The sequence below is a fragment of the Podarcis muralis genome, chromosome 1 (genome assembly GCF_964188315.1).
Source record: "Podarcis muralis chromosome 1, rPodMur119.hap1.1, whole genome shotgun sequence".
NCBI classification, from domain to species: Eukaryota; Metazoa; Chordata; class Lepidosauria; order Squamata; family Lacertidae; genus Podarcis; species Podarcis muralis.
Genome location: NC_135655.1, coordinates 63,193,166 through 63,265,254, shown reverse-complemented (window position 1 = coordinate 63,265,254; position 72,089 = coordinate 63,193,166). Strand labels below are relative to the sequence as shown.

Genomic DNA, 72,089 nt, shown 5'->3' with positions numbered 1-72,089 from the left:
CCGGCGGGAAGGTAAACGGCATTTCCGTGCGCTGCTCTGGTTCGCCAGAAGCGGCTTAGTCATGCTGGCCACATGACTCGGAAGCTGTACGCCGGCTCCCTCAGCCAATAAAGCGAGATGAGCACCGCAACCCCAGAGTTGGCCATGACTGGACCTAATAGTCAGGGGTCCCTTTACCTTTACCTCTTGGCAAATAGAAGGGGAAGAAATGGAGGCAGTGAGAGATTTTACTTTCTTGGGCTCCACGATCACTGCAGATGGTTACAGCAGTCACGAAATTAAAAGACGCCTGCTTCTTGGGAGAAAAGCAATGACAAACCTAGACAGCATCTTAAAAAGTAGAGACATCACCTTGCCGACAAAGGTCCATATGGTCAAAGCTATGGTTTTCCCAGTAGTGATGTATGGAAGTGAGAGCTGGACCATAAAGAAGGCTGATCGCCGAAGAATTGATGCTTTTGAATTACGGTGCTAGAGGAGACTCTTGAGAGTCCCATGGACTGCAAGAATAGCAAACCGATCCATTCTGAAGGAAATCAGCCTTGAGTGCTCGCTGGAAGGACAGATCCTGAAGCTGAGGCTCCAATACTTTGGCCACCTCATGAGAAGAGAAGACTCCCCGGAAAAGACCCTGATGTTGGGAAAGATGGAGGGCACAAGGAGAAGGGGACGACAGAGGACGAGATGGTTGGATAGTGTTCTCAAAGCTACCAGCATGAGTTTGACCAAACTGCAGGAGGCAGTGGAAGACAGGAGTATCTGGCGTGCTCTGGTCCATGGGGTCACGAAGAGTTGGACACGACTAAACGACTAAACAACAACAACATTCATACAGATAATTTTTAATGTACTAGTTTTGGTACCTGGTTAATTGTTGCTGTTGTTGCTGTACTGGCTTGCTATTTTCATTTATTATATGCCCTTGTTTTATAGGATTATTAGATATCGCTCTGTTTGTTTGATTTTATGGTGTTTTATTGTACCCCATCCCAGTTTCACGTGTGAAGGATGAGTATAACTATTTAAAACAAACATACAAACACTAGTTATTCAAATGGGAGGGTTTGTTTTGGGTTTTTGGCATATCTGTTATGAACAGGCAGTAGCAACTATTTTATTTCCAATGCTCTGCTGTTCTATAACATAATTAGCTTCTCTCTGCCATGCTCTGATATTCAAAATGCCACTGTGTTGAAGCTCAATATTTCATAGTTTCATAATCCCTAGCAGCCAAAATCAATTTCTACCCTAGTTTTGCTGGGAGTTAAAGAGACATCTAAACGTCTAAAATTTATAGCATGACTTTAGAAACAGCAGAAAATCTTGACACTTCATAGCAGAAACATAAGGAGAAAATGCAAATTGTTTGATTAAATGCAAGAACACATCAAAACATGTTAGCCAAAATATGCATGGTGTGATATAATGTTATTTGCATATTTCAGATTTCAGATTTCAGGGCCTTACACCTTACTAATATGTTGTTACTGCTTCTCAATACTCACTGCAAGTAATTATTGCATGTATATTTTTCTGACTGGCTTAATACATTATTTGCATCAATTTCTACTGATATTTTCACAAGTGAGTTTTGTCTTCAGCAGTGTATGATTGTGACAGTAAAATTATGTATGTGACTTTGCATCTCCTTTCTATCTCTTTGGCTCTGGAAATCGGGAGAGTAGGTAGAACCTTGATATTGCATTTTGGCAAATCCGCTCCACTTGCCAGTGGGGAGGAGTTGCGGTGGACCACGTGGCCACCCACTCTCCTCTGGGGGAGGGGGACAGAGTCCCGCATCACCTGGAGATCCCAGCCACGTCCTTGTTCCAGCCAGCCAATCCACTGGCTGGGGGGCGTGGCCGGGCCCCATTTAAACCAAGGTGCGAGCCTGGGAACGTCCTCTTGGCTCGCTTCCTCGATCTCCCGCCCTCTTTCCCTATTTTAGGGATTTGACATTAGCCTTGCTATGGACCGCAGTTGGTCGCCATTGAGGGGCCTGGTAGGATTTTTTTCCACTTGGCAAATTGGCATGGCCCATTTGGTTTTCGGCTACCTCGTAGCAATTGACACAACATTGTAAGGTTTGCCGGTTAGGCATTGGTTGATCTTGTGATGGGGGAGGGGAGGTGTGGCCATCACCTGCCCCTCCATACTAAAGGGTATTCTGTTAAAGGAATCTGGGGGTGTGGATCTTGTCCGAAGCCTGGGGAGGGGCTAGGGCCATGCCACGACCCTATTGGGAACCCAGGGGGAGCTCGGGTTGGTTTGCCTTGACGGGGCTCCCCCTACTGGTGGTTGACCCTTTCCGGACTCCCTGCGTGACAGGCAGGAGTCAGATATAGTTGGGTCAATTCCAATGCCTAAGCCAACACCGCTCACTTCCTGTAACCAATAAAGTTTGGCCTAAATTTGCCCAATAACCATTAACCTAATATCTATATCCTTGTGTCTTATTCATCAATGAGAGGGTGGCTTTGGGGTCTCAACACGCAATGCATTCTCTGTTATCTCTTATCATGGTGTCAGAGATGCTTACAGATGTAAAATATCAAGGAAACCCTTCTCTCTTCATATATGGTTGGGGGGTGCAGATCTACAGAGCTATGGTTGGAGCTTCTTTGTGTGAGCGTATTTGCTCACTTTTCTGGGTTCTGAGGCTCTCATCACAGGGCAGCCCCTGTTACTCTGAAAAGCTCTTCTGTAACCCCTTTTAACCTAAGAAGCTACATTCAGAGAGAAAACTGTGAGAGTCCTGGTGCATTCATTAAAACACTTGGGTACACAGGCAAAAATGAACTCTATCCTAGCCCACATTTTTAATCCTGCTTTGAATAAAAAAAGTATATTAAAAAATTACTCTTACCAGGAAGAAAGCACCATTCTATTTTGTGGTTCTTAACTCCAAGTAAACCTATTTAGAAACATGCTGCAATAATGCTTTTTTATGAAGGCATGTAAAGAATATCCCTTGAAAACAGACATTTTCATTTGAATGACCCAGCCAAAGCAAATTTTCCTGTAAAATGATTCCCACGCACAGGCTCTCCTCCTTGGATTTATGGCCTTTCCCACAGCAGAAAAGTATGTTGTACTGCAGGAAGCGCAGAATATGAGTTTTCCAGAGGTGTGCCATCATGATGTTAACACACAGATGTCATAAATAAGAGAGCAACCTCATTCTCTGGTAAAGTGGTCACATGCTCACAATCACAAGAACATCCCCACTAAGCATCCCACATGCACTCCAGGGTGAGCATGAAGCTCCTTTGCATGCATGAAGCTTTCATCTCATTTTGGAGTCAAGCACTTGCGTGCCAAGGCCATCGTCACACGTAGCTTGGGTGGAATGCTGCAGTTGCTCCTATATAAATATATATTTATAAAGGAGCAACTCCCACTCAACTGAGTTCTGAATAAACATGCACAGAGGATTACATGCTAATGTAAGGCATATGGTGTGAATCTTAATGAAAGGCATTTTTCCAATGGTCATACAAAATGAAAGGTTCATTCAATTTACAGATGTGAGAAATGCAAGAAAAGACTGACACATCGCTTATGAGACTGGCTCAGGTTCAATCCAAATTAGTGGCCTTTCAAATTCTGGCACTGACGGAAGAATTACAAGGTGAAAAATCAGACTTATTTGCATAAGTTACATTTTGGCAAATGATTTAGGATCCAGACTTTGTTTGACAACAGCATTTGTATTGATTGGTTGGGAATTAATTGGCTGAGAATTGTGCTGGCAATAATATGGCGTTTTGTGTGTGTGAACACCTTTTATGAATTATTCATTTAGCTGTAAGAATTATGATATTTGCCTCAGCTGTTTTATGTAAATAGCAAAGCAGACAATGCTATTAATCTAGGAGAAGAAGGCCCTGGAAAAACTAGGCAATTTTATAGACTGGAACTCTTGGAGTTTTCTTGACTCATTCAAATTCAAACAGAAGAGTTAATGGAAATCCACCACAGTTTGCTTTATATTCTGAAGGATTCTTTTCTTTTCACATACCATGGCCATTCTGATTCTTAATTCAAAAAACCTTCATGGTCTTTGGCTCTATTCTGGCTGAATTTTCATTCGTACTCCAACAGTTGATTGGAAATAATGACCGCCAAAAGCAATCTGTATGATTTCAAGTTTCTGCCAATGGAGACTGACCTTGTTTATTTCTCTGGAAATAGCTACAGGGTATAATTGAATGTCTGCAGACCATCCAGTCAGAGTGCTAGAAAAAGAGGCCGAAGGAAGTAAAGGAAGCTGGAAACAAAAGTATTCCCTAGTAAATTAAACCATCATACAAAGATAAGAAGAGCCTTCTGGATCAGGAACCTCTTGTCCAGCAACCTGCTCCCACAATGGCCAAGCAGATGCTCTCCCTGGCTGCAACTCTCAGCAACTGATATTCATGGGCATAATGCCTCTGACACTGAAGGTAGAACACAGCCATCATGGCTACCATCCATTGATAGCCCCATTCTCCATGAATTTGTCCAGTCCTCTTTTAAAGCCATCCAAGTTGAAGTTGGTGGCCATGCTGGCCTCTGGATAACCACTATATGTAATGCCTTTAGCCTGTTGTTAGACAGACGGCTAGACTCTTCAAATGATCACCTACTATACATAGTACCTGGCATGGGACGGTTGGGCCATTTGTACTGTCTGTAATGAGAATTATGCCCCCACTGACCACTAGGGTAATAATCCAACCCAGGAGTAGCCAACATGTTACCAGATGTTGCTGGACTACAACTCCTATCATCCCTGATCATTGTCCGCATCAGCTGGGGCTGATGAGAGTTGTAGTCATAAAATCATAGAATTATAGAGTTGGAAGATACCCCAAGGCTCCCAACATCTGAAGGGTACCATGTTGGCAAAATTCAGCACTTTTAACTCTTCTTGATTTCAACAGGTCAGTTTAACGCACATGTAAGATACAGCATGAGCTTAAGCTTATTTACTCAGAAGCAAGATACAAAGAGCTTGAAAAAATTCATAAAGGGTGGACTTTTAGATCTGTCCTCCTCTTACAGTAGCCCCATACCGAACCACCGGAAACAAATCCAGCTTAAAGCTATGATTTGGGAGAGACTCCAATTTATCTAAAATTGAGGGAGAAACTCCTTGGAGGAAATATGGGATATAAATCTAATAATAAATAGTAAAATCGACATACAAATATGTGTATATTAGGAAAAATGTGCACTAAAATGCTGGTGAATTTTTGTGAGGACTTAAAAAAAATTCAGACAAATGCAGAAATATGGGGAGCTGAAGATTGGGAAAATGAGATATTGAGAGAATCCAAAATTGACAGGTTTGTCCATCTCAAGTCATATCTTGATAAAGCTTCTTTAAGCCTGCGGAGGTTTTCATAAGTAAAAAGTGTGGTGACTTCTGATGATATCCTACTCCCTATGTAGCCCTTCTGTTCAAGAGGGTTGGAACAGTGAAGTTGGTGGGTGCTGTAGGAGAAAAGGATTTTGCCAAAAAAAATCACCTTCCCCTCACCTTTTTGGATTGGAGAAGCACCTGCTGGATCAAAGAGCCTGCTATCAATCGAGAGACATAATTGGATGCAACCCTTGGGTTCACTGAAGGTGCTGTTGTGCCCAGGTTCTGCTTGAGGGTTCTCATGGCCCACTGTGAGAACTGAGACCCAGACTAGATGGGCCTTTGACTTGATCCAACAGGGCTCTTTTTGGCATTCTTATGAAAATGTACCAGTAACTGGTCACCACTAGTTTTCTTCTCAAAAATACTGTACTTTTGAGCGTATGAAGCTCCCTTTATTTTGGTCTGTCTAGCCCAGAATTGTCTCCTCTTACATGCATCAGATATCCAAGGTCACCTGTTATCTGAGATCATTAAGAGATTGCAGTTGAACTTAGGACCTTCTGCATGCAAAGCATGGACATTATGACGGAGCCATGTTATGGAAGACAGGCTGTCCTGCTGGTAAGAAATCATCCTAGGCTAAACACTATTACACAACAAGGCTTAAAATAGAAACATTTTGAAGGCAAATAACTCCTTCCTATAACACAAGGGTCACAACAGGACATATGATAAATATGTATCCACAGGGGCTATTTGAAATAACTGGCTTAAAAAAATAAATCACTCTCACCATATGCAGCCTGTACAGTGTGTGCAGAAAGTCAATGAAGCCCTCTAAAATCAATACCAGGGGGACAAGAGAGCAAATGTAGTAAAAGAAGAAACTTTGAAGGTAGCATAAGAGAAACTGATGAGACTTCAAAGCAACTTAAGAGCAGCTTCGTGACAATGCATTATAGGAGGAGTCAGGATTGTGCACTGCAACCCTGTCCCCAATATTCATCCTTTGTGCACTTTGGCTCTGCCTGTGCAATTTCATATTTTTTCCAGAGTATCAGTTTGCATGGGCAGAGCCTACACCTTGTACACATTCACGTTGCACGCATGTAGGCTTGGTGCACAGGTTGAGACAGGCATAGCAGGAATAGTCCCTTCTCGCCCCCCCCCCCCCGCCTCCACTGTCACATCTCAATTCCACCTGGGTTGTCATCCAAAAAGGGACTTGCTTCTCATCCTACCCTAGCTTACCTGATTTTAGAAACACTAAAATGCTTCCTGGGAGAAAGGTGATATACAAATGTAACATATGGCTATTACAAATAATCTGTTTCAGCCACTGGAAAGACGTATTTGAGAATTCAAACCTAAGAACAAGGAAGGGAATGTAAGAACTAGATGCTGACAGCTATAACACTGTCCTTTTAATGCTGGAATGCTTTAAGGGCCATAGCTCAAGGGGTTGAGCACATGCTTTGCATTCATGAGGTGGCATCTCCAGCTAGGTCTGGGAGAGGTTCCTGCTTGAAATCCTGAAGAGCTGCTGACGATCAGTGTAGACAATACTGAGCTAGATGGCATTAGTAAAAGGTTGCTTCTTAAGCTTCTATGTCAGGTTCAGCAACACTAACTCTGGAATACGCTGAATTCGTTTCATCACATGAATATGGTAGGGAGGGACATCAGATGCCGCACAAACTTGTCTTGTCCTTTCCTTCTTATGGAATCCTTGACATCTGTCTATGTCACAAAATTAGCCCTGGGTTTAGTCCACTGGGCTGCAGTGTTCTTACCTGACAGAGAATAATAGACCAATCACTGTCCTAGCACCAAAGAGATAATAGTATTAAATCAAGAATGAATGAAGGATCTCTTGAGGAACAATACGTTTCTGCCATCTGAAGGATTAATGTTTGCCACTGTTCTGTGCCATCCAAGGAATGAAAACTGAGAAATGAAATCAGAAAGATTAATTAAGCTCCGCACCAAATGTGTGTCTTGGTCCAGAAGAAAAGGAAAGAAGTAGCACAGCTATATTCCTTTTGTCCGTAAGTGTGAGATGCACTATACCTTGGGAGAATATTCATTTATCATTGCAAACCTAATTCATCGTTTCGGACTCCCCAACCCAAAATATATAAGTTGTAAAATGTGCCATTATCAATATTTAGACATGGATTAGCTTTTAATGATATTAGGGATGCCCAACTACAAAATAAAGGCTTCTAGAAAAAGAATATCCTTTTCTAAAAATGGAATGTGAGGCTCCTCAGATGAGATATGCATTGAATGGATGAATTGTTCTCCAAATCCAACTTGCAACCTCCATGTACAGAGTTCCCAGTGCCTAAGGGAGTGTGTGTCAGAGAGATGAGGGAACACATCACACTCACCAGGAGTCGATGGTCCCTTCCCTGATGAAGTCATTTGCAAATGAATGGTTGTGGCAGAAAGTGGATGTGGATGTCATCTACCTAAATGCCCTACGTCTGAATGCAGATGATAGACATTTTCACTGCATCACCCATCAACATTCATAAGCATGTGCAACTATGGTTTGATCAGGGTAGAAGTCTTATCAATATTGAAACTGTTGACACAACATGGAAAAATAGAGAATGCCTTCTGGTTGCCAAGCAGCTGAACATATCCATTCCCTTCCTCCCACCATGTAGGGAAGGGGTGACTATCTTGGTGCCCTACACGTATTCAAGTTCTATCAGACCCCAGCCAGCATAGCTAGTGGTCATGGATGATGGGAATCCAGCAATGTCTGAAGAACACTTGCATTGGTTATCCTTGAATGGTAGAGGGAGAGCTTTGTTGGGCTTCTATGATTTGTTCCATTACAAGATCTCATATAACAACAACAACAACAACAACAACAACAACAACAACTTTTTATTTATACCCCGCCCTCCCCAGCCAAGGCCAGGCTCAGAGCGGCTTACAAGCAATAATAAAAACAAGTTGAATGATTACAACTTAAAAACAAAATTAAAATACAACATTAAAATATTGAAACATTAAAATATTAAAATGTAGCCCCTCATCGCAGGAGGAGAAGGAAAGGGGAAAAAAAAGAAAGGGAGGGAGGGAGGGAATCAAATTGGCTCCAAGCCAAAGGCCAGGCGGAACAACTCTGTCTTACAGGCCCTGTGGAAAGAAATCAGATCCTGCAGGGCCCTGGTCACATGAGGCAGAGCGTTCCACCAGGCCGGAGCCAGAGTTGAAAATGCCCTGGCTCTGGTTGAAGCCAATCTAACTTCCTTAGGGCCCGGGACCACTAGAGTATTGCTATTTATGGACCTTGAGGCTCTCCGTGGGGCATACCGGGAGAGGCGGTCCTGTAGGTACGAGGGTCCTAGGCCGTGAAGGGCTTTAAAGGTCAAAAGCAGCACCTTAAATCTGACCCTGTACTCTACCGGGAGCCAGTGCAGTTTGAAAAGCAAATATTATATATTCTTATATAATAAGAATTTTATATCATATAAAATATAAAAAAAACTTAATCAGAACGAAAACAGTAAAGCGCTTTAAGTCAATACGTTGTTATTACTTTGTTGTATTTATTGCTTACTCACCCAATGCAAGAAAAATTCCACATGGCATTCAATCATTCAAAATAAAATTATGTGAAAATTTAAAATATAATAAGTATTAAAAATTAACAATAAAATAACAACCACCTCAAAAATACCAAACAGACCAAAACCTGTAAAACATTACCACTATATCCTGACATAATTCATCACATTGCATCAGGTGCCTGTGGAAAGGTATGAATAATATTAATTTTGGCAGATCTCACTGGGGAGAGCATTCCACAGACAAGGAACAACCAAAATAGCCCTCTCTTGTGTCACTCCACTCCAAAATTCTCAAGGAGGGGATACCAAGTGAAGGCCTTAGCTGATGAACAAAAGGTTCGTGTTGGGGGAGATGTACAGTACCATTAGGTCCTGAGTCATATAAGATTGTATAGGTCAAAAACTACACTTTGAATTGGACTTGGACATTTATAGGTGGCCAGTGCAGTTGTGCTACAACTAGTGCTCTATGATCAAACTGCTCAGTTGCCACCTGCAGTTTAGGACCACATTCTGTACCTGCTGCAGTTTCTAAACCATATTCAAACCTTACATATAACTCATTGCAGTCATATGGCCTAGGTTTACCAGAGCCTAGAACTCTTGAAGCCAGGTTAACCCTGCCTAAGTCACCAGGCTAACTAGTAGAATTGATCCAATTCAATAAGAACAGTTATATAGTTACAACATGCAGTGCTTTTTTCCTGGGGGTACTCAATGGTACACAGTACCAGCACCATTTTTTCCTAAAAGAAAAGCACTGGCAACATGCAATTAAGTAATGCTTCTTAAACCTTTGATAATGACCTTGTTGACGTAACTCTTTATGTGATCGAATCTCCTTAACTCCAGGTACTATATATTATCTGTACAGTTGATTCCCCTCCCCCACCATCTTACTAAAGTTATTTGACATATTTCCTCACACAGCATGCCCTAAAACTGTCTTCCTAAATTTAGCTGCAGCAACAACTGTAAAAGTAAATGATAATTTTTATGTCACAACAGCAGACACATCAGCTTTCAAGTGCAAATTTTAGATGGGGCGTGTGATCAAAACATTAAACAAAATATGAAAATAAAGACTCATACAATGAGAGAGTAGCTTTCTGTCAGTCACATCCCAAGCATGACCAAAAGATGGAAAAACTGGTGGTAGATGGAAGATAGATATCAAAATTAAATTACACCTTATATTAATGTGAACTCACACAGAGTATCAACCCTATGAATACAAAACAAAGCGAAAACAAAAAAAAAGTGCTTTTATTTTAGAATATCTAGATCATCGTCCTATGTTTTATTAATGGGAAAATGTTCCCAGATTAGAAAAAGGACACTTCCGTAATGGGCATCATTATTTAGCAATCACTATAATGTTTAGCAATCGTTATTTAGCAAAAGTAATTCATCAATCAGTTGCTGGGTGTGTGAAAAGGCAGAGTGCCCAGAGGCACACTTGCAGAAGGCCCTCGCTGATGAGATCACTGGGGACTAAATTAATAGGTGACGAAGTAGGTATGGGACCAGCTACACCTTAGGGACAGCCCCATCTTCCTTCCATGGTGTTCTGGGATAAATGGCATGACCACAGCTGAGGACAACGTTTTAAATATACTTGTGAATAAATTATGAGAAGCAATTATGTTTTGTCAAACATCGCCTTTGTACAAAATGTCCACATCATCACAAATTATAAGTCAGTATTCAGAGCTCTGTGATTTGTAGCGTTTACACATAAGATAAACACTTAGCCATGCAGTTCTCTGCTGACTTCATGAGCACTTATTTAGTGTGCTTATGCGTGTTGACTTGCACAACAGTGCAGGGAAAACTATTCATGTCATGCAGTGTAATACTACACTGGCAACCCCATTAAATAATGAAATATTTTAGTCCAACTTTTCCTCAAAGGCATCTGAAGGCAGCCCTGTTTAGGGAAGTTTTTAATGTCTGAAGTTTTCTTCTGTTTTTAGTGTTCTGCTGGGAGCTGCCCAGAGTGGCTGGTGAAACCCAGCCAGATGGGTGGGTTATAAATAATAAAATTGTTGTTGTTGTTGTTGTTGTTGTTTGTTATCAAAGATCAATAACAAAGGATGGATTAAGATAAACCAACATAAAAATGACAAAGCAAAAATTAAAATCTGAAGTGTTCAAAGGGCAGTTCAAAGCACACTATTAAAGCAAAATGTTTCAAGTGGAGTTAAAATTAAAAAAAAAATCCCTAAAAAGAAAGGTCTCGACCATATATGGAAAGTACCTTAACAATGGTGAGTCACCCCCCAATAAGTTCCAAAGTCTTGGTGCTGCTCCTGAAAAGCCACTTTCCTTGGTCCCAACCAGATGTACTTCAGGAGTTACTGTCACATGCAGCAGGATCTCTTGTGATGATAAGCAGGCAAGTTTGCATAGCAGAAGGTAAGTCCTTCAGACAGCTCAGTTGGTTAGGGCATGGTGCTCATAATGCCAAGGTTGCAGGTTGGACTAGCTGACCCAACTCTATGCTACTATGACATCCTGGTTTCAAAATCTTTGGTTATATTTCCTTCAGCTTCCTTCAGCTTCCCACATGTCTCACAGGCCAATGAATTTCTAAACCATCCACCAGTGATCAAAACATTTACACAGAATGCCTCTCTATTTAGTAATTAGCAGGCAGCATGTTGTTGTTGTTGTTTAGTTGTTTAGTCATGTCCGACTCTTCGTGACCCCATGGACCAGAGCACGCCAGGCACCTCTGTCCTCCACTACTTCCCGCAGTTTGGTCAAACTCATGCTGGTAGCTTCGAGACCACTATCCAAACATCTCGTCCTCTGTCGTGCCCTTCTCCTTGTGCCCTCCATCTTTCCCAACATCAGGGTCTTTGCAGGCAGCATACTTCTGCACTATTATTATTATTATTTTTTTACTACAGAAAACGATGCTAGAATTCCTGCTCCATGATTACAGGCATAGGATGCTTGTGTTACTGTGTTCTGTGAAGTGGGTCTTTTGTCCTTTGTTTTTTCTCTTTGCTGTCTGAAGCTAGAGAGAGAGGGAACCATGTTGCAGTGCTCCGTGTGTGTTTATATGTAAATAAAGTCGATTAGCCAAAATGCTGAGTCGCTGAGGTCTGTCACGCAAACTGCGAACACTCTGCAGATCCCTAAGTGTGCTGATGGCTGTTGGCATCAGTCGCTGTGATGTTTGGGCAGAAGACAGCTTTTGAAGCTCCTGAATGATCAACCAGGAGGGAACATGCCAGTCAGGCATGTGTCTCTGCCAGGGTCCTACTCAAGTGTAGGACGAGCTCCTGACAAACACTCCCATTTCCACCTCAAGTTGGCCTGTTTCAGAGATAGTCAGACCTGAAGAGCCTATCATTTCCTCTCATACACACACAGATGGCAAATACTGTATATAAATATATATTTATGATGATAATTCCTACAATTTCTTCAAATTGTCATAAGACACTCTGCACATCTACAGAGTTGACATATTTAAAGGAAAGCAGGGAGATATGTCATTCATACCATTTATATTGTTTTCTTCAGACTGTGATAAAAGACTTTCTTCACAGCTGTAGAGCTAGATGTGGCGAAACGTAGGGAGATTTTTCAATCAGGCATATGGAATTTTTCTCCCATGTTTATTGAGAATTGCTGTGAGACTATTTCATAGATCACCAGAGTAAAATGATTTTAGTCTGGCCAAAATATTAACTAAATGTCACATTGGACAAGGAGAGGCTCCAATTTAATTTCAGGTTTAATAAATTAGGTTTCATACTGCAGCTGCATCATGGTGGGGGGGGGGGGTGTCATATTTTTGAAATAAATTTTCCAGGAAAGGAAAACAGAAGCAAAGAAAGTTAGCAGGTGTTTATCTGGATTTTAAATTGCCACAAATAAGATAGACAGGGAATGATTCACTTAAACTTTGCCTCATGTGTTTATCCTTAAATGATCAATTAATTGCAAATGATAATTGTGGGCCTGATTCATAGCACCCTGTATTCAATTGCAGTTCCACCTGTTTTAACACTTTGCCCATCCCTAGATATACCTGAGCTCTTCCCAGTGCTATGCAGAGGGGAAAGCTCTTTCTGACTCCTTTTCATCACAGCTCATACTGAGATGTAAGGGCAGTGAGGGTGCATCCTTGCCATAGATCCAGTAAGAAGAATCAGTCAAGGTTTCTTGACAAGGGGTATTCAGTCTTCCTATGCCTTTGGTAGGAAAGCAGAATCATCAAACTCACCCACTAAGGTTGGGGCCGTCTTTAGCATACGCGTAGCCGGGGTGCACAGATCTTCCCAGCACCCCTCAAATTTAGTTAATTTGAGAATGACAAGCACCGTTGTTGAGTCTGACAAGCGCTGCCTTTGAGAATGACAAGCGCTGGCGAGGCATGTCTTAAGCAAATGAGTGCACATTGAGCGCACAAAGTCGAAAGTCCTTTAGTGAAACAGTAGGTATACATTTCAGTAGTACTTAGGTATATATGTATGTTGTTTTTCTAGCTTGATCAAAATTATTTATTATTTCATAACAGGTAGATAAGAGCTTAGGCAACTTCAGCGGTGGGTGCCTGGCGCCCCCCGGAATTCGGCACCTGGGTGCCCCACACCCCTTGCACCTCCAGGTAAAGACGGCCCTGACTGAGGTGCCTCATAACTTCCTGTGGGGCACCCCACAGATTGAGGACAACTGCAATATAGTACAGTGGTGCCCCGCAAGACGAATGCCTCGCAAGACGAAAAACCCGCTAGACAAAAGGGTTTTCCGTTTTTCGATGTGCTTTGCAAGACGATTTTCCCTATGGGCTTGCTTCGCAAGACGGAAACGTCTTGCGAGTCTTGCGATTTTTTTCGCTCCCCCCCTTTTTCTAAGCCGCTAAGCCGCTAATAGCCTTTTAGCCGCTAAGCCGCTAAGCCTTTAATAGCCGCTAAGCCGCTAATAGCCTTTTAGCTGCTAAGCCTTTAACAGCCGCTAAACCGCTAAGCCGCTAATAGGGTTGCTTCGCAAGATGAAAAAACTGCTAGACGAAGAGACTCGCGGAACGGATTATTTTCGTCTTGCGAGGTACCACTGTATATATGCTGCTTTGCTTCCACCATGACATGTCTCCTTTTAGTCACTGCATTTGAATTACAGTGGTACCTTGGTTTACAACCATAACCCATTCCAGAGGTCCATTTGTAAACCAAAACAGGTTGTAATTCAAGGCGTGCATTTGCCAATGGGGCCTCCCAAAAAATAATTGTTTGTAATCCCCAAAAATTGGGTTGTAATCCAAAAAAATGTTGTAAACTGGGACACGCACTTCCAGATTTGACGTGTTTGTAATCTAAAATGTATGCAAACCAAGACATATGCAAACCAACGTACCACTGTACTGAAGGATACATTTTCCCCCAGATATCTGTGCAAGTACATAAAGCCCACGAAGAAAGCCTTTTGGCTGAAACACACTGTGCTACTAATACATATTTATAAGCATCCTGAAATTAGGTCTCTCTTTCAGGGATACCACATATGTTTGAAGTTGCATTATCTGTTTCATTAACATCATCTGCCAAAGCTTCCTTGTTTACTCCTGTACAAGCAGACCTAGCCTTGCTTTTCCCAGGATTTTGCCAGTAAGGCTCTGGCAGCAGAGCAAGCAGTAAGCTTTCAGCCAGTTCCCCATGTTGCCACATTCAGTTTCTGACAATCCATCATGTTTTGAAATGCCACTGGGTTGCGGCAGCCAATGTATGGTACCCTACTGTTCTGATGACAACCCAGAGGGCCCTCCATCGAGGCAGTCGCACGGATCATTTTGGAAAAACCTCAACATTCAGGTAAGATTAAATTTATGTTTCTCCCAGTGCTCCACTCCGTATCTTCAGCAGCTGTTGCTTTAATGTAACTGATCCTTCCTGATGAAAGATGTGCACAGGAGCAGCTGCTTAGCCATGGAGGAAATTAAAGCATCAACATTAACGCCAGGTGATTTGTTGTAGTAATAGGAATAAATTATGCAGTCCAGTTCTCTATTGCTAGACACGGTGATCACATGTAGTCTTATGCACAAAGTTTACAGCATGTTTGAAGACTGCTGGCTATTTTGTTCCATTAAACATTTGAGCGTTTTGCGGGGGGGGGGGGGGATGGGGTTACTTTCCCCACAAAGTTTCTGTGAAGTTTTAACTCCCCTTGGCTGCTGACAGTTACTATATATTTATAGTGCTGAATTTATCATTGAATTTTCTCTCTCAGCATTTTACATAGATCTGGAATAATGGTTGTATAAGAAATATAATATAAAATAAAGAAAAAACAATAACAAAAAAACAAAACAACATTTACTGTCATTACCTCACAAAATAATGTACATTCTCAAGAGACTACAGAATGAATTGCGTTTCTCACTTTAAAATTTTGACAGAGTTAATGTCAAACAGCATGTTCTGAAGGATAGCTGTATTGTACCCAATATTGTTATCTTAGTATCATTTAATTACACACTTGAATTTTTTTCTTTAACAAGGCTCATGAAGAAGACATCACTGTTTAATCAGAATAACACAATCCCACACAAACACACACACACAAGCTAATTCCAGTGTAGTGATAGGTGATCCTCCCCTAGGGCACCTCCCTCAGCACCTCCAATCATCTTTTTCTGTTGTGACTGTGGAATTTGACCCCGCCCCCCCATTTGTTTCTTTTCTGTACTGACCACAATGGAGAACCAATTTTATTTCTTTTCTAAATTCATACATAAAATATAAACACAAAAAACCAAATGTAAACATAGAAAAATAACGCAAACGACAAACAGAGCTACACATCCATTGTCTTAATTTGTCAACAAAATCAGAAGACATCTGTTAGTAGAAACATTAAGAGGGTAGAAATAAATGATGATGATGATGATGATGGTATAAATGATAAAATCCCACCACACAGTATAAAAATCTTCTGGATCTTCTAAGCCTTAAGAAACCTTTATATTATGGGTTATCTGTTTTATGATCATCATTTTTAGAACAGAAGGTTATTGGCAGGCCTTGCAGAGTCTTGTATTTTTGTGTTACAGATAACCTGGCTGGTGATAGCAATCATGTTGCCAGTTCTTCAGGTTCTTTTAGTATGAGAATCCCAAATATTCATAAAATCAAGATTAGATTAAAGATCAAGATTGAATTAAATAAGAAACCACTGTTTATTCAAAACAACTACTCGTGTAGCTATTATTTTTTTTAAAGTAACAAATCAACTCCAATGTGGTGATGAGAGACACGCCCCCCCCCCCGCTGTGGTTCTTTATTCCCTGTTCCCCTTAAACAGTGTTTTCAGAATCTTCTGAAGTTTGGTTTTCTTCAGCTCCTGGTGTCATCTGGAGAGTGACATTGTCTGGAGGCCCACATTAGAGATGTGAACTGAATCATTTTTCATTTTATTTCTGGCAGCCCCATTTGTTTTGTTCCCCATTCATTATTAGCTCATTTTTCTTTTGTTGCTGTTGAGCTTGTTTTTCATTTCTACATTGACTACAATGGAGAACTAGCTTAATTTCTGATGCCATTAAGCTGAATGTAGTTTTCCATTCAAACTGCATGGGAGACGCAAAGCATTCATTTCATTACACATGAAACATGCCCCTTATGAGACTCCCTGCCATCTGCAAGTCCACTACTAACAATTTCCTTTTCTTTCACATAGCATACATCATGGGTAGGCAAACTAAGGCCCAGGGGCCGGATCCGACCCAATCGCCTTCTAAATCCGGCCCATGGACAGTCCGGGAACCAGCGTGTTTTTACATGAGTAGAATATGTCCTTTTATTTAAAATGCATCTCAGGGTTATTTGTGGGGACTGCCTGGTGTTTTTACATGAGTAGATTGGGTGCTTTTATTTAAAACGCATCTCTGGGTTATTTGTAGGGCTTAGGAATTTGTTCATTTCCCCCCCCCAAAATATAGTCCGGCCCCCCACAACGTCTGACGGACAGTGGACCAGCCCCCTGCTGAAAAGGTTTGCTGACCCCTGGCATACATGTTAGTAGCCAGAAAGCATCTACCCCCTGCTGCCCCGTGCCCCCCCCCAAAAAAACCACACATCATCCACGGCATCATGGAACATGAGAAATATAGCTCCTATGGTTCCCAATGAGACTAGTAAAATACAGAGACCTTAGGAACTACGTTTACTTTGGTTTCTGGAACTGGATGCTGCCGGGAGGACTTTCAGACTGATTTTTAAACCCTTGTGTCTGGTTTTCCAATGTCCGTTTCCAAGCCTCAGCACTGTCTCTACCCCATTGTCGAACCATTAATAACACTAAAGCAAGGGGACCTTGGCCTAATTTCAAAGGATGAATTCCTGGTTTTTGTTTCATTGGCCAAAGCAATTCTTACCCCCCCCCGATGTACTGGCAGGAGCAGGTTAAAATTTGGTGGAAGTGCTGGTCTGCCTCCAGAGTGGAGCTCTATCAGCAGGGAGGTAGACACCCCCACCATACCTGTGGAAATCTTCGTTGATGCAGGTCTACCACTGGTGATGTTCCTGCAGCTAGTAGGCCTCAAAATGGGGTATTTCAGGAGCAGAGGAGAGCATAGGCGCCGACTCCATGGGGCCTGAGGGGGCTCGAGCCCCCTCAAAAATTTTCTCGGGCGCCCTTCCAGCAGAGCGCCGCCGCCGTCCCCCGCCTCCTCCCCACCTGCTCCCTCGCCAGCCAGCCAGCCAGCCGCGCGCCCTAGTCGGAGAGCCCCGGCCGTCCCCCGCGAGATTAGGGAATCCCCGGGGGCGGGGGCTCCTGCCTCGCTGCTTCGCAGCACCACTGCCACTGCCAAGGCACTGCCGGGGGGAATTTCCTTCCTCCTGGCCCCCGCGAGAACAGGGGAATCCCGACTGGCCACACCTCCCAGCCAGCCGATTGGCTGGCTGGGGGGCGTGGCTTGCCCTATTTAGGGCCGGAGCCACTTTATTTGCATATTCATGAGCTTATTTATTATTCATGAGCTTTCCCGGGCCCCCCCAATATTTTTTATAAGTCCGCGTCCCTGGAGGAGAGACAGCATGGAGGCAACCTTGGAGGCAAGCACCCTTCCTTCACTGGAGACCCCCAGAACCACACCTCGTCATCCAGAATTTAACCAATTATGCAGGATCGGGTGGATACATGTAGGGGAACAATGAAGGGAGGGGCAGAGAAAGACAAGTACGTAGTTAGAAAATTGGAATGGATATGGCAGGCAATGAAACAACAAGGCTGAGGTCACAGTAGCCCAATTAAGAGGATTTGAAGTTTAACTTTGAATAACTTCAGCAATATTGTTTTTGGGGAAAAACAACTTGTGTAAGCTAAAGCAGATGCCTTGATGACTAACTAACAAAATCTACCCAAAAACATATGGGCCCACCAAAATAAAAAGCGATTTCAAGGTGGCAGTTATCAAGCACGGCATAGTCACGCCAGTAATAGTAGCCAATTACTTTTTATTATTGAGAAATAACAAAGCCAGAGGCAAATGCCAAAGGCTCCAGATGGAGCGTAGAATTGTACGATCTGCTATACATAAAGGTGGCATAAAGGGTAATCAAGCCAGAAAGGCAACAGGAAGGACAAGCCGTGAATGCCAGCCAAAGCTCCAGCTGACCTCAAGGGCATTTTGTGACACACAGCAAAGCAAAGTGGTCGCTGAAACAGAGCTAGAAACTCAGGTAGGTAATTTCTTTATGTATAGAATAATTTAGGATTTAAGCTAAAAAGTCAACGCTTGGTAAAATAAGGGTCACCTGCCACATACGTTAATCCATAGCATAGGCCTTCATCACCCAGCTGAATATGCAAAATGCCACATAGTGAAGGAAGGCAAGAAACTGTGAGATGACATTACTACAAATAGCTTTGTCATTTTGGATCTTTAATGGGAGTTTCACCCAAACAAATCATGAAGAGAAAACCACATGGAGGATGTATAACAACTCTTAATATAAAACAGTTAATAGAGGGAACAAACTATGTGGCAAGTCACATCTTGCAAAGCAGAACTGAAAGTAAAACTGTGCAGTGCACAGCATTTCCTGCTATGGCAAGCCAGAAGGGCCAATAGATTACACAAGCCATCAGTTACAGTGGTACCTTGGGTTATGAACGTAATTCATTCCGGAGGTCCGTTCTTAACCTGAAACCATTCTTAATCTGAGGTGTGCTTTCACTAATGGGGCTTCCTGCTGCCGCCGTGCCGCTGCCGCACGATTTCCATTCTCTCTTTTTTTATATAATAAAACATTTTTATACAAATTTTTATACATTTCCATTCTCATCCTGGGCCAAAGTTCTGAACCCGAGGTAACTCTTCCAGGTTAGCGGAGTTTGTGACCTGAAGTGTTTGTAACCTGAAGCATTTGTAACTCGAGGTACCACTGTACTACTGAAGCCATTGACAGATGAACATACATCTGTGAGCTGACTATAAATGTGGTTACAATATATACATAGTAATATCTAAAGGTGCCTGCCAACCTAGCAGTTCGAAAGCACCCCCGGGTGCAAGTAGATAAATAGGGACCGCTTACTAGCGGGAAGGTAAACGGCGTTTCCGTGTGCTGCGCTGGCTCACCAGATGCAGCTTTGTCACGCTGGCCACGTGACCCGGAAGTGTCTTCGGACAGCGCTGGCCCTCGGCCTCTTGAGTGAGATGGGCGCACAACCCTAGAGTCTGTCAAGACTGGCCCGTACGGGCAAGGGTACCTTTACCTTTTTTTTAATATCTAAAGGGTTACCTTGTTCCACAGAACTGGGTCAGTCTTGTCAGAACTCCCAAAAACCCAAGATCAAGCAAAAGACATCCAGTTAGAATAAAGGAAGATCCTCCCACATGACAGTTAATGACTGGCAGAGCAGATTGGGGTGGCATTGCTCACCTGGCTTCCCAGTGCAGAAGTCACTACTGCTTCTGATGGAAAGGAATGATAAATGGCTCAACAATAACTATTGGAAAGAATGATACTGTGATATTATAGATTCTCTATTATCAGTAAGATGCATCCATCATCCCTGTGCCCAATCTAGAGAGAACCTTTTTTTTACTCTCACTCTTCACTGCTTTGATTGACAAAAGATAAAGAACACCCCATTTTACCCCTTCTTTTGCACATGACAAACTACTTATTTTGGCTCATTAAAATGGGACAAGCAGAAGGAAGCGCAGAGATAATTGATAATTGCATGTGAAAACCATCAACATCATGCTAGAGATCAGTGTTTCCCAAACTCCAGCCACCCTATGGACCACTTAAAAATGCTGAGGGTACTGGCAAAGCACAATGATGCTTCTGCCTCTTGTAGGAATTGTAGTGCACTTCCCTACATGCTGTATGATTTCTAATTCTTTTAAAATAATCTATGAGGTATTGTAAGGTAGGCCAGTACAGCATACTAAAGAGCTAATGATTCAGCTGAGATTTGAACCATAGTTCATCCTAAGTATCTAATAAAGGAAGGTCATTAATCTATTCTCAAGAGGATCTGATCATGTTTATAAAATTCAGCCTACTTATAAAATTGTTCTTGTTATGAGTTTGTGGTGTGTGTGTGTTAGGCTGTCAGGCTGTATGTCAAGATCTTTCTCTTTGGATCCAGCAAGTGTTTAAATTCAATCAAGCATCTAATTCTTTGAATAGCGAGTCTAGCCTCATGGTGAAGTGATAGCCTGAGAGATAGGCCATTAAAGAAAACAAAGAAGGGGCTCTGTGGCAGATGGAAAATTTGGGGCCCTCCCTCAACTCTGTGTAGTTAGAAGGAATAAGGCAGAGTTGAGAGTAGAGAGCTGCGCTGACATGAGCTTTAAGCAAAGCAGCAAGCAAGTAGGGAGAGAGACAGAGTGATGTTTGATTTCTGTTTGAATCCAAGGCTGTGGCTATAAGGGAAGCAAGGCCCTCTTGAGTGTTAATGCCGTGAACCCCTCCACTGTAGGCTCAGGTTGTATGTATGTTTAAATAAACTATATATCCTAAAGACACCACAGTTTCCGCTGTGCCTTATTCCAAAAGCAAACATGAACCTTGGATAAGCACCCAGAACCTCTGGAAAGAAAGAAAGAAAGAAAGATGTTAAATCACTACAAAATATTCTGAAAGTCAAATGTATTGGAATATTCTGGAATATCACTTCAAATTACCTGAGAGGCATGTGTCTAGTAATAATTTCAAACAGAATGAAGAAAATGTATATGGTAGTGATGCATGAAATTGAAAGCACAAGGAATTATCTCCGCTGCTAGCAACACAGTTACAAAGTGAGAGATGTGGGGAAGCAAGAAAGGAAAATTTGTTGAAAACAAATCAATGGTACAGATAATTTGCCATTTTGCGTTCTGTGTTCTCTTGCTGCTCTAGGTTTAACCTGTTTAGGTGGGTCTCTGTATATGATGCCTAAAATCAAATCAAAAGTAATAACCCAATAACCCACCCTCCTCAAAAAGCACCACATTCTAAAAGGGTGTTGGATGTCAATAAGATCAACCAAAGGCCTGGTTAAAAAGGAACGTTTTTGCCTGGTGCCTAAAGGTTCATAATGATGGCGCCAGGCAATCTTCTCTGGGGAGAGCATTCCATAGATGGGGAGTCACTGCAGAGAAGGCCCGTTCTCATGTTGCCACCCTCCGGACCTCTCGAGTTATGCCAAGAAGCAGGCAGTCACAAGCAAAGAAGGCACCAAATCCTTCTTCCTTCTCTTATCGCAATGGCAGCGCCGTCCGAAAGGCAGAAATGCATTGCCCTTGCATCTGAGAACTGTAATCTCCGTGTACAACTCAGGACTTGCTTGTCCTCAGTGTACAGGAATTTCAATGATCTGATACTGTATATAGTTAACATAAAAGTATTCAGGAGTGCCAACTTGAATAAAGCATTGGCGTGGGGGTGTGGGACAGGTAAGTACATAATTTATCATATGATGTGGTGCATGCACACCATTTGAATGGCAATGCCCATCAACTTGGTGGGGCCCGGCTCCCACAAATATTTGATTGCGGGGGGCAAAGGACCTTGGCCCCTAGGAATATATCAACACCTTGTCTTAAACATTTTGCTCATTGTTCTAAAATAAAAAAAATCATTTTTCATTCCCCCCCCAGGAAAAAACCACAAGGTTAGTAAAAATGGGGGGGGGGGAGAGGAGTTTATTCTGATTTTTTTCTGGGCCTCCACATCTCTAGGCAGCATAGAAATCCTAAGTAGTAAGTGTTAACAGCCTTATCTTCCATTAATTTGTCTAATCTGTTTTTAAAGTCATCCAAGTTGGTGGCTACCAAGGCACATTGTGGTAGTTAATTCTCTAGTTTAACTATGCACTGTATGATGAAGTACTTTATCTTGTCTGTCCTAAATTTCCTACGATTCAGCTTTTATTGGATGGCCTCAAGTTCTAGTGCTATGAGAAAAGGAGAAAAAAAACATCTTGCTTTCCTGGTGCTCCACATCATGCAGAATTTTATAAACCTCTATCATGCCCCTTTTTGTTTAAACTTAGGAATACTTCAGTGTTTAATATTATTAATTTATATATATAGCATAATTGCCAAAATTGGTTCTAAGTAGTTTCCAGGTGTAAGACCAATCACAAAAATATATAAATACACAGGGGAGGGATTCATTGTTGTGCCAAGATGATCATTCCACCAGGGCAAGCAATTTGGCTTGCTAGGCAGAACAATGGCCCTCTACCCCCAGTGTTCTTCTGGTGGTTCAACCAACACCCCCGGAGCCAAATTTAGGAGGTGCAGAGGAAGACAGGAAGGAAAGCCTTCTTACACATTGCTTCTGCTGATTGGACTTTAATCCAGCCTAGATAATTATAATATGATGAAAACGCTGGAAGCATTAAGATAAATTCAACAGTGTAAATAAGTTTTGATAGATTCAGTAATGGAATACTGAATGGTATCGTTTTTGTAAAATAAGCAGGGATTTATGATACGTAAAATGAACCATAGAAAGAGAAGAAGGGAAGTCATTGATATCTTAAGGATGTAAGAATGAGTACTTTAAATCGTAAAACAGAAATTCAATAAATATATATATATACAAAAAAGATAATTAAAATGTGCAATAAAACAATTCCATCAAAACATTGAAACTGACATGCATGATTAAAATGTGCAGTGAAACAATCCCATTATGACTGCACAACAATTAAAACAGAGCACTCAAAATGGGAGATTCTGGTCCGTAGAGAAGGGGAATGCCTGCTGAAACAGGTGTGCATTCGAGAGTCAGCAGAATACCAATAGTACTGTTGTGGCCGGTTGTAGTTCAGAATGGAAAGGACTCTACAACACTAGTGCCACAAATGAAAAAGCTCAGCTCATTGTTGCTCCAGGCTAAAAATCATCAAGCTGTTGGAAAGCTAACTGGGTACCATTTGTTGGTTTTAATTCCCTTAGTAACCTTTCCTCATAAGGTCCTTGTTCCAGCGTCTTAATCATTCTGGGTATAACCATATATCCAACAAGTAGATCCTTGTCTACAGCAACACAGAGACCACTGCTTCATGGAAAGGCTTCTGGACTGGGGGGTGTTTCATGGTTTTAATCCCATACCATTGAAATTAATTGGATTTTTAGTACTGAATTAAAGAACTAGAATTACATCTCACAGTACTGCAAACAGACATGCACAGTTGGGCATGCCTGAACCTATTGAAATCAATGGGTATAAGGATGCCTAACTCTGAATGGAATTGCAACCTTAAAATGAAAAGAAGTCTCTTGAAGTAACTGTGGTTCTTTTATATCATAGTGATCCAATTAGCAGGCTGGGAGGGAGAAAAAAAAGGGGGGAGCTATAGTTATGAATTAAAGAGATTGGGATGCAATGTGGTTAATTATAACATCACAAAGCATACTGTCATAGCACTGTGATCAAAACCACTGCTGACTTGTTTTTAGACATGGAATTTTTCAAAGGGACCATAGGCAATTAGCCAATAAGCTCCAACAGGCTGAACACACTCCCTACTATGTTCACCACTCATGCTCAAGACATCAAAGCCATTATGTTCCATAATAAGAGCCTTATTAATTGCAAGCCCGGGCCCGGGCTGCAGGTAACACGCAGGCACAGCATAATTGATAGTTGGGTTTGAATTAATGTTGCCAGATCAAAACTTCAGAAATAAAGTTCCTGTAGAGCTCTAGAACTTGTTACTTAGAGCCCTTGGAGTGATAACAGTTAGGTATAGGATAGTCTACTCTGTACACATTGCCCAGGTTACAGGGAATGTCTTTCCCTACCTCCTTGCAAGAGCTTGCTGCTTGTGGTGAATAGGTCACCTGACTTGCTTATCATGAGCACCATTTGCCATTTTCAATTATTATTTTTTTACTGATGAGCTCCTTGGGCGGGGTGGCTGTTGTAGTTCCTTATAATAGCTATCATGGCACAGAGCAGAATCAGTATTATGGGCTTTTTCATTGCATGGACCAGTAATTTGGGAACTTTTAAGTCCAGAGGTGATTTACAGGACAGATAGATAGCCTCTGAGCAAGGGTTACATAATTAACAAACTTTTGACTTCTAGCAGTACGGACAACAGGGCAATGTGAAGCAGAAATATGACCCCTTGGCATTTTGATGTGGAGAAAAGAGGCTGATAATTTAGACATTATAGCTCTCGTGTGTGATAAGTTATAACAGCAGCGTCTATTAGCTTTCATCTCTTTAACCTGAGTTCAATCCCTGAGCAGTAGGAGAAAGCCAAATTAGATTTAAAGGATTAAACAGATAGGTTAACTACAATACTCCTGCTCTGAATCTTCTTCAGAGCACAGCCAAAGTGCACAATGAATTTGAAGGCAAATTATACAGAGAGCAAGGTTCAGTTAAAGCTAAGCCCCTTTTTCGGTGCAATTGATTTCAGTGGCATAATTAAGCAGCCATTTCACTTTCTCCTACTGAATTCAGTGGTACTTAAAACTTCTGTAAATATTTTCAATACTTGAGGGGATCCCCCCTCAAAAAAAAACCCCCAAACCCATGTTGTATCATTCACTTGAAACTACAAAACCCAATTTTTCTGGGAACATCAAGCATGAATTTGAATTATTGATTCATTTGATGATTATCAATACACCCATAGTTATTCAAGTCATCTGCTTCAGGAGAACCTTGACGTTTTTAAAGCTTCGGATTAAAGCCCACTCCTGGGGCACAGTGTTATATTTTCTGTGGTTTGAGGTTTGCTTGTTTGCAGTAGAAACCATCATTGGCATTCCAGACACATGTTCTACCAGGTACTTACTAGCCTGGAAGTTCAAAGGGAATGCTCAGTAGCTCAGAAAACTATTTACACAACCCGCCTAACCCCTAAACTGCAGAGGCTGCCTGAAGGTTATTTTTACTTTTCCTAGCATTGTCTAAATGTACATGTGAAGACATTAAGAAGAAATAGGAGATTGCTAGAAGCGGGGGGGGGGGGGAGTTGGAATAATGCTAAGGGCCTTCTTTCTTTCTTTTTAAAAGAAAATGTATACCTTGTGAAATGCAGCAGACCAAGAGTGTTGGAAACTAAAGACCCTTATTTACACACAAAGGGGACACCACGGGCCCTGTGTCACTCTGGCGTTATGCAAGCAAATCTCCCTCACAAAACCCAGCATGAGTCAGGTGAACCACACACTGAATACAAGTGAGGAAATACGAGCCCTCCTACCTGTGCGTCTTAAGCCTATTGTGGTTACTGTCCACTTCAAAATGGTGACTCAGTGCTTGAGTCAAATACTTGCTATGTCTGCTAAGGGCTTGTTGTGGGGAAACAGCACAGAAAGCAGACGTTTTGGTTCTCCTTATATCTCCTTCAATGAAACTTGAACTATTCACCTAAAATAGAATGCCCTTGTCTACCTTCCTCCATTTTCTTCCCAGTAATCTCGTAAAAAGTGTCAGCTCTATGTGGCTTTGCCTGTCCTCATTATATAGAATTTAGGGACTTTAAAGTTTGGATTGGAAACATTCTTTGGCCCATCTTTAACCAAGTAGTTTCCAATTTTCCTAAAGACGATCACAAATAGAATTCTGAATTCACTTGGGATTAGAGTGGCATAATAAAAAATATTCAAAATAAGAAAGCGATGAATATGCATGGCATTTTGTTTCATTTGCGGGGCTCCACTTTTAAATATGGTTACTGGAAAATAACTTGCTGTCCACCTGCCCATGCTGTGCTTTAAATTATATTTGATCTTATAAGAAATAGGCACAACCTACATTCTGACACATGGGACATGGGTGGCGCTGTGGGTAAAACCTCAGCGCCTAGGACTTGCCGATCGCATGGTCAGCAGTTCGAATCCCCACAGCGGGGTGAGCTCCCGTCGTTCGGTCCCAGCTCCTGCTCACCTAGCAGTTTGAAAGCACCCTTAAGTGCAAGTAGATAAATAGGTACCGCTTTATAGCGGGAAGGTAAACGGCGTTTCCGTGTGCTGCTCTGGAGCCGGTTCGCTGGAGCAGCTTCGTCACGCTGGCCACGTGACCTGGAAGTGTCTGTGGACAGCGCCGGCTCCCGGCCTCTAGAGGGAGATGAGCGCACAACCCTAGAGTCTGTCAAGACTGGTCTGTACGGGCAGGGGTACCTTTACCTTTACCTTTACATTCTGACACATGGAACCTGTCACTGTAATGTCTAGTTTGCTGCTCAGCAACTTCCTATGTATTCTGTTGCAAAATATATAAGGATGCTATTGGGTGTGTTGGTGAGAATGATAACATCCCAAAGTACTTACGGATTTTGATGGGAATTTCTGCTGAAACAGGTGGGGATACTTTCCCAGCAAATGCGCATGGATTGGGTGAAAGGCTTCACTGACCGGGACTATTAGACCAGGAAACTTAATAAATGGTCTAAGAAAAAGTTTATTCTCTGTCACACTCCCATGTGTAGCAGCAAATCAAGTTAGAAAGCAGCTGGCAAGTACTTCAAGTGCCTTAATGGTTGTAATGATAAATCTGGCACAATGCACACTGGGAACTATTCCACCCAAGTACCAGCACTTTGAAGTCTCATTTGCTTCAGTGGGAAAGTTAAGTATATGCTGTAGGAAGTCTCTTTATTTGGAAGAAAGGGCCAAACTACTCATTATAAGTGGTTGTGTAATTCTTTTTTTCTGATTCTTTTTAAAATGGGAAAAGAAAAGTGCCTCCAAGAGCTAGAAATCTTGAAGAGGGGACCACAGTAGACAGTGGAGGCGGGGAGGATGTAGGCAGCTTTGGGGGCTATTGTACAGCTTTGAAAAAAATATAAACAACAACAACAAATAGGGAAAATCTTTATATGCAAAAGAATTGTCTGAGCTGCTTAGTCAGCCTGATCTCTGTCTACACATGTGCCCAAGTCTAATTTCGCAAAGGAATAACTTTGGGTAGGAGAAAAGATGCTCTATTCCTAATACTTCCGAGCACATTGGATGGGTTCAAATCCTGAATCAGGGAATTATGGTGACTTCTCTAGGAATTTAAAAATGCATTTCAGTACCCAAGGATCCTGCCCCTCCCCACCCCACCCAATTGAATAGCTCAAAATCCTAAACAAGCAAGCAAGCAAGCAAGCAAGCAAGCAAGCAAACAAACAAACATTTACTTCTCAAGCGCAGAGCTGACATATGGCACTGCTTGGAAATATTTCCCCAGCCAATGTTTTCCTTCCTATGCTATATCTCTAAGTGCCAGTTTATTTGGTGGTGTGGACCTAGATAAAAACCTCAACAGTTGCATATGTAGGTGGTGGGTAAGTATAATTTTGGTTGTGGGTAGCTAGGGAGAAAAATACCATAATCAAAGAGAGAAATGAATTTCAATCAAAGTCATATTAGGAATCAGATTGAAGTGTGGGCTGAAAATTGACCCCCATCCTTTAAAAAGAGAGCGTAATTTGTGTTATTTGATCAAGCGATTCTATATGTGCCACATCAGTTTTAACCAACCTCCTTTCACAAGGCCTTCTTTTCAAATGGTCTTCACAGTCCCAACCATCTGTTTTGCTGTCATTTTACTCTTGCATAGTCCCTGCAATGATAAAATCCATTGAGTTTATTTCAGTATTGGCTGCAACACTTTCAATCTTGGTGAATGCAAGACAAGAGCCAGCAACATTCTGATCAGAGAATAAAGTATTAAATAAGGTTTACTTCATTTCCTTCCCATGAAATCAAATCCATTTCACTCAAGGGAAATGTGGATAATTCTGGTCACCATTTCCTCTGGAATCCAAAGACAGACTAGGTGTTATGTTGTTAACAGCCAGTGCTATAGTACTTTTTAAAAGGAATGGTCAATGGTGGGGAATTAAACTCTGACTCTCGTGATCCAGTGAAATCTCTGAGTTAGGAACTAGCTGCTTGCAAAGTGAGGCAAAACTTGTATGTAGGAAGCCAGGGACCGCTCTATAATACATATATACATACTGGACCGCTCTATAATCTACAGACTAGAAAAAGAGGGTTCAGAGATTGCATGAAATCTATGAACACACCTAGAGTAGATGAAAGCAAGCTAACTCTCTCCTGCTCTTTCCCTTGGCCTCCAAGGGCTTTAAAAAGGTAAAGGACCCCTGGACAGTTAAGTCCTGTCAAAGGCGACTATGGGGTTATGGTACTCATCTTGTTTTCAGGCTGAGAGAGCTGGCATTTGAACACAGACAGCTTTCTGGGTCATTTTGGCCAGCATGACTAAACCGCTTCTGGTTTAGTCATGGTGTGTCATATATATCCTTTCAACACAAGTCTTTGGCCTAAGAGTGCATAAAATTAAATTATAACATCATGACAGAAACCAGTGCACACAGAAATACCGCTTGCCTTCCCGCTGCAGCGGTACCTATTTATCTACTTGCACTGGCATACTTTCAAACTGCTAGGTTGACAGGAGCTGGAACAAAGCAGTGGGAGCTCACCCCGTTGCGGGGATTCGAACCGCTGACCTTCTGATCAGCAAGCCCAAGAGGCTCAGTGGTTTGGACCACAGCGCCACCCGCATTCCCTTCCAAGGGCTTTATACTTAGCCAGATAGGGTTAGATTCTCTTCCTTCTCCCATCCGGTCTAGCACCAGGAACAATACAATAGTCTGAGTGTGAGGAACTTTCCCAGACCTTCCTGTCCATTTCCTACTCTAGGACAGAACATTACTCAATTTGATAGTTAACATTGGATCCAAGCTTGTATGACAGTGACATTACTGGAGAGTAAGATATCCCATTTTGTCCAAGTGGAGGCTCTCCATGGGTGATCCTGTGAGTAGCTGGTGCAGAACTATGCTGGCTGTTCCTTCTACTCCATGTGCAATTTTTACACTAGGGTGTCAGAGCCTATCTGAGGGTGGCCCCAGTTCACTGCTGTGGATTGTACCAACAGCCAACCTGCTGCTCGCAGTGCTGCAAAGAAGGCAGTGCCTGTAGTGCCCTGGTTGGGGGGGGGGGACTGTGTAGGATTGTGCCCAGTACTGGGACAGTGAGTCCCACATCAAGCATGGTTGGGAGCAATTGGTCAAAGTGGACCTGGAGAGGGCAAGGATTGGTTACGAGAGCAAGGAGTATCACACTGTTAAGCACATGTACAGCTGTAAGCTGGGCAAAGAGGGGTTTTGGAAGTATGGGTATGATGGGAGGACCACATCAGCTTTGGCAAGGAGGCCGTCCCAGCAGACCGGACGGAGACTCAAGTGAGCAAGAGGAAGCTTCATGCTCAGTTGGCTGAGAACTAGGTGAGGAAGGCTTTCCTGAAAGAGATTTGCATTGAGATACCTGGACAATGGGAAGGAAGTTCTACTCAGGGGCAGAGCCCTCAGTGGGGAGGGTGACATAGCAGGCACTTCAGGAGGGCCATGAATTCCTTTTTTGCCAGGCCCACAGCTTCTACCCCAAAGAGAATGACACCACCTGGAGGAAGACAGGGAAGGTCATGGAGCACCTCACCTTCTGCAGGGATGCCGCTGCCAATTCTGATGGGACCTACCATTCCTGGATCAGCATTGACATTGACACCCAGAGAGGGACTGCTACTGATGTCATCTGGAGGATTCTGGCCTGCTAAAGCCTCTGGGAAACCTGGGCTGAATAAATTTCTGTACACACATTGAAGTGAATTGTTATTTTGTTGTTAGACATGCTTGCTCTTCACTTCCCTCCCTGGAATGTATATTTTGGAGTTCTTCCTAAGATCTACAACTTTCTGGTGGGGAAGCTCTTTCACTTTAGAATCATGTTGCCTGGGCAACATGAGGCATAGAGCATGTTGTGTGGGAAGTGCTGGCCCCCCTTTAGGAAAGTCTACATTTAAGACCCACAATAGCACACTGAACGCTAGTGCAAGAGGCAGAACCCATTGCGCTGGCAAATCAGCAACGCACAACTGACCAGTTGCAGTGTTCGTGTGTCATATATATCCTTTCAACACAAGTCTTTGGCCTAAGAGTGCATAAAATTAAATTATAACATCATGACATATTACACGAAACTTTTTTGCAATTTTAAAAATGCTGAGAGGAGAAGGGGAAGTGAGGAAAAAAACCTGCAGAGTAAAAAGACAGAAAAATTGGTAGCATTTTCTCTCTTTAGGTATTATGCTCCCTGTTTTGGTTTTAAAAATTGAAGTATGGTATGCTTCGTCATTTAGAATCAAATTTGAGAGTACAGTGGTATCTTGGGTTACAAACACCTTGGGTTACAAACACTTCAGGTTACAGACTGTGCTAAGCCGGAAGTAGTACCTCAGGTTAAGAACTTTACCTCAGGATGAGAACAGAAATCGTGCGGTGGTGGCGCAGCAGCAGCGGGAAGCCCGATTAGCTAAAGTGGTACCTCAGGCTAAAAGCGATTTCAGGTTAAGAACGGACTTCCAGAACGAATGAAGTTCGTAACCGGAGGTACCACTGTACCTCAATTTATGAGGAAGAAAAGCTGCCACAGCCAGAGCTGTAGACTAAGAGAAAAGCTGCTATTTTATTTTATGCCACCTTGATACTGTGATTGGAAGAGCTGAATATGAATAATAATAGCAACAACAATAGCATACAAAACAGGTAAAATGATCCAAACTCCATGGAGAAATAGAGCTTTCTAGAATCGATAGAGCTGGGCCCATCCTATTTTATGTATCTCAAATATGTTTCCATTGCCCTGTAATTGTCTTCTCCCCCATAAATAGGGCATTCTTATGTTTACCTGAGGGAGTGGCAACATATCAAGTGTTGTTGCTGGATCTTTACTGCATGATGGGGGCCTAGGCAGATGTCCAAGAATTCTGGTCCTTCATACCAGCCTTTATAGAGAAGGAACAAAAAGAGGCACATCATTATTCTGGTCCTTCATACCAGCCTTTATAGAGAAGGAACAAAAAGAGGCACATCATTATAAGTGCCTTCATTAGAGCCACAAGATCGGGGAAGGGCTGTAGCTCAATAGCAGAGCATCTGCCTTGCATAAAGAAAGTTCCAGGTTCATTCCCTTGCATATCAAACACTGGAATGCCGATGCTGGTCAGTGTATGGTCCCAACATTACTATTTTATATGTTTTGAGTAGACATTTTATGTTCTCATATGTTGGGAAATTATCTTGTGAGAGCTTGGTCCTAAAAGGCAGTCTAAAAATATCTTACATAAATAAATGATAAGTAGGATATAAATGTAATAATTAATTATTTCCATTGCTTTTGCCCTCCCTTTTCCTCATCTGCCTCCTACAGATTCACCATGCTATGCAAAACCTTAATCATTTTCTTACAAGTGTTCAAACATTGCTATCTCAATCCTGATTTTTTTTAAAGAAATATGTTTTGTTAAAATTTAAAACCACTTTGCATCGGTTTCATGGTATGCTAGTAATCTCCATATTTCAATAACATTTTGAATGATTTTAATTTCCGTCATTCATAAAAATGACATTTGGGAATATGTTCAGTCGAGAGATAGAAGTGTGGTTTGAGGAAACAGATAAGCAGCAAACGTTTGTGTGTGTTCTCTTCTTCAAATAAAGACCTACATTTGTGCAATTTCTCATCTGCTCTGGTAGCTTCAATTCCACCATCTGTGGGGGAATCAAGCTGCTTTATCAACAAACATCAAGTTATATTTTTAGAAAACACAATGAATGGGTCTATGAATAGACGCTGAATTAACTATAATGGAATGCTTCTCTCTCTGTCTCTCATGCCCTGGTTAGTCTTCAACAAGAATGTTTGGTTTTATTCTGCATGATTGCTGTGATGCTATTCTAATTGTTTTATACCCTATAAAAGTCTGTCTGGGAAGGAATCCTATAAAGGTGTTTATTCCCTTGCTGAATTTATTAATGCATTGCACTGTGTGGAAGCGACTGTTTGCCTGCCAATCAGGCACTGATCACAGTAATCACATTCAGTGTGCCAAGTGTTGTGCCAATTCACATACAAATGTGGGGAGGAAGCAAGCAAGTGACTTCCATTTGAGATCATTGCATTTCCATTGTGTGCAATGATCCAAGGTCAAGCCTCAAGAAGAAAAGTAGAGGCTGCTGAATTAAAGGAAAGAAAGAAGGATTTAGAAGGTTTTTCTCCCAAATTGCAGACTGAGTAAATTCTCGGTAAGTCCAAACATTATGTCAGCATGAATGCAAATCTGTCCCTTTGTAGATATATTGATGTGAAAGATACATTGATAAATCCGAGAAGGTTTGAGTTGGCTGTGGTTTCCTCCATTTGAAGAGAATAAGGGGTACTTACCATTCTGATCTGGGAACATGGGACAAACACATTCTCCCCACCCTATATTTTGTTAGCTTTTCCTCCAAGTCTTTAACATCTTGGCTAGGGGTTCACTGTAATTTTAAATACCAGTTTCCTGTTTTTGTCCATACCTACCCTTGTCTGTTCACCTGGACTGCTCACAAATCAGGGCACGAAGATCCGAGCACTCATTCTTTGGTGGTTTTTCTGTTACCTCCTTGGCTACTGCTTCCCGACTGTCATTCTCATCACATTAAATGCTTCTTGCTTCAAATGGAAGAATCCTTTCAGAAGCAGCCCACATTATCCCTGGCCTCACACCTGTTCCTGCCCAACAGCCAATATCCACCCTAACAGTCAGACATCATTCTGAAATGCAAAAGTAATGGTAACTGCAATTGATTGTATCTTGAGCACTTATCTCCCCCCCACATGAATGAAATGGGAATTTTTAATTGGGATAATTTAGCACCAAATTTACCATTTAATCCTCTGGAGGAATAATTTGTACATTTCCACTCAGCTGTCATTCTGTTCTTGGAGAATTACCATCTCAAAATTGATGACTGGTCATGCCTTTTCCAGTCCATTTCCTTTCTCTTTCTTTCAGTGTAACCTTTTGCATATACACATGTAACCGACATGATGAAATAGCTTCTGTGGTAATAAGCAATCTCCCCACCTCACTGCCCCCCAAGCCAGTAATAAAGGAGTTAATAAACACTTCTGCTAAAGTCACCCCAAAGTGAAACACTGTCAAATTAATGCCAGCGTGAGCATGAAATACTAAGGAGAGCTAGCCTCCCCGGGCATGTGGAGATGCCATCAAAAATAACAGCAAATAGAAATCCATTTTAGCCACACAACTGTGTCTTGCTCTGACCCATCCGAGACCTGCTGTTATGGTTGCACAGCTTGCCACATGACTGTCAGTCAGTAGATGAAGATGGTTTGTTGCTGGAGAGTTAAAAGCGCTCAAAGAAAGCACCACAAAACAGAAAACAAACGTGCCTCTCTACCCTCAACCCCCAAACCATTATGCCACCATACATTACAGAATGGAAAGAAAATACTGGCAATCAGAAGAGGGGGAAATGAAAATAAAGATGACAGCCACTGAAAGTGGAGTGGATCGTGAGAGATATTTGTTTGATTTATTATTTAAAAGATTTCTACATCTCCCTTCAGAAGAGCTTCCAGGACAGTTTTGCAAGAACAAGATAGAAACACAAAGAATGTGATTCCATCTAGAATGATGAAGGGAATCATGCCTGGGGCTTCTGAGACCCAAAGGCATTGTGTTCTTCCACTGTGTTCTTGAAAGAACAGGTTCATGCAGCCCTACTGTCAGAGCTGTAGAGACGAATTCTGTATGAAACACTCACTGCTTGTAAGGCAGAATCAAGTGATAGCTGTGGCCTTTAAAAAACAAAACAACCCGGCTTCATTAAATTACGGGACCCGTCAAGAGAGCAGGTATCTGGAAAACATCATCTAAGCTCAAAGAAGCCTAACTTCATGAGCCTAAGCTTGAAGAGTGTTCTAAAATGTCAGCGTGTACAAATTTACCTATCGGTCACATCACAACAATCATATGCTGGGTAATGATAAAAAATAGATAAAAAACAGTATAAAAGAAAAAACCTGCAGCTTTCCACATAAACAAATTTATGTATGGCAGCAGCTCTAACCTTTTAAAACAAGGCAAAGTTTAAAACTCACAATGAGCACCAATTAAAAATGTCCATGGAGTTAAGATCACATGAAGATACAACATAGTTAAGAGGAATAAATAGCATTTCAAAAGTATCTGAATATATGAAGGCTCATCTAGTTCAGCATCCTGCTCCCACAGTAGCCAATCAGAAGCCTCTGAGGAGTCTTCAAGCAGGACATGACTCCAACAGCACTTTCTCCCGTCATGTTCCCCCGTCACTGGTACAGTGGTACCTCAGGTTAAGTACTTAATTCGTTCCAGAGGTCCGTACTTAACCTGAAACTGTTCTTAACCTGAAGCACCACTTTAGCTAATGGTGCCTCCTGCTGCTGCCGTGCTGCTGGAGCAAAATTTCTGTTCTCATCCTGAGGCAAAGTTCTTAACCTGAAGCACTATTTCTGGGTTAGCGGAGTCTGCAAACTGAAGCGTATGTAACCTGAAGCGTATGTAACCCGAGGTACCACTGTATTCTCTGATCTTGGAGGTACTTCACAACCATCATGATGTGTAGTCAATGACAGTCTTATCCTCCCAAAAAGTTATTTGGTGTGAAGCAAACATCTCTGGAGTGGGTATTCAAAAGCTCAAGGGCCACTGTGGAGAACTTTCTTTCTCTTGTGGTCATTCACTATATCTCATCTTTCAAGGGCACTTGAAAGATGAGATACCCTGCTTACCCAGGCATCTGATGGCTGAAAAACACTTTCACTCGCAACCTTGATATTATTAGTTGTGAGGGTATGTAACTGTTTTACGTGTTTGTCGATATTCTGACTGTTTTGAGAACTTTTTAATGGATGCATTTATTTTACTTTACCACTTTGGGCTCCATTGGGAGGAAAGGAGGGATGGAAATTCAGTAAATGATAGCAGATGCAGATTTAAGGTGAGACCAAGCAGGGGGGGAAAGGCTCTATCCATATTCATTTAACTTGCTCCAAGCTGCTGAGTATATCCAGCTTTCTCATATGTATCTTCATTTACTCTACACAGACAGAACAATCCAAACCCCAGCCAGGCAGTGGTGGAGCTTGAGGGAGTAGCAGATCCCCTGCCAAATCCACAGTCTGAAGCAGAAGGCAGCAGGGCAGGTCTATAGTTGCACCAGCCTATGGCTGGCAAAGTGATCATGTCTGGATCAGACCTGATTTCATCAGGTGATGGCTGTTGGGCTGACTTAGAGTCCAGCAGATCCTAGATAGCACATATCCTCCCTGCCCAGAACACCTGATTTTAAGACTTGCCACAGGTTGACAGTGATCCTGCAGGTGGTAGAAGAGTTTGGATTTGATATCCCATTTTATCACTACCCTAAGGAGTCTCAAAGCGGCTAACATTCTCCTTTCCCTTCCTCCCCCACAACAAACACTCTGTGAGGTGAGTGGGGCTGAGAGCCTTCAGAGAAGTGTGACTAGCCCAAGGTCACCCAGCAGCTGCATATGGAGGAGCAGGGAAGTGAACCCGGTTCACCAGATTATGAGTCCACTGCTCTTAACCACTACATCACACTGGTACTTCCGTACTGTCCAACTTTTAAAGACCCAAATCTGGGATGTGCTCCCAGGCAGTCATGTGACCAACGCCTTGCTCTCACCCCAAAGAAAGTGCTTTTTTGGAGGGCAAGATCGTGCCTCGTGCCCCTAAACACATGTTTTTGGGTGCCACACAAGTTTGTGGGCCTGAAAAAGGCACTTTTTGGGCGGCGGAGAGCACAGTGCAAGAGCACACGAGATCACAACGCCCTAAATGGCTGCTGAAATCTCATGCAAAAAAAGAGGGGCATCCCATTTTTTCTGGAGCACTTGGCAGGTATGTACTTCTGCTTGCTCCCCTGTTCAGGCAGAACAAGGAGCTCTGTGCTGACAGAGGGACGCCAGCAGCACTCTGGTGGAGACCAGCAGGGCTGGAAGTAGGGGTACGTCCACCCAATCTAACCATCCACCTACACCCGGCATGGCGCAAAAGGTGTCCTTTTATATGAAGGAAAGTATATACAAAAGGGTTTTTAAAATTACCTGCCTCTGCTTTATTTTGAAAAGACACCATTGCCATTGCCAAATGTGTCTGTGACCTGTTCTGTACCTGATGACACCATGCAATGCGATATACAATGGGCTCTGCTCTAACCAAAGAAACGCTTTTCAAATGTGCAAGCAAAGCTCTTTTTCTTACTCATGCTGAAGCGGTGCACAAGACAATATAAACATTTGAGCTAACATGGATTATCCACCCCAGCCAAACTCAGTTGCCCTCAGGGACTTTTGTAATCCCCTACCCCCACTGCCGCCCTTTTCAGTTGAGCTATCGGAATTGACCCACAACGGTTAGCCGACAATCCTAAAAATAGAAACAGCTTCTGTTTTGTCTCATGAGCTACCATGATGCCTTTAGGGGGGTTTGTGAAATCTACAAGAGAACATTGGCAAGCTAAAGCCAACTCCTGCTTCCTGGAAGCAAAGAGAACTGGAGCTGCAGTAAAGTGCCCTATATTCCAGCAAGCACAGGCAAACCATATCCTTAAGGCTCACTGACTTTCAGCTGCTCCCTGTTCTATGTATGGCTTTGGCAACGCTGAAGTGGAAGGTAACATATTTTGGAAATGCTCTTCTGCAGAAAATCGACAGCCGCGGAGGTGGATTCTGTAGCAAATGCTAATTGTTTGCAAGGCAGAAATAATTTACAGGGTCCTGTGATAGCCCTTGTCACATGACCAAACAGAAGGAGGAGGAGGGACAGCAGTACACGCAGCCCCCCATTTATGCACGTTCAATATGGGCATGAGCGTGTATACGCGCAGCACAGCAAACCCAAGAGTGACCAGGAAACGTCATAAAGATGTCACTGAAACATAACTAAAAGGGTGGGACGGGTGGAGCAGGGACAGGACAGGGTGTTTGCAGGCTTTTTCAATGGGTTTCAATGATAGGTTTACCTCATTTTGCGGCCGGATCCGTTCTGGAGCCCCGGCCGCTAGCCAAAAAGGATGCAGGGCAAAGTGTTGTGTCTGCGCACGTGCATGGAGCGGTTTGCTTCTGTGCATGCGCTAGCGGCAAACCCGGAAGTAACCCATTCTAGTACTTCCAAGTTTGCCGTGGACATTCACTGGAATGGACGCTAGACAAAGCAAACGTTCGCAGAAGTATTACTGTATGTGATTTCACCGGCACACAGAATGCTTTGGAACATAACTCCCTCGTACACGGGGGGACTGTCTGTATAGTAGTGGCAGGGCCCACCCCAATCTCCATGCATCTGTCCATTCTTCTGAACACAGCCCAAGAACCTATGGCAGGTCCATCAGACCAAATACGTTCTGCTCCTCAGGGGGAGGCTACATAATCCAGCCCACCACTCTCCAGCAATTCCTTTATCATCCTTCATATCAAGGGGTGGCTTCTCCTTTTCATAGGTCCCTCTGAGACTTATAAGCCATGAAAGGGAGACTTGAAGCTTACAGCCTGTGGCTTATTTGGACACATTACTGCTTAGCTACATTGCAAACCAGCAGCTTCTACCCTAAAGGCAACTCAGCATATACAGCCATATCTATGTAGGCATCTGTTTTCAGACCTTCGGTTTTATGTGTGGAAATTTGAAGGCAGGACCAGTGGGACACAGTGGGGTCCAGGGTGAGGCCAGCAGTGAATCCTGCCACCTTCCTCCATGCATGGAAAAGGTCTGAAAGAGACTGAAGTAACCCATCAATGTTGGCATGGGAAATCATTTGGGTCTGCAATCCTCCTATGTACACTTGCCCAGTAAAAAGCTCCAGCAAACTCAGCGGGACTTACTTCTGCGTAGATAGATGTAGAATTGCACTTCTTATTTGCCACAAAGGAGTTAGTTACCTGTGAGTTAAGCGCTATAAAATCCAATTATTTTGATAAGAGAGTTGAACATACCCTTGGCTGCGCCTGTCATTAAAATCAATGGGATGTAAATGTACTTTTGATGGATCAGGCCGAACAGAACTAAACTTGTTAATTGAATGTTGCAATAGATGATTTGTAGGAAAGTAAAACTTATTTATCACCTTGTTTAACTGCTTAATGAGGTGGTGAACAAATCAAACTAACAAAGAGCGAACTTTCACTAATTGAACTGGGACTTCATTAAAAATCAAACAGGTCTAATTTCACAAAGCTGAAGCCTGTAAATATTCTCAAGCATTTGATTTGAACGTGAAGGGTTTGTAATGAGCAGGGGGTTGGGGGTGGAATGGATTTCCAATTCTAGTTATCAAATTGGATAAATCATTTTTCATTAAGCTTTACAGGTGATCCTACTGCCTAAACCAAGGGTGTACAACTCAATCACTTTGGCAGTCGCTTTTATATTTTTATTAATTCAAAAAGGATACATCATTATGGTAGGGGTGGGAAAGTGTTTTTTTGATACAGTTTTAACTTTCATTTAAATGTAGAATTCCCTTTCTTTCCAATGTTCAGGCATTTTATATAGCCAAAATGGCACCAGCTGCACACAACAGTGAAGCATCAGTAGGCTTTGGAAAGCCTCAAGGTTTGCAAAGATGAAAAAATAAAATAAAATCCTTAATTGTTGGGAGAAAGAAATGGAATAGAGGACTGAGGAAGAGAATATGGCTGACTGACTGGAACAGCACCAGCCCCTGCTACATTACTCTCTCCATTGTTCCCCTTCCTTCCCCTCTGCACCCTAAAGTACAATTTATTTCATCTTCCTGCAACACAGGTTTTGCTGGGCATCACCTTCTGTCAGTCCACCTTCCTTTACATTCTCCACTGCATAGCTCACACTCGTCTGCTCTTTCTCTACACCTACAGACATGCCAGGAGTCCAGTCCCTGGCTTGATAACACAGTGAGCGTAGTTAATAAAAATGATGTTTTATTGTCAAAACAAACAGATAGCTCTGGATGGCTCTAACACAGCCTCCACCATCATCAATCAAGATGACCCTTCTGAAGACTGCTTCTGGCGTGACGAGAAGCAACTGAACTTTCGCTTCATACTTCTTTTGTTTTGCTTCCCATCTTGCAGCCCTCCCATTAACCAAGACCTCAGACTGAGTGGGTCAGCTCCCGCTCCTTCCCCATTCTCTGAGAGACTGTTTCTTAACTCTTTCCCGCCTGTTTGTGCTTCTGACGAGCTTTGAATGCTCTCAGCCATTCCCTTATCAACTGGCATTCCAAGGGGCGGGGGAGTTGGCACTAGCCGATGCTCATCCTGCATGGCAGTTAACCCTGTCTGTTCCTGGCTGCTTTCTTCATTTGGCTGCAACCCTTCCCTGGGAGCTGGCTCATTCCTGACAAGACATGAACCCTTGTATAGCACCCTCTTTTGTGCATCCATGCTATCTCTTATTTTCATGAGTGGCAACCTAAGTTTAGAAAATTGTAAGTCAGTTAATATTTACGAAAAACTCTTTCCCACCCACTTCAGAATTCGCAAACAGGCACATTCATTGTGGGGTTGCAGTATCTATATTGAATTGCATATGTGGTGATGAAGCCCCTGCCCCTGAATAGCTGTTATGTTGTGATGTCATGGGATGTTAATGGATCAGGAATTTTATATATATCAAGGGGGGGGGGTGACTGTCTGATAGCTAAGAACATGACGGCACTCATGCATAGGGATTTGAACAAGATTCAAATTTCTCAAAATTGCTTACAAAATACGCAATTCACTGTTTTCATGCCTTCACTGAAGTGAGTGCACATTGAGTGAAATTCTGCAGGCATTCGTGGGATTATGATGCCCTGGACAATGTTATTTTCAAAAAAAATAATTTAAAAAACCATTTCCATAATAATCCATCCTGCTACATTAGCTGCACTTTATGATAGTAATCTTTCCGCATACAGATGTCTGTAATAAAATTATGTAAAATTATGTTACACATTATCTGTTTCATGGCTGGAATTCATGTTCCAAAACATACATCAAAGTTTTCAAAAACAGTTATGAAATCTTGAGAAAGAGCATCAAAATCACAAGGGAGAATGAGCCATGAAACAGGATGGGCTCAACAATTTGTGAAAAACGAACAAAGTGAGATGGCATCATGAAATACATAAATCAAACTATTTTGCGATCTCTGATAGTTTGATATGCATTTGCCTGAATTTTGCAATTTTTCCTGGCATCAGACAACTTGCTATTAAAACAATGCTGTTTGAGAAACTTGTTGAGCTGGAAAAGATACAGAAAAAGGTGAACCAAAATGATCAGGGGACTGGAGATATAAAATGAGCATAGTGTAGAGTAGATCAATATAGATAACTTGTCTCCCCTCTTTCAAAACACTGGAAGGCTTTGGTCTTTCAGTCTCATTCAACAGGACTCTTCTTGTGTCCACATGGTCTTTGTTCTTTCATTCTCATGCAACCATCGTTCATAATCTCTTGTTCGAAATGAAATATATATATTTTTGAAGTTCTTGCTTTTGTATACTTGCCATTTGTTTTGCTCAAATAAAAAAACACTCATAAACCATTGGCATGCCTTCTTGGCATAGCTTGGCAAAGCTCATTCTCCTGGAACTGGGCACATCCAGCATCATATTTTTGCATATCTCTGGATGGAACTAGGCTCCAGAGAGTACACATGTATGTTTCTAAGTAACATAAGAAGTGGCTAAGTAAGCCTATTTTCATTTGTAAAATGTTGTAGGCATCCTGTCAATAGTTGTTCAGTGATTTATAGCCCCATTTTGATTCTCCATAGATCAACCACTCTGTATAGGACAACTCCATATATCAATCTTTATAGAGCTTGTTAGGCACATAAATCTGAGGTCTTAATTGTCACATTAACACACATTTCAAGTCATACACAAAGGAATATTGATCCTCTTCTTTTCCATCTAAGTCTACCTCCCAACGTTGTTATTGGTACTTGTGTAACAGTTAAATTAGAGATCAGGGTTAATTCAAACTGACAGAGCATTAAAAAGACAGATGTTTCTGGTCAGGCTGAAAAAGTAACATGATAATCAGGAATGTAGCACACAATAATTGCAATGTACTTTGCGTGCAGCCAGAATCTGAAAATTACTTTTTCAAATACTATACTACAAAATGTTACGGTTGGAAGCCACAAGCTACTTATATATGGTAGGTGAAGAATCATAGATGTTAGATTATTCTACATGGACCACAACTATAGTGAGCAATATGAGACAACAAGAAGCTATAGTACTTCATCTGGGTGGGTGGGTGGGTGGAGCTATTTGCATCTTTCTTCAATGCCAATGCCCTCATTTTAACAACAAACATGAATTCAAGGATCGTATTCTACAACATTAACTTTCCAGTTCTCAATTTGGGGTGTGTGTGTATATGTTATAACATGGAGTTTGTGATATTAAGAGTGCTTGTCTACTCATCAGTAAGTCTAACCAGCTAAGTTGGTATAGGATTGTAATCCATCGCCCTCCCCCTTTACTTGGGTTCATATTTACAATTGCCTTGAAACTTATTTGCTTTCTCCATGGCGTGTTGTTACCCTTAATCTAAGGTTCCCAGAATTTGTAGAAATAATGCAAGTACTTCACCTTAAAACATTACTTTGCATATATGTTTTACTTCATTTCATCTCTGTGATGCGCAGTGTGCAGTAAAATGAAAGGAAAAGAAGAAACCACATTTATGTAGCTAAGAATACCCACAATTTCTGTCTTGGTAACTGCTCACATGAAACCCTCCATGCACTGAAAGAATCCATGGAGGGGTCTTCAGGGCCACATGCTCCACTGGTGTCTACCACTGCCACCGAGACAAGTAACTGCCACCATGCTCCCTGATAACTCTATGTTCAGTAGACACTGGAAGGAGTTCTATGCAGTGGGTGGAGCTTCCCAGTTGTGCAGGGTCCTCCTCATATGGCGGAGCTCTGCTCATATAAACTGTGCATACATAAAACTGCTTCCAATATTCAGAGTGTGGACATTGGGGGGGGGGAGCATGACAACATGTAGTGTCAGTTGTGGGCAGGGCTAGCCTGTGTGATCCTATGGAAGTGTGCTGTGCCTGGGGTTAACCTGTGAAATGCAGTCCAGGACCTGTCCAGAATCCGAAGGTTCCACTAGGAGTCAGACCGACAGGGCCAAGGCAGAACATGAGGCAGGACACCAGGCAAGGACAGGTATAGGATCTTGGGCAGGATCTAGCATACAGCAATGTTGCTCCCACAACCTGGGACAGGGTCTGACATCCTTTTATCTTTGTCAGGGTAATGGCCGGTCCTGATCCCCCGGTGACTCACCTCCCTGTTTCACCCGAAGGTGAACACTCCTCCTGCGAGTGCTCAGGTCTCTCCTTCTCTCAGACCTTAGTCTCTGCAGCTCGGGAGATGTCGGTGGGTTACTAGACCCAGGGGTCACCTCAGCCTTCCCTGACCCAACCGGTAGTGGAGCAGTTTAAGTGATGGCCCAGCTGAAGGCAACGAGGTAATCCCCGCATGTGGAGCCAGGGCAGGCTCAGTCCCCTGACTCAGCCCAGCTGGTGTTTGTTGCAGGGGAACCTGTGCAGACTGAGACTCTTCAGGATCAGGCCCCAGACTTGGTTCAGATGATGCCTGAGGCAAAGGATCTGGTGCAGACTGAGACTCCTCTGGTTCTGAATCTGAGCCCGAGTCCCAGGCCACCACAGCGAGGAAATCAACAGCACACCAAGACGATAATCCTGTCATGCTTGCCAGATGGAAAGATCTTCCCTCTCCCCTACAAGCTGCTCTGGGATTTTTCCTGGACCCCCCCACCCCCTGCACAAATATAATACATCTCTCTATAGCTCGCCTTCACAGATATATGCATTTTTAAATGCACTTCCCTGTAATATATATGTTTTCTGCACACTTTTCCCCCTTTTTTGCCTGGAGAATTGCATTGCGAAATTCAGAGACGTGAATTTTGAAGGGTAGTGGCTGGTGTATTGTTTGGGAGAGTGTGAATTAGTTATGTTTGTGTTAAAATGCAAACCAAGCCAAATTTCTCCCCATCCCTAGCAGAGAGCACAAGGTAATCTTCATATGGCGACCACATTGCCTGAATTGATTTCGTCAGCTAGCATCACAGTGCTGAGAGGAATATTCCTGCTTATTTGATTTTGTAATGCAATTTGTATTTGAATATGTAGAGTGAGTAAGCATACCGAAAGCAGTTGCATTGCACTCAGCTGTAAATAGAAAACTGATGCAGCTATAAATCTTCCGAAACCGCATGCTAGCAGCTAACATAATTTATCTTAACCAACAGTAAAAATGCAGTGTTTTCATACCCATTGCTTATCTCAATAAACATAATCTTACACATAATTTATGTAGCATAACTTTTAGTTTAGAAAGATATATTAAACATCAGGGGTCACATAATTAACTTTCAACCTGTTTGGGAAATTTGGGTACTGATGTGCTTACATAGTTTGGGCTTTGGTGTTGCCCTCCTTGCTTCAAGCACAGAGAGAACAGAAGCTCCTCCTTGCAGATTTTATGCACACCGCAAATCTCCCAAACCATGTAATACAGCAGGCGGCCCCCAACCCACCAAGATACAGAGTGCCTCTGATGCTCTTTTTAGGACCTCCGGTTTCCAAGGCTGCCTATGCCTGGGATAGCTCAGTTGGTAGAGCGTGAGACTCTTGATCTCAGGGTCCTGGGTTCAAGCCCCACATTGGGCAAAAGATTCTTGCATTGCAGGGGGCTGGACTAGATGATCCTTGGGGTCGTGTCCAACTCTACAATTCTGTGATTTCAGACGGTGTTTCTGTGAAACAGGGAGGTGCATGGAGACTTGGGGCTTATCCACACGTACCCTTTGCCCTGCTCTTTCCAGATAGAGTGCTGTGCTAAGCAGGGAGGATGAATTCATGTGTATACCAAGCAGCTGTAACAGGCCTGATTAAGTATTTTGTGATCATTTGGCAAGCCTACTGATGAGTGAATTAGTTTTAATTGTCTAATTTGTTTATTATATTTCTGGTAAGCAATACAGTGGTACCTCAGGTTACAGATGCTTCAGGTTACAGACTCCGCTAACCCAGAAAGAGTATCTTGGGTTAAGAACTTTGCTTCAGGATGAGAACAGAATTCGGGCGGCGGCAGCAGCAGCGGGAGGCCCCATTAGCTAAAGTGGTACCTCAGGTTAAGAACAGTTTCAGGTTAAGAAAGGACCTCTAGAACAAATTAAGTTCTTAACCCAAGGTACCACTGTACATTTGAGTTAAAGCGGTTCTAAAATGGTTTCCACTGCTCTGTTCTAAGCTGATTTGTCTTAGAGCATTAGCCGTTTTATATGCTTTAACAAAAGCATCACAAAAATATCCTTAAACATATTTGTGAGACAAAAGAAGGGTTGTTCTGTATAAAAGACAGATTCTTGGCCTGGTATCATCCTATGCAAGCAAATTAATTTAGAGTTAACTGTTTCAGGTATAAACCAAAAATAGCTTTTCATCATTTTGAAATTACTTTGAAAAAGGAGGTAATACTTGTGCCAAAAATGATCACTAGATTTTCATAAAACTTTTCTGTTACTATTTTCAATTACTGTTTGGACTAATTGGTTCAAAAAAGTGAGAAAATTTTAATTGTCCCCTTTTTATAATAGGTTATTAAGTTTCCATTTTAAATATTCCAATTAAGGTTCAATGTGTATTTAAAGGATTTTCCAGAACCAAAATATCTCTCACTACTAATTGTTGCTATGAATGCATTTCACTTGAACACTATGACACGTTGCCAAAATATTTAAGCTCTTCAGTGCAGCTCTCTAGAAACTTGAATATCTCACATAATTAAGAGTGACTTTGGCCAAGTGGATGGAACAAGTTAGCCTTGGGTTTCTGTATATTTAAACTCTGGCTACTACCACACTGATGGTTGGACAGTGTTCTCGAAGCTACCAGCATGAGTTTGACCAAACTGCAGGAGGCAGTGGAAGACAAGAGTGCCTGGTGTGCTCTGGTCCATGGGGTCATGAAGAGTCGGACACAACTAAATGACTAAACAACAACAACTACCACACCATTGATTGAATTCACCAAATCTAGAAAACAAAAGCACCACAAGACCTACAATGTCTCTACATGACCCCGTATTCCAGTAGGAACCAGAGCGGAATTGGAGGCTAGAGTGCTATCAACTGAGGAGCTGTACAAGGTTTCTAGTCTGAGTCTGGTCAACCCTGAATGGCTACCTTTAATCAATTATGATGGACAGGAATCAAGAGGGCAAGTAGTAGGCTGTACCATGACAGCATCATATGCACATCCTGAGGCCTCAAAAATGGAAACTAATCCCATAAAAAAACAGAATAATTGATGCCCATGCCTCCCCAGCCATTGTTTAAACACATAACTGAACAAAAACATTCCCCAGAGTCATGGGCTTTGACTTTCATTGATGACCATTTTTTTTCTTAACATGGCTTTACGTTCAAGATGATGGCTTGAGAGGGAGGCAAACATGGCACCAAATCTGCACAATCAGCTCTTGATTCCCCAAAGAGGAAATGAGGAAACAACTGTGCTTTGGTTGACCCTACACTCCTTAATTCCTAACGGGCTTCCAAGACGTATGAGGTTCTTGATTAGATGGTACAAAATTGTTGTTGTTGTTGTTTATTCATTTAGTCGTGTCCGACTCTTCGTGACCCCATGGACCAGAGCACGCCAGGCACTTCTGTCTTCCACTGCCTCCCGCAGTTTGGTCTAACTCATGCTGGTAGCTTTGAGAACACTATCCAACCATCTCGTCCTCTGTCGTCCCCTTCTCCTTGTGCCCTCCATCTTTCCCAACATCAGGGTCTTTTCCAAGGAGTCTTCTCTTCTCATGATTTGGCCAAAGTACTAGAGCCTCAGCTTCACGATCTGTCCTTCCAGTGAGCACTCAGGGCTGATTCCCTTAAGAATGGAGAGGTTTGATCTTCTTGCAGTCCATGGGACTCTCAAGAGTCTCCTCCAGCACCATAATTCAAAAGCAATGGTACAAAATACAGGAGTGTATATTTTTGAAGCTGTCTGTAAGCCTCTGGAGGTATTTGAGTAGAATCCCTCTTTCAAGGCCCTCTCTGACCTCTCTGTCTCCTCAGATGACTTGACTAAGTGAATCTTTAGTTCTTTCTGTTTCAATGTTTTATTAATTGATTAAATACAGGAAGCATAAATCATTCATGTTATTAATAGCATTCAAATATTCATGAGACAAAATGTTTGCTATTATGTACCAGAGGTTAGATTTCCCCTCCCCCTTTGAATTTTATAGCTAGGGAGGAAATAAAAGTGCAATAGCATACAGTAGATGTATTTATTTGCTCTATGAGTTTATGTATTCATCAACTCCTTCCATTCTTACTTGCACAAGCTATCATGAAGTAGATTTACCTCTCCTCACCCCCCAATCTGTAAATAGCAATCCATTTCTTTTCTTAGCATTTTCCATTTCTTTCCAATTCACTGCTCATAATTTCAGTCGATAAATACAACCATTTTAAGCTGGTGTACACCAGTACAGTTATGCTGGTAGCAAAGGAACTTTGATGGTTTTTCACATCAAAAAAATTACTGAAACAGATTGAAAATCACAAATGTTGATATATTTTAACACTTATTATATTATTTTAGTGTCTAAATTTATTTGTCTTAGCATTTCTGACTGAAGTGGTGTGAACAGAGAGCCAATATGGAGGAGGCTGCCATGCGGTCAATATGTAAAGCAACTAAAACATGTTGCTCGATAGCATTACCTGTCACAGAAGCAGCAACTGCTACAATTATATTTTTTAAGGCAATTTACTAAAAAGTTGTTTTGACATAAAATCCAATTAATAGAGGCTAGGCACAGATGGGCTAAGCAGCTGTCCATGCTTCAAAAAACCATTTGTTTCCAACTTGCCAAAGGTACAATGTCTAACTGTGCTCTTTGCTACATTGCTTTTCATTTTACAGCTAAAAGATAACCTTGAGGACTGTTAAAGCATCCATAATTGATATGAGGCAATTCTAAAAATTGGGACTCAAACCCTATCAGTTGCCCATGGATTTTTCATAAAATTGTTCAAGAAAGCATTAGAATGTGGCCCTATATTCATGGCGGCATCATCATCAACTGTGCCAGCTTTGTTTATTGGGGCTGAAGGAAACATGGCGTTAAATATGTATTTGTAATCACCACACAGGGTTTGTTTTTGTTTTTAAAGCAAACAACATCAGCTGATGGGGAGGAAGAATTTGATATATTAAGGGATCAAATATGGCTGCTGTAGAGGAGGGGGAGATAGCTAAATGCTTGAAGTTTACAACCAGGTGTGAGACAGCTTAGCAGTGTAAAAAACGAAGGCTGAATCAGCTTCCTGGCTAGGAATTGGCTGGGGAGAAGAACCATCATGTAGTACAAAGGAAATTAATGGGCAGTTGACAAAAACAGTCCCCTTGTGCTGGGCAGCAGAGGAGCGTGAACCCCTTCTCCCATGAGGGGATGGTGAGCAGAGACAACTTCAGGTTCAAGATTTGATGATGCAAGCTGTGAGGGGGAGGTTGCCAGGGTAACAGAGGGTGTGATGTCACACAGGAAAAAGTGCATCCTTTTAAAAAACAGAGGGCTGGAGGAAGTGGGGGGGGGGGGGAGAATAACTCCATGTGTCGCCAGCTGCACCAAGCTTTCTGAAACTATGAGAGGGTCTCTTGTGGTGTAATGTTCTGCACTCCCTCCCTCAATACTCAGTGGTAAATATGTGTAGAATAAACCATTCTAGTCTCCACAGTGCCTCATTTAAAAGTAACATAAACTCTGGTTAATTGCCAAGCCTCCTGGAGTCTTGCTACTGCTTGGTAGAGATTGGGGTGGCCTGTAACAACATGCTTGTTGACACTCTCAAAGAATTGTCTAATAGGTTCATGAGATAGGACTTACCTTTGCAGAAGCCATGCTGGTTCTGCTTCAACAAAGCTTGTTCTTCTATATGCTTGATTATTTCATCTTTAACTATACCTTTCACTAGTTTTTCTGGGACAGGCAATAAGCTAATTAAGCTAATTGGCCTGTAAGTTCCAAGACACACACACCCAGATCCCCCCCCCCTTTTAAATGGTGTTACAGTGACCATTTTCCAATTCTCATGTATGGAGGTGGATCTTAAGGACAAATTATACGTTTTTGTTAGAGAATGAGCAATTCCACATTTGAGTTCTCAAAGAATTCTCTGGTGGATGCCAGCTGGACTCAGCAATTTGTGGGTTTTTATTGTGTCTATTAGGCCTAGAACACCAGTTGACATATTTGACTTCCTTGTTATCCAATGGTCCAATTGCCTCTCTAGCTGGCCTCCTACTAATGTATTTCAGTAGTACAGTTTCAAATCACATTGGCAGTAAAAATAAATTGAAATATCTGCATCAAATGAAATTGTCGGTAGGGATACATAGATTGCAAAAGCTAGAGTACCATATCATGCTTTTTACATTTAGTACTGTAACTTAATCATTCACAGTGCACAGAAACATTTCACAGAAAGTAGAGGAAAGTAGACTGCTATGACTAGATTAGTGCCTGCCATTATGAGAGCAATTGCCCTTTTCTTCAGTAGACGATTTAGTATTTATATAATGCATATATCAAATATTCCAGAGCTTCACGAATATTATCATAGTCTCGTAGTCCTGAAAGGTAGGACATACTATTAGCATGTTGCAAATGAGCTAAGAATAAGAGAACAGGAGTGTGCCAAAGGCCACCTAGTAAGTAGTTTAATTTCTTGAGGTGAGATTTGAAATGGAGACTTAGCTGCTATATTACATCGGTTCTCCATTGCCACCTCTTAAATCAGCACTATATCTACCTAGTTCACTTTTCCTAAATGGCTTTACTGATTGAATTTTATCCTTGTTCAATGTAATGAATATGTCCTATATTTTCTATGACTTTTAGGATTTGAGGTGTCATTTTGATGCAGTGAAAGGCCTCCATTTTGGGGGAGAGGGCTGCACTAGTCCTATGTAACTAAAACAACAATGCATGCAGACAAAACAATAATAATAATAATAATAATAAATTTTATTTATATCTCACCCTCCCCAGCCGAAGCTGGGCTCAGGGCGGCTAACAACAATCAAAATAGTCCAACATTCTAAAAACATTCATTATAAAATTAATTAAATCAAATTAAAATCAAATTAATGGCAACCATCAAGCAAAATTCTGTGCAGATTGCCAGAGGAGGGGGTCAGGCTGTGCCCTGACCAAAGGCCTGGTGGAACAGCTCTGTCTTGCAGGCCCTGTGGAAGGATGTCAGGTCCTGCAGGGCCCTAGTTTCTTGTGACAGAGCGTTCCACCAGATTGGAGCCGCGGCCGAGAAAGCCCTGGCTCTAGTTGAGGCCAGCCTAACCTCTGTGCCTGGGATCTTTAGGATGTTTTTATTTGCAGACCGTAAATTTCTCTGTGGGACATACCAGGAGAGGCGGTCCCGTAGGTACGAGGGTCCTAGGCCGTATAGGGCTTTAAAGGTTAAAACCAGCAGCTTAAACCTGATCCTGTACTCCACCGGGAGCCAGTGCAGCTGGTATAGTACCGGATGGATATGATCTCGCAGCGAAGACCCCATAAGGAGTCTCGCCGCGGCATTCTGCACCCGCTGGAGTTTCTGGGTCAGTCTCAAGGGCAGCCCCACGTAGAGCGAGTTACAATAATCCAGTCTGGAGGTGACCGTCGCGTGGATCACAGTGGCTAGGTCAGGGCGAGAGAGATAAGGAGCCAACTGCTTAGCTTGGCGGAGATGAAAAAATGCCGCCTTTGTTATAGCTGTAATCTGCGCCTCCATAGAGAGGGAGGTATCAAAGATTACACCCAAACTCTTAACGGACGATGCTGGCACTAATTGCACCCCTGCAAGAGATGGGAGTTGCCCCCTCAATCCCATATCGCTCCGTCCCAGCCAGAGGACCTCTGTCTTCGAAGGATTTAACTTCAACCGGCTCCCACGTAACCATCCAGCCACAGCTTCCAGACATCTGGTCAGTGTATCTGGGGCCAAGTCAGGATGGCCGTCCATCAACAGATAGAGTTGGGTGTCATCGGCATACTGATGGCAACCCAGCCCAAAGCTCCGGACAAGCTGGGCGAGGGGGCGTATAAAGATGTTAAAAAGCATCGGGGAGAGAATCACACCCTGAGGCACTCCACACACCAAGGAGTGGCGCGATGACAATTCCCCCCCAAGCGCCACCCTCTGTCCCCGACCAGAGAGAAACGAGCGCAGCCATTGAAGGACTGTGCCCTGGATCCCCATGTCGGCAAGGCGGTGGTCCAGGAGTTCGTGATCGACCATGTCGAAGGCTGCTGACAGGTCTAGAAGAATCAGCAGCCCCGACCCGCCTCGATCCAGCTGCCTGCGGAGATCATCTGTTAGGGCGACCAGAGCCGTCTCGGTCCCATGACCAGCGCGGAAGCCGGACTGGAATGGATCGAGAGCCGATGTTTCAACCAGAAACCTACCAAGCTGTTCAGCAACCGCTCTCTCAATCACTTTACCCAGGAATGGAAGATTCGAAACCGGGCGGTAATTGGATAGATCTAAAGGATCTAATGATGTTTTCTTTAAGAGCGGACGCACCACTGCCTCCTTCAGTTCCCCTGGGAATATCCCGGTGCCAAGGGACAAATTGATGGTATCACCCAGGGGGGCCCGCACCTCGTCTGGACACGCTCTAATCAGCCAAGACGGGCACGGGTCAAGAGGACAGGTGGTGGGCTTTCCAGCTTGGAGGAGTCTGTCCACATCGGCTGGGGATATCCAGTCAAAGTAGTCAAATACTGGACCGGAGGACAGTCGAGGGGCCTCCAGTTCCTTTATTGTATCCAAATTGGCAGGGAGGTGATGGCGGAGCAACAGGACCTTCTCCGCAAAAAAGCTCGCAAATGCCTCACAGCTGTGTGTCAAATTGTTATTTAAATTTGGCTGTCCTTCAAGGGACGTTAAAGACCGAATTATACTAAATAATTGCGCCGGGCGAGAGCTAGCGGAGGCAATGGAGGCCGAGAAGTAGGACTTCTTAGTGGCCTTCACTGCCATCTCGTAGGTTTTCATAAAAACCGTATAAGATGTTCTTGAGGCTCCGTCACGGGTACCCCGCCATACTCGCTCTAGCCGTCTGAGGTCCCGCTTCATTTTCCGAAGCTCCTCGGTAAACCAGGGAGCCCGGTTTCTGCGGGGTCGCAGAGGGCGCCTAGGTGCGATCTCATCGATGGCTGCTAGGAGCTGGATATTCCAGCCCTCAACAAGCTCAGTCAATGAGTCGCCAGGGGGAGCAAGGTCCCGCAAGGCCTGACGGGTATCAGGGTCCATCAGCCTCTGCGGGTGAGCCCAAATTGGCTCACCACCTAAGCAGGGTGGGGGTGGAAAATCAATCCTGGCTTTCAGTGCGTAGTGATCAGACCATGGCACCTTCATTGAAGGAGACATGATCACATCTATACCGGCGCCAAAGATCAAATCCAGCGTGTGGCCTGCTTGATGTGTGGGGCCCGAAACAAACTGGGAGAGCCCTAGTGTCGCCATGGAAGACACCAGGTCCAGAGCCTGTGAGGAGGGAATGGCATCAGCATGGATGTTGAAGTCCCCCAATACCAATAGGTTAGGGAACTCCAAGGCCCAGCCGGCCACCGCCTCCAGCAGGCCTGACAGAGTGGCTGCTGGTGTGCTAGGTGGCTGGTACACCAGCCAGACAGCCAAGCTCACCTCAGAGCCCCAAACTAGGCCAACACATTCAATGCCGGGGATCGATGGCGATGGTAGAGCCCTGAAAGAACAGTCTTCTCGGATTAATAATGCCACCCCTCCCCCCCGGCCCACAGTCCGCGACTGGTGGAGGACGGAGAAACCCGGGGGCGCCATCTCTCGTAAGGTAACAGTTTCCCCTTCGCGCACCCAGGTCTCCATCACACAAGCCAGGTCAACCCCGTGCGAGGTGAAGAAGTCTCGTAGGGTGGCGGTTTTGTTGCCTATAGACCTGGCATTGCACAACACCAGTGACGGAGGTGAGTAATCCTACCTTCGTCCCTTGGGATGGGGCGCAGATTGGAAGGGGTACAAGCATATCCGCATCTCGATCCCCTTCGCCTATGACATCTGCCCCCACCGCCATACCTTCCTCGCCCCACTACGGTAGCAATCCCAAGCCTCAAACCAACCTCCATTTACAAAATAGAGAAACAAATCAAACCAAAAACAATTGTACCAACAAAACAAATCCCCACCCCACTCAATATCCAACCCCAAACCGAAATAAAACGGAACAAAATAAAAATACATCAATAAAAAAACCCCTTCACGGTGGTACAACAAAGTAAAAAGTAAAAACCCCTATAAAACATTTTAAAATATATAAAAACATTTTAAACATTTGCTGCGGCAACAACAGCTACACATAAGAGAGGTTTCAGGAAGCTTGGGCTAATCTTGACGTTTGCAGAAGTAAAAAAAGTCTTGGGGGGAATTAGGAGGTACCCCCCCCCCATAAACATAGCCCAATAATGATCAAACATGCCCAGTGCCCACATAATGCTGACTGGGGGTGGGGGAATGAAAACAGCCAGAGGGATAATGGAATGGAGTGACTGGGGGAAAAGAACAGATGATGAGACATATACATTTAAAAATGGATCTAGGGAAGAGCTTCAGTGCCTGGATAGCTCATTTCCTGCTTCACGTTAACCCACTATTTTTTTAAAAAAGCCGCCAGAGGTGGAAGGTAATTATTAAAGCATTTGTTGTTGTTGTTTAGTCGTTTAGTTGTGTCCGACTCTTCGTGACTCCATAGACCAGAGCACACCAGGCACTTCTGTCTTCCACTACCTCCCGCAGTTTGGTCAAACTCATGCTGGTAACCTCGAAAACACTATCCAACCATCTCGTCCTCTGTCACCCCCTTCTCCTTGTGCCCTCCATCTTTCCCAGCATCAGTGTCTTCTCCAGGGAGTCTTCTCTTCTCATGAGGTGGCCAAAGTACTGGAGCCTCAGCTTCACGATCTGTCCTTCCAGTGAGCACTCAGGGCTGATTTCCTTAAGAATGGATGCGTTTGATCTTCTTGCAGTCCATGGGACTCTCAAGAGTCTTCTCCAGCACCATAATTCAAAAGCATCAATTCTTCGGCGATCAGCCTTCTTAATGGTCCAGCTCTCACTTCCATACATCACTACTGGGAAAACCATGGCTTTAACTATACGGACCTTTGTTGGCATTATCTATCCGCATTTCTTCAAACTAGCATAGGTTTCCCTTTCAGACCTTCTACCCAATGCAAGAACCCCAAATGGGGTTGTTTAGGGTCCATGTATGTGGCCTGCTCCCCTCTCTTCCACATGTCCTTGGAAGATGATGATTTCTGAAGTATTTGAGTGTTTCCATGTGAAGTCTCATTACTCATAAGGGAACGGATTAAAAATCTGCGGCTTAAATACAACCAAATCAGTAGCTTGTACTCAAAAGATTTCTAAGGTTTTCGATTTCTTGTAACACAATAACATTCAATGAGCCATTTAATTACAATTTAGACTGATACATTGTTTTATCATGTGCTGTGTAAAATCAGTCGCTGGTATAGTATTAGGATAACAATGCAATATGAACGCCGTGAGCTTCAGAGAGCAACTTTGAGAAGAAATTGTGTTAAACCATTTGCTGGACCCAGATGTCCATAAGTAAATCTCTTTAATCCCTTTAAATTGTACAAGGAGATGTTCCCAGATAACACTTTGAAAAGGGGAAACTTGGAGTAGAGAAATAACAAGCAATAGAGGATGTGCTCGAACCATCTACCACATCTCCAAATTACTCTAAATTACTCCTTGCCACTGAGGGAAGGCATGCTTGCTGAGGGTAAAATCACTAGGGAAGATTTTGCAGTAGAGATATGGTGGTGAGGAAAGGACTGTGCACACCTTCACTCCTCTGCTGCTTCTGCACTCCAAACCACCCTCTCCTGCAGTAGCTTTTCAGTAAGTCATGATAAATAACTAAATGCATAACTAATTCAAGGTTACGTCTTACAATTTTATGTGTAACATGTAGTCAGCCCATTAGTTTACTTCTAACTATTGGCAGACTATAGCTGAGTCAAACTAAAGCGAGTAGAAACTAGACTGAAATAATGATGTTTCTAAGGTCCCATGGCCTAGAAATAATTAAGAGCTGTGATTGTTTCTGGGGTTCGGCCTTGTATGAACATACAGATTTCCAGCTTCGGGATAAGCATCCATGACACAATGACCTCCTTGAGAAATCCACATTGGTCACCACAGGCAATAGGATTAAACAGGGGTATTGAGGTGTTGTTTGTTGTTGTGAGGGGTTGTTACTGCTATTGATATTAATTTTTGTATCTCTATTTTAGATATGATTTATGTGGAAATTGTTCAATTTGGTTGTGTATTTATTACATTTTATTTATTGTTTACAGCTACTTTTGATATGCTGCAATTACGTATTTTTCATGTTGTAAGCCACCTTGAGCATGGTTTGAACTATGGAAAGGCGGCATCCAAATAAAATGATGCATGCATGTATGTAAATTGCATGGTGGACAAACGAAGCTGAAGACTGCATAGACAAATGAAGCGGGAAATAGCACTGAGACAAATGGCCTGGGGTGCATCTGTGTTTGCTTCTAACAAATGTGAAAAATCATTGAAAATGGGAGGCACTCTTTCACAGTCACAAAAAAAAAAAGGAAAAAAAGAACACAAAACAGATTAAGCAATTTAACTTTTGGCACAGCCCTGGTTTCCAAGACCCTTTGAATCTTCAAGCTGATATATGCAAGCAGACTTCAATATAGGGCAGTTGCTGATCCAGAAAGAAAGGATCTGTGCTGCTTTGCAGAGAATTTGATAGGATTCAAACCATTAAACCACTCGCTCTGTATTCAGGTCCTGTTCAGTGCAAAGAATGACTGATGCAGTTGCCATTTTACTACGATGTCACCCTATTTAATTTCCAGTCAGACTGTCTGGGTAACTACAATGCCTTGAGAATAGCTTAAGACAAGGTAGTTAATTAGAGCATGTCTTCTTTAGGGTAGGGGGAATAAAGAATGTTCATTAATGAGACTAGTTCTTCATCCGCCCAGCTTTAGAGACACTATATTATAGTGAGTTAGACTGAATTAACCATGGTGTGAAAAAGGCTTTTTAGCACTGTGAACTCTTGAGCTTCTGGGAAGCCTTAAAGTAGGGTACATTTTATATTGACAAGCAAGCGTGAGCATAAAATACTAGCAGCCATCCTGGGATATTAAGGTAAAAGAAGAGTCAGTTCAATACAGGTTATTTATTTGTCTATGTAGTGGATCCGCCGCTTAATACCACCAATGCTAACTGCCCCCAATTAAATATAGTGCACCCACCTCACGGTATACCAATTACACAAATTTCTACAATTTACCATGGATTATCTAATGGGGGACTTGGGTGAGGGAAAACTTAATGATTTAGAGTCTCAGGCAGGAGTTGATCAAACAAACAAGCAAACAAAGTTTTATTAAACAACAAGAAGTTTGTGAAACAAAGTGGGTCAGGAAATGCGCACTTTCAGGTAGAAGTTAACTTATTTACTTTAACTAACTACAATATGTCCCAGGCTTAAACACAATACTACAGGCACAATTCTTCTTAAACTTCAGTTACTAAAAATCAGGTGTTACACTTCAGGTGGTAAATATTCAGGTTTCCAGAATAGAGGGTAAAATGCTTGACTCACTTTCTGTCACTTAGATATTACAATTAAATTCTTTCAACACTATACCGCTTCCTTCACAGCTTAATACTTTGGTTCATGCTGTGAGTGAGGGGTGCTTCTCCTCAGTTGCCCACTCCCTTAAGCATCCCACACCTGAGGTTTTCTAAATGGTATAACAGACCCAAGAGATCACTCCCCCCCCCCTTGTCACTGGTTTTGTAGCACCCTGCTTGTGGTTAACGCTTAGCTGGAATGAAATTTTCAACGCAGCAATAGAGAAATTAAAATAATTTATTTGTCAGACAAATAAATGATAGGCACAGTGGTATATGGTTACCAAAGCTCTGCCCACTCCAGCCCTGATGGCCAGCACTTATATTTCCTCAGCCCAGCCCCCTTGCTCCTCCTTTGGCTGCCTCTGTCCAATCAGCCTGGTTGAAATTCCTATTGGCTGTTTGCTAGAACCAATCATAAAAGATACACCCACTTCCTATTACCTTTTATGGGAGACAAAGAGCTATATTTCCTTCTATCCATAAATGGCAGACAAGTAGCCATATATCTTACATTTGCCTCGACAAAGCACCTTAATTACCAGATCACCTTTTGCCCTGTTGCCCCTGCACTCCAAAACAAATGGCTAAAACAGATGGCTCATGGTTTTAAATTCTATCTAAACAGAGATCTTGGGTTCACATTCTCACACACCATCAATGAAATAAGAATCTAACATAAGAATCTAACATTTCTTACTTTCCAAATCCTTTGCATAATTACATTAAGCCAACAAATTTCATACATAACATAGATAGCTTTTTAGAAGAAAAGGCCTTTGCAAAGTAAAAAGGAACTCAGTAAAAACAGCTTCAAAAGCAACCTCTTCAATTTACACCCCCCTTTCCCAGCCAGCTGCTTTTCCCATTAGCTCTTGCCCTTTAACTTTAGGAAAATATGGCTCGAGTCTGATGGGAGGCACATGGTATTATTTTCTGTTAAACAATAAATCTTACTATTTACCAACTCTTAATTAGTGTTTTTGCAGCTTGATTGTATTCTGTAATATGTAGGGTCAATATAACCTTTGCTCCCAGCCTGTATTTCCCTTTTACAACTTTGAGAAACTTGTTTCCTGGTACTGCTATAAATCAGGGGGGCCCTTTCCAGGAGAGCAGGAAGATAAACAACTGCCAAAGTACTTAGCCAGCTGCTTTATGCCTGGCATGAAACATACAAACATTTGCAAATATATCTTTAAGCTCATTTTAAAATACAGGCCTTGATCAGATGCCTCAGTTTGACAAGAACTCTTCCTTCCTGGCTATACTGAGACCCAGGTAGCCTGTATTCCCACAAGATCCACCTTTCCCAGTTCAGTCACAGCCCTCCCAGGACACTCCTGTCTGCATACCTTTCCCAGACCCTCAACCCGGTCTCCCTATCCAAGCTGCGAGGCTCTGTCCTCTCACTAAGGATAGTGTGTATGTTTAACTTAACTCAGGACCAGTTCTCCCTATCTCACTCCCTATCTCCCAACCTGAAACCTGCCTAACATCTCAGATCAAATCATATCATATCCCTCTTCTCAAATCCAGCCCTATCTAACTCTCTCCCTCAGAAATTGCTCCTTTTATTCTCCCCCGCCCAAGTGCTGTGCCTCCCCTCTCTGTGGCTAGCTGACTCTGTAGCCAATCAGAGAGAGGCTACAGCACTCTGGTGGAGTTTCAGAGGAACTGCATCACCAGACTCTAGTCTGGCTCCACTGTCCATCACAGTCTAACAACAGATATCTGGGCAAGGGCCAATGAAAAGTTTAAAACAAATTTTAAAATGTATACATCACAAATGCATGAAATACAGCACAGCATTTTCTTACACGACATTTTCATTTTCACAGTTGCAATTCACCTTGGATGCACCCTTCAAGCACATTATCCAGCAGATTCTGCTTAGGTTGACATACATTTCTATGTTACACAGTTTTATTTCAGCATCCTAGGCCCTTTGGGAGCTCCCTGCTATCTTGCCCCTTCCTGTCTTGGTAACCAGCAGTGACACATGATGTTGGGAAACCAGCTCAGCCATGCTACCCTGCCTGCCCCACCAATTGCTGCTGCCCTCTCCCTCTTGTGAACCGACAGCAATACACTGTGTCAGGACGCCAGGTAAACAGGGTTGCCCTACCGTCCACTATTGTGCCTGCTAACTCGAAAAGAAGTCCCAGTGAGATTAAGGGGGCTTATTTCTACTAAGAATGCATGCTAGCCTCATCTTTATTGTGGTTTTAATATTTTGTTGGGAGCTGCCCAGAGTAGCTAGGGCAACCAAGTCAGATGGGTGGCATATTACTATTACTACTACTACTATTATTATTATTATTATTATTATTATTATTATTATTATTATTTAGTGCTTTTTTCTGGGGGGACGCAGGGGGATGCCCTGGCCGATATGACAGAATATGTGATGATCCACGGCTATCTCAACCTGATACAGCTGAAGCCCAGAACTACCTGAATCAGCTTGATTCAGTTCAGGTGCACAGTCCTAGTAAGCATTTTGGGTGGAATTCATCATCACATTATTAAACAAAACAAACCCCACATCACATCATTGCAAACATTTCATCTGCACGAGCATATCAGCTTGTCCATCAGAATGATCCCCTCTGCTGTTCTGGGGTGTTTTCCTGACCTTTCAAGCCAATTTCGTGAGCATGGGGCGGGGGGAACAATTTGCACAAGCAGAAGGGGTTCATTAGCTGACTCTTGCCCTTTAAAAAAATTATATGACTTTTTAAATCTTCTGAAGTTCAAATATTGTCTTGATTATATGCCTTTAATAAAGTATTTGCAAGCAAGCAAATTCACACTTCTTTGCATTCCTGTTGAGAGATACTCCCACTGAATGTGCTAAAAAACTATACGCACTTAGAATAAAACTGGGCCATGATAGCCTGAGTACAATTTGATAATGAACCACTCGAAAATGTGATTGTTTTCCAAACAAATCCCTCCTGATTTCCCTTAACAAAATACCTCATAACATAGTGGTATCTAGGCATGGTAGTGGCTGTACCTTGAAAATGAAGAGAGAGGTCCTTAGTCATTAACATTCTTCTGAGCGCTATATCATTTGATTCCATGACCTACGTGTTGCACCTCTTTCCTTGAAGAGGAACAATTTGAGAAGTTCCCAAGAGTGAAAGATTAGACTTCTGCCATGACAGTGAATTATGAACCTAATGTATGAACAGCAGTAAGTATTTGGGCCTCCTACTGGTCTAGAAGGAAGATTATCTTATCTTGTTTCCTGCTGAGCCTTCTATTTGTTTCCCAGAGAACTTGAGGAATATTGCCGATAATGTGCAAGCTGAGAGTGCAAATGGGAGAGTGGAAAAGGTTAAGAGGAGAGTTTAAATTTTTTAATAATAAATAAAAAAGAGAATTTCCTCACAAGCAGATATTTCAAAATATATTGCCTAGTTTAGTGTCATTAGCAAGAGTATGTGGAATCTTATTAAACTTTGTTTCAGATTATTGTTCTAGCGAAGCGAGTGCTTTGGGTTAATGAGTCTGTTCAGCATTCTGTTTATAAACAATGCAACAAGAAAGACACACACAGTGAGGCAGTGCTTTTTTGGGGGGTACTCAAGGGCACACAGTACTGGCACCCCACCCTCTCTCTCTGTGTGTGTGTCTGTGTAACCGTGTTTAATTCTGCAGTTACTGAATGATGCCCTTTGGGTTATGAGCTGCATTTTATCTATATTACTGTGATTCTACTGTTTTATTCTTTTAACATGTACACTGCCTTGAGAGAGATTGTGATAGGCAGTATAGAAATACTTGTGTAAATAAATAAGAGAAATACATGACCTACTGCCATGCGATAACTCCCTTGTAGATTTAGATATGAGATTTGTAAATTGTTTGCCACATTCAATACATTAGTCTCTGCTTCAGGTTCAAAATCCCATCCCTGCCCACTGCACGCCTATTTTGAAGGGATTCATGAAAATTGTAAAATGCACTGCAATGAGAGAGGTGGCTTGAAGATTGAGGTATCACTGGGAAATATAGGGTCAAAGGAATAAACTACACAATATAGCTGATGATCCATAATCAAAACTCCCCCCCTGAGTTTTATTTAAGTTTAAAAAGAGCTTGGAGAGGGCAGGACTACTTTTTTAATTCCTCAGTTTCTCCAGTCTTGAGTTCTGAACAGTTTTGAAACCAGTGTTGTAGTGCACATTTCTCCTCCCTGACACATTTTTTAAGCAATTGTCCTTAATAATGCACTTTTAATGTTACAGTGGTGCCTCGCAAGACGAAATTAATTCGTTCCGCAAGTCTCTTCGTCTTGCGGTTTTTTCGTCTTGCGATGCACGGTTTCCCATAGGAATGCATTGAAAATCAATTAATGCGTTCCTAGGGAAACCGCCTTCAGACCAGGTCCGGGGACAGACTGTCCCCGGACCTCTTCTGAAGGCTGGGGGGGGGGGGACAAGGGCTTTTCTTCCCACCCCCAGCATTTTAAAAAACCCTGGGACAGCGGAGGACTTCTCCGCTGTCCGGGGCGATTTAAAAGCCCCTGGGAAGGCAGGCAGGGGGGACAAAGACTTTCGCCCCCCGCCCGCCTTCAGAAGGTGTTACCGCCCCCCCCACCCGGCTTCGCAGCAGCGCTACGAAGCCCGGCGGCTGGGGCAGGTGTTCCCGCCCCCCACCCAGCTTTGCAGCAGCGCTACGAAGCCCGGCGGCTGGGGCAGGTGTTCCCGCCCCCTCCACCCCGCTTCGGAGCAGCGTTCCGAAGCGGGGTGGCTGGGGCAGGTGTTCCCGCCCCCCGCCCGGCTTCGCAGCAGCGCTACGAAGCCCGGCGGCTGGGGCAAGTGTTCCCGCCCCCCCCACCCCGCTTCGGAGCAGCATTCCGAAGCGGGGTGGCTGGGGCAGGTGTTACCGCCCTCCGCCCGGCTTCGCAGCAGCGCTACGAAGCCCGGCGGCTGGGGCAGGTGTTCCCGCCCCCCACCCCGCTTCGGAGCAGCGTTCCGAAGCGGGGTGGCTGGGGCAGGTGTTCCCGCCCCCCCGCCCGGCTTCGCAGCAGCGCTACGAAGCCCGGCGGCTGGGGCAGGTGTTCCCCCCCCCCCGCTTCGGAGCACCGGGAGAAGCGATCTCCCCGCAGCCCCTTGCTTCAAAAGAGGTCCGGGGGCAGACCTCTTTTGAAGCAAGGGGCGGTGGGGAGAAGCGATCTCCCCGCCGCCCCTTGCTTCAAAAGAGAAGACCCGCTGTCCCCGGGGCAAGCTTCGTTTTGCGAAGCAAGCCCATAGGGAAATTCGTCTTGCGAGGCAACTCGAAAACGAAAAAACCTTTCGTTTTGCGAGTTTTTCGTCTCGCGAGGCGTTCGTCTTGCGGGGTACCACTGTATTTTCATTAATACATTTATCCTGGGACCTGCGGGTATAGGACAGTATATAAATTCTAATGATGATGGTGGTGGTGATAATTCAGTGTTGTGTACACTTTCCCCTAAATATATACAAATAATGGTGCACATTATTTGACTGGAGAACTGCATTACAAAATTCATGGAAGTGCAAATTTCAAAGGCTAAGTAGCTTTGCGTTAAACTGTAAACTGAATCAATTTTACCCCCTTCTTTCCATCAGGTCAGTGCTTCCAACACTGGGAGAGAGATTATTTATTAATCCTTCAAAGGATTCTGAGAGACAGAATCCAAAACAATACGACCTCTAGATTGTTAGGATATTTCCGTTCCACCTTAAGAGAGAGCAGGCTTGTGAGTCACAGAGTCTGCGTATTTCCTGTTGAGGATGTTTATGTTTGCTGTTTCCTTTCGATTTCAGTCGGTCAGAGACACTGACACAGAACGGTCATGTTTTCTCTTTGTTCTGTTCAACGCTAAATAAAGTCTGTAAATTATGCTCTTTCTGCGGTGCAAGCTTTCTGGCTGTGTTTTCTGCTGATAAAGAACAGTGTGCACAAGCCTAGAATGTGGCAATCTATTTCTAAGGCTTCGTGTCGCTAACTGCTGGATCTGCCTGGCTACGGGAGATCGATGGACGTCCGACAGCCGGCTTGGGGCCATGATGGACTATATCTTCCTGGCAGTTTCCCAACAACAAGGTTTCGGGCCCAGATTCACAGCACCTACAGGAGAGTAAGAAAGCTGCAACAGACTGCGTTTGAGAGGTACGTGGGAAAAGCGAAAGAAAGGGAGGCTTTTCTGTTTTACCTCGGACGGAGCCTTTGATGTCCGGCAAGGCTTAATTGGCCTGGGAGCCGAGCCAGAAGGCATCGTGATTAATGGCTGCCAAGATAAGGAGTCTCTGAAGTTAAAAAAGACTCACGGCTAAAGCAGAATGCTGGAAATGGAGTTTTTCCAAGCTTCTGAGGCAAATGCTGAATGCCTTAAGTTACATGGGCAGAATTATGAAACCTGGGCAAAATGGTGTGAGAGTTTGCTGCGTCAGTTTAGGGTGTGGCATACCGTGAGTGAGGCCCCCCCAGTTCCTCTGACAGAGAGATGGAAAGCCGATGATTCGAAGGCGATAGACGTAATAGTCTTATCCGTATCTCTTGAGGAAATTAAGACGCTGGCTGGCAACACCACTGCACGTGGAATGTGGTATGCTTTGATGAAAGCTCACAAGCCAGTCATCCCAGCCCAGAGTTTGACTGCATCGGAGGTCCAAGCTGTTTCCCAGAATGCGAGTGTATGCAGGGATGCTGAGGGCACCGGTTGCAAGCTGCAGGGGGAGCTGACCGTCACGTCATCCCAGGCAGCATTCCAGCCTCCAGAGGGAGCCAAGGAGTCGGCAGCTGAGAGCTCTGTTTCTCGTGAGAACCAAGGTCATCGCCTTTGCAGAGGCCGGAAAGGCAAAGGTAAACAGACGCAGACGCAGACATCTGCAGATGGCCAGGAGCGAAGGGAGGGTGAAGAGCCCGCGCCAGGGAAAAACAAAGCTTTGTTAGCTGGCACAGCTTCACCAAAGGCTAAAGGCACGTCTGCTGGCCAGGAGCAGCAGGGGGGCAAGCTGCAAAAGCCCAAGCCAGTTGAAAACAAGGGTTTGCTTGCTGTGAAGGCTGCTCCAACAGCCAAAGGCAGTTTTGTTGTTGATTCAGGCTGTACCCGCCACATCTCGAAGGATCGGCACCTCTTTATCTCCTTCAAGCCTCAGGAAGGTGAGATCCACCTGGCTGATGGAAGGACGTTGCAAATTGCAGGAGAAGGGACTGTGAAACTTGCAAGTTTGCATACAACCATCAGTAATGTACTGTATGTTCCTGGAGCTGCAAGCAATTTGTTGAGCGTCCCGCAGCTTACTGGACGTGGTTTTCAGATTTCCTTCAAGAGGAGCGTCTGTGTCATCAGTAAAGGCAAAGAGGACTATTTGCATGCAAAGTTTATGGATGGTTTGTTCCATATAACTTATGAGGACACTGCTGTTGTATCTAATGCTGATTCTTGTTGTGTTGCACAAACTAACAAAGTTCTTCATGCAGGTTGCATTCATGAAGCGCATCGAAGGTTTGGTCACCTCTCTTGGAAGGCACTGGCCAAGATGCCAGAGGTGGTTGAGGGTTTGAACATCAAACCCTGTAAATTTCATATGAAATGTGTATCTTGTGCAGAGAACAAGGTGAAGGTTGCTCCAAAAGGCAAAGAGTCTAGCAGGCAGGCTTCCAAGCCCTACCAGCTAGTGCACGCAGACCTGGTTGGGCCACTTACGCCCTCTTTAGGAGGAGCAAGGTTCTTCATGGTTCTAATTGATTCTTTTTCTAGGTACATTCATGTGTTTATGCTCGAACAGAAATCGCAAGCGTTTCCGGAGTTTAAGGCATTCTGTGCTTGGTTGGAGAATGCTCACGGTAAACGTATTTCCTGTCTGTTTACCGATCGGGGCGGGGAATTCACTTCTCAGCAGTTTGAAGCTTTCCTGACTGAGAAGGGAATCCAGCATGACATGTCAACCCCCAGATCGCCATGGATGAATGGGCTTGCGGAGAGAGCAAATCAGACATTGCTGCAAGGAATGAAAACCTTGTTGCATGATGCCAATCTCCCTGATAAGTTTTGGGGGGAAGCTTTGGGGAATCTGGTTTACTCCTATAATCGCAGATTGTCATCACCCATTGGTTGTACCCCCTATGAGAAGATGTTTGGCAAGAAACCCAACACCAAACACATGAGAATTTTTGGTTCTGACATGTGGGTACGCACCCCACAAACCAACAAGCTTGGGAAGTGTGGGGCACATGGTTTGTTCATGGGGTACGAAAAAGGTGCATACAGGGTATGGATGACTAACTCTAAGTCCATTAAGTTCACAAGGAGTGTTGAGTACAATCCAAAGTGGGGGGAAAATGTGGGAATTTTCCAGAGTTACCCAGAGGAGGATGAAGGTGATGTCAAGCAAGCAGCTAAAGCTGAGGAAGCTGCTGAGGATGATGATGATGATGATGATGATCAGAGTTCGGATTCCAGTTCATTGGGCGGCGCTGCTGCTGATGTCAGTGACAGTGATGACACAGCAGACTACAAGAGTGCGTCTGACAATGAACTGGAAGAACCACTGTTCACCATTGGTCATTTTTCTCCTAAGAAAGAGGAGATGAGTCCAGAAGACTTGCGTCTAGTACGTAGGTCTGAAAGGGCGACCAAAGGCAGACCTCCAAAGAGGTATGCTGATGAGTTTGCTAAGACTGCAACTGCTGTTCTTAGTAGCTCAGAGAAGGTGTGGGAACCTTCAAGCTTCAAAGAGGTTCAGGAGTTAACCTCTAAAGATGCTGAGCCTTGGCTTAATGCCATGAAGGCTGAAGTTGATTCCTTGAACAGGAACCAAACTTGGGAGCTGGTACCGGTAGTCCCAGGTATGAGACTGGTTGGCAGCAAATGGGTCTTCAAGGCCAAGACAGACCAGAATGGCAAGGTTGTCAGACACAAAGCCAGATTGGTTGCCAGAGGTTTTTCACAGGTACCAGGACAGGATTACCACGAGACCTACTCACCCACAGTCAAATATGAGAGCATTCGGCTGATGCTCAAGATTGCTGCGGAGGAGAAACTGCATGTTTCCCACCACGACATTAATACAGCTTTTTTGTACGGGATTTTGAACGAAGAGCTGTTCATGCTTCCACCTGATGGGATGGAGATACAGAAGGGAATGGTCTGTAAACTGCGGAAATCCTTATATGGTCTCAAGCAGAGTGCCAGGTGTTGGAACACAAAACTCACTGAAACGTTGCTTTCTCTAGGTTTTCGCCAGGGCAAAGCTGATCCATGTGTGTTTGTCAAGGAGGAGGGGCAAAACAAACTGTATTGTTTATGTTTTGTTGATGATCTTCTGATGTTTTGGAAGAATCAGGCTTTCTATCAAAGCACCCTAGCTCAGCTGAAGGAGCACTTTGACATGAAGGATCTTGGTGAGGTATCCAACTATCTTTCTCTGCAGGTGGAGAAGGACCAAGCAGGTAATTTTCTGGTACACCAAACACAGAAAATTGCTGATGTGTTAACCAGGTTGAATTTGGTTGATGCAAACCCAGCAGACACACCGATGGTGACAGGTTACCAGGTAGACAGTACTGCTGAAGCGTTTTCTGACACAACGCTGTACAGATGCGTTCTAGGCAAGCTGAATTTCATTGCCAGATGTTCAAGACCTGACATAGCTGTAAGCTGTAATCTGCTTAGCAGACATGCCAACAATCCTACGGTTCAGGATTGGAAAGCTCTGAAGCGCATAGCCCGCTATTTGAAAGGGACTATGCACTACAGGCTGAGGTTCACCAGTCAGAAGACTGGAGGTCTTGAAATCTTTGCAGATGCAAGTTTTGGGAGTGACACCACAGATGGTACAAGCACTTCTGGAGTATGCTACATGTACGACCACTGCCTGTTTGACTGGTTGTGCAAGAAGCAAACAACAGTGAGCCTAAGTTCCTGTGAAGCAGAACTCAATGCTCTGTCATTTTCACTCATGGATTGTGAATGGTTGATGCAACTGTTTAAGGACATCGGGGTTTCTGTGAAATGTCCTATACAAGTGTATCAAGACAATAGATCGTGTTTGGCTTTGCTGAACTCTGAGAGTTGCAAGCAAAGAACCAAGTACTTGCAGATTAAGCTACATCGTGCAAGAGAGTGTATTCAGAAAGGACTGATTCGGGTGTCCTACATGGCAGGAAATGAAATTCCTGCTGATCTGTTGTCTAAGGTTGTTAACAAAGAACAACTTAAGGTTTACACACAGAGGTTGCAATTGGGTGAACCACAGGTACTACAGGTTACACGGAAAGGGGGAGGATGTTAGGAGATTTCCGTTCCACCTTAAGAGAGAGCAGGCTTGTGAGTCACAGAGTCTGCGTATTTCCTGTTGAGGATGTTTATGTTTGCTGTTTCCTTTCGATTTCAGTCGGTCAGAGACACTGACACAGAACGGTCATGTTTTCTCTTTGTTCTGTTCAACGCTAAATAAAGTCTGTAAATTATGCTCTTTCTGCGGTGCAAGCTTTCTGGCTGTGTTTTCTGCTGATAAAGAACAGTGTGCACAAGCCTAGAATGTGGCAATCTATTTCTAAGGCTTCGTGTCGCTAACTGCTGGATCTGCCTGGCTACAGGAGATCGATGGACGTCCGACAGCCGGCTTGGGGCCATGATGGACTATATCTCCCTGGCAGTTTCCCAACATAGATGGTTCACCAAAAGATCGTAAGGCATTTAAGGAGAAAGTGGTATGTCAACAGAAAGGTGCTTAAAACCAAGCAAACACTAAAAGAGCTTTGCCCTTTGAGTGTGCATTAGCTGCGTCTCTCAGTTGCAATTTCTTAGGTTTCCTTTTTAGGATGATGGCATTGACCATCTGAAATTATACTGGAACCCATCAAGGGGCTTTGTACACCAGCTTTAGAACGTCACAACAACCCTCTTTGTGAATGAGAGCATTGCATTTCTATTTCTTTTTAACTGTTACCTTCCAAGCAAACTGCCAGAGCTTGGAAAATGATAGTATGCTGAGGAACATCCTTTGGGTGCTTCCAGATGGCACTTTCCCCAGTTGACTGCTGATTGAATCTGCAATGGCCTTGGGGATGTGTGAGTGTTTTGAGGTGGGAGGAGAGGTATCATCATTGGTTCCAGGCGAAGCCAAAGAAAGAAAGCTAAACTTGGAGTTTGATGTGATGCCTCATTGGATCTTGCAGCTGCTGCATTGGCTGGGGACAAGTAGCGCTGGTCTGGTGTAGGTGCGGACAAATCTGTCAAATTATTATTCTGATTTTTCCAATCTTAAATTCAGTTTAAGAGAGAGGACGGGGAAGACCCAGTGGTTTCAGTGGGTCTGCTCTGGGTATGCATGGGCATGTGGCAGAGGAATGGGAGAGATAGTATGATTATGTTTTCATTTTAAGGATGAACCTCTTTAACTCACACTTTCCGAAGCAATATGTGAATCAAAGCACAGCCCTACTTCAGAATTCACACTTCTTCACATTTTGCAATGCCATTCTCCAGCTAAACAATGTGCACAAATGTGCCTATGCTACAGTAAGATATGCATAAATTGTATGTCATTAGTGAAAATAATGTACACAAATGGTTACATTGGGGAAAATTGCTGTGGGAAAACATGTACATTAGGGAAAAATCACACTAAAATGTGAACTGAATTTAAGACTGGGAAAATGAGAAATGGGAAGAAACTGAAATCGACATACAGTGGTACCTCGTGTTAAGTACTTAATTCATTCTGGAGGTCTGTTCTTAACCTGAAACTGTTCTTAACCTGAAGCACCACTTTAGCTAATGGGGCCTCCTGCTGCCGCCACACTGCCGGAGCACGATTTCTGTTCTCATCCTGAAGCAAAGTTCTTAACCCGAGGTACTATTTCTAGGTTAGTGGAGTCTGTAACCTGAAGTGTATGTAACCTGAAGCATATGTAACCCGAGGTACCACTTTATTTGCCCATCCCTAAGTGTTAATTAGTTGGACATCACCCATTATTTATAAATTGTTGCCTATTAATATGCATCAGCTTATGTAGACTATATGCAGTCTTTTTTCTATGTGAGGCATTCCCCCCTTTTTGACAATGTATCAGATGTTTACATCAAAATCATACATCTTAACATTTTTTTCCTGCAAAGGTGTGACTGTAACTTCTTTTGCCTTTTTTATATAAAAACCCCTCTCATTCTCTGAACAAGAAGCAGACCAGTGAAGAAAACGTCATCCCAATTATGAAGGCTGCATCAGCCTTCTCAAGGCAAAAAAGCAAATGAAAGCTGCAGGACAACACAGTCAGAATACAAAATGTAACACTACATATTTTTAAATCATCTTTTACTGATGGACGATTATTTCTTGTAAGCAAGCAGAACACTCCCTGCAGCATAATGTGCACAGCCAACTGAAAGAGAAAAAGCTGACAGGGAAATGCATCACTTTTTACTAAAATTATCTCATGCTCTTTCTCTGTTTTTTGCCAATTTCTTCTAAGTGATTCGTGAAGTAAAGTTGGGGGTTCATAAATCTAGGATAAAGAAGAAGTCAATAAATGACAGATTTGTTGTGAAGTGCTTGGTCAGCTAACACAAAGTACCATCAGTGTCCAATTTGCCTTTGAGATCAGCTTGGTACAATGTTGTCGTTTGGTTTACTTCAGGCAGTTTTTTAAAACTCTGCATATTTAATTGAACCACATGGCTGCAGGTAGGACTTCAATGTGTGCGTTGTATTGACATGAAAAGTGAACGCGTTCTTAACTTTATCGCGTGATAAATGCTTCTTAATACTAAGGTACTCACTATTTAATGAGGCAAGTTCTGCTACCCATCATGCATTCTAAGGACAACCAATTTAAGCCTTAAAAAATGGACGGGAAGAGTGTGAGATTGATTGGGCTCCAAATGTAGGTTCTGTTTTCAAAATGTTAGACTTCCAGAGAACTCAACCCTTCATCACAGCATATGAAGGATCAACCCAAAAGCCCATCAAGCCCAGTATCCCGTTCTCACAGTGATGGAAAGCTCACAAAGAGAACCTGAGCACAAGAGTGCTCCCCTAACTGTTTCAAACAGTTAATGAAGATGAGTTTGAAATAGATATTGCCAGAATTGTATGTTTTTCTTCCCCATCCCAACTTCATAGGATTCAGTTTGAAAATGAAGCCATGAGCAGGGTGAAGGTTAAGTATCCCGCACCACTCCTCTGATTCAAATTCCCTCTTCCTAAAACTACATTTCTTTTCTTTTTTCCACACCATGGGTGCTCTGTTACATTCATTCATTCATTTATTATTACATACATACCCCCCCCAAGGGTTCTCCGCCTCCCCGTTTTATTCTCACAACAATCCTGTTGGTAGGTTAGGTTAGGAGACAGTGTCTGATCCAAGGTCAGCCCCTGAGCTTCATAGCTGAGTGGGGATTTGAACTCTGGTCTCCCCAGTCCTAGTCCAACATTCTAATCACTATACTGCACTGACTCCCAATGAGTATTCATGGGATTTGCAGCCATCCCCTAAGGCCCCTTGCACACATTTGTACTTCCCCATTCACTGTTAGGATGAACTTGTTTTCACTCTCATAGCAAAAAGATAGCACATGGCAGAGTCAGCTTTCATCAAAAGGATTCACAAATAATAATTATTTCTACCCCGCCCATCTGGTTGGGTTTCCCCATCCACTCTTGGCACCTTCCAACAAAAGATTAAAAATACATTAAAACATTAGTCATTAAAAACTTCCCTAAACAGGGCTGTCTTCAGATGTCTTCTAAATGTCAGATAGTTGTTTATTTCTTTGACATCTAATGGGAGGGCATTCCACAGGGTGGGTGCCACTACCGAAAAGGCCCTCTGCAAGGTTCCCTGTAACTTCACTTCTCACAGTGAGGGAACTGCCAGAAGGCCCTCGGAGCTGGACCTCAGTGTCCAGGTTGAACGATGGGAGTGGAGACGTTCCTTCAGGTATACTGGGCCGAGGGCGCTTACGGCTTTAAAGGTCAGCACCAACACTTTGAATTGTGCTCGGAAACATACTGGGAGCCAATGTAGGTCTTTGAAGACCGGTGTTATGTGGTCTCGGTAGCCTCTCCCAGTCATCAGTTTAGCTGCCGCATTCTGGATTAGCGGTAGTTTCCGGGTCACCTTGAAAGGTAGCTCCACGTAGAACACGTTGCAGTAGTCCAAGCGAGAGATAATTAGAGCATGCACCACTCTGGCGAGACAGTCCGTGGGCAGGTAGGGTCTCAGCCTACGTACCAGATAGAGCTGATAAACAGCTGCCCTGGACACAGAATTGACCTGTGCCTCCATGGACAGCTGTGAGTCCAGAATGACTCCCAGGCTGCACACCTGGTCCTTCAGGGGCACAGTTACCCCATTCAGGACCAGGGAGTCCCCCACACCAGCCCGCCCCCTGTCCCCCCAAAACAGTACTTCTGTCTTGTCAGGATTCCACCTAAATCCGTTAGCCGCCAACCATCATCCAACTGCCAAAAGGCACTCACACAGGACCTTCACCGCTTTCACTGGTTCTGATTCTGGATTAACATTCCATGTTTTCCCCTTCTTCTATTTACATTTTATGATATCTTTTACTTTTCTTAAGGGTGATTTTAATTTTATATAGAAAAAATGGATACACTGACATGAAATATAAAACCTTCAGTTAAAACAACGCATAGCCAGAGAAATGGACAAATGTGGCCATGCTCTCTCAGATATATATTGGGGATTACACTTTTCAAGGCTGATGAAATATCTACAATGTAGTTGCTCAAATGAATAATGAATAATATGCTGAACAAAAGAAATACGAGAGAGACAAAAGCTTTGCTCTCTCCTGTTTCTACAGGACATGAGAAAAGCTGTTGCTTAGGCAACAGAGAAATTGCTATAAAATGTTGTGAAACTGAAATGGACTAATTAGGCTATAAAGCGATCCATTACTTGAGATTCCTATGTGGGTTTCAAATGCTATTTGACTATCATATTAAGAGAGGTCTTTTGTGAAGGGTGTATGGGCCAGCATGGCTCAGTTAATTGTCTGAGACACTGTTTTGACACGCTTGCTGCTAAGAGCTTATAAAGTGTTTATACCTAACGGTTGTGTTGAATCAGTTTAATTAACAATGAAATGCTACTTCTAAGACAAGTGTTTAGAAAGTGGAGTTCTCAGGGCATAAGCCAGATGCTGCGTGCAAGCAAATAAACTTGATGTTATGCATTTGGGCTTTCCGATAAGGAGAGAACAACCAAATACAGGCCTTGTGTGACTGCAGATTAGCATGGAAGAGTGTGACTTTCCATCTTATGATCAGGGATCTGAGATTGCTATGGGAATATGGCTAATTTTCTTCATACAAGATACCTTGCTAAAAGCTTTTTTTAGCATGCAAATTTTATCTGCACTCTTTACCAATTGCTTGCAATAGTGGTTTTTTTAAGCACGCACACACACACACACACACACACACACACACACACACTTCCAAAGAAGCACTTTAATTTTTGTAAAAGCTGCCAGTTTGATGGCTATAAAAAGCAGTGGACTTTATTTAGGCTGAACTCATCACTGGAGGAATGCCAGCTATAGGAGCACACAACAGAACATTGAGGCCACTGTACACAATATTCTAGTACAAGACAACCATTCACATGCAGCTGGATAGCTCAGTTGCTTAGAGCATGGTGCTGATAACGCCTGGGTTGCAGATTTGATCCCCATATGGGAGAGCTGCACATTCCTGCATTGAAGGGAGTTGGAGGATCGAGATGATCCTCAGGGTCCTTTCCAACTCTACAGTTCCATAATTCTATGACCTGCAGCTCAAAACAAGTGTGAACTGTAATAAAATGTTGCAGTGTGGAGTATTCCTGATCAGTAGCTGTAATGGTTCTAGGGGTTGCTCGTGCGTAAGCCGGTGCAAACACCTGGCTGGGTTGCCTGAGTGAACCTTTTCTGTCCGGACA

The 72,089-nt window shown here is 43.1% G+C and overlaps 1 non-coding gene across 1 annotated transcript; it reads left to right on the top strand.

The window, feature by feature from the left end:
• The first annotated feature begins 43,975 nt into the window (after positions 1–43,975).
• Positions 43,976–44,049, top strand: TRNAK-CUU (transfer RNA lysine (anticodon CUU)). The gene has a single exon. It is a non-coding gene; the product is annotated as a tRNA-Lys (tRNA).
• The last annotated feature ends 28,040 nt before the right edge of the window (positions 44,050–72,089 follow it).